At 47.7% G+C, this 72089-nt stretch overlaps 2 protein-coding genes across 2 annotated transcripts; one reads left to right on the forward strand and one right to left on the reverse strand.

Moving 5' to 3' along the window:
• The first annotated feature begins 13030 nt into the window (after nucleotides 1-13030).
• On the forward strand, nucleotides 13031-14188 carry LOC123048998 (glucan endo-1,3-beta-glucosidase GII-like). Its single transcript, XM_044472008.1, has 2 exons — nucleotides 13031-13099; nucleotides 13253-14188. The coding sequence occupies exons 1-2, from the start codon at nucleotides 13031-13033 to the stop codon at nucleotides 14186-14188; spliced, it is 1005 nt and encodes a 334-aa protein (XP_044327943.1).
• Nucleotides 14189-53594: 39406 nt separating this feature from the next.
• On the reverse strand, nucleotides 53595-55204 carry LOC123048999 (probable inactive purple acid phosphatase 16). The gene is made up of 3 exons (XM_044472009.1): nucleotides 54800-55204; nucleotides 54005-54687; nucleotides 53595-53926 (listed from the first exon to the last, which is right to left on the reverse strand). Exons 1-3 carry the CDS (start codon nucleotides 55035-55037, stop codon nucleotides 53699-53701), a joined length of 1149 nt encoding a protein of 382 aa, XP_044327944.1. The 5' UTR covers nucleotides 55038-55204; the 3' UTR covers nucleotides 53595-53698.
• Between the last annotated feature and the right edge of the window lie 16885 nt (nucleotides 55205-72089).

A 72089-nucleotide genomic window follows, 5' to 3' on the forward strand; every position in this document is an offset into this window, starting at 1 on the left:
GCTCCTTGTTTTGTAGATTTATACAGAAATGTACTCAATGCCCAATGGTGAACAAGCTCTGGAGCAGGACCAAGAAGGCGAGGACAGCACGGAGGAGAGCGGCGAGTGGGAGTCACCAGCCAACGATGATGAAGACGAGAGTGATGAGTCGGACGGCGAGGAGGTAGCCGACTCACCACCTCGTTCCGAACGTCGATCCAATTAGCACCATGATCCCGCGGGCAGGCGCGGCAAGGCTGTGGCCTCGAGCGCTCCATCTCACAAGTGTGCTCGGTCTTTGACTCCAGAATTGGCTGCGAAGGTCACCAAGCAGCCCAAGATCAATCCTTCGAAGGCTCGGAAGACCTTGCCTAGAATCAAGATGGACGTTCCTGTTGCTTCTGGGTAAATGTTCTCCCCGTATTTTCTTATTCTGACCGATTCTCTTGTACTGACCGAGTGGATGATGAACCTTTACAGCCCTGCCTCGGCTGCGACTGATATGGATATCGACAAGACCCCAGACGACGAGGAAACCGACGACGCATCTACCTCCAAAGCCAGTAAGTCTGCCCGACTCGAATTTATTTGGACGACTGGATTGTTTGTCAGCTATCTCTTTGACTTTCTCTGTTTGTTGCAGCACCACGGGACGTAGTTGTGCTCCCGGACGATGAAGAAGAAGTGCCTCTGAGGGAAAGGAGGAGGAGGGACAAGGGACTGAGCGGGAAAGCGCCCGAGGTTCAGGTTCCTCAGTCGACACTGATGTCTGGGACGACGGTCGAGCGATCGACAGATCCGGCTCGCACCAATGTCACTTTCTCTATCCCGCTGTCGACTGATTGCCCATCAGGATCAGCTGCTCAGACCCCTGCTGCTCCATTACAACTCCACGCATCAGACCCAGCCGCTGTTTCGACTGCTCTGCCATCATCGCTTTTCACTGCGTATCAAACTCCAGACGACCCACCGAGTGCCGCCAAGGAAGCTCTTCTTCAGTTGAATCTTGTGATGGGGCAGATGAAAGTGGTGCACGAGGCCAGTCAGGTGGCCTTCAACGCCGGCGCTGCTCTGCAGACCAATGTCCAGGTTAGTTGATTTCCGACTGATCTTATTTCTCATCCGATCACCCACTGGGGTGTGACTGTTTTAAAGTTGCACAAGTCTATTTGAGTCGACTTGGATTGAGTCGATTGAGTCTTTGAACTAGTGGGGGCACGCTGAGTGCACCCACTGGGTGTAGTCCCCGAGACCATAGTTGACTGTGGGCAGTCGACTGTGGTCTGAGAATCTGAATTTTCTCACTCGGCCTGGGCGGGCCAGGTCGAGTGGAACCGGAACCAGTGGGGGCACGCTAAGTGCACCCACTGGGTGTAGTCCCCGAGACCGTGGTTGACTGCGGGCAGTCGACTATGGTCTGAGAACTGCTTTTTTTACTCTCGCGCTGGCAGACCATGTCGAGTGTTTATTCAAACCAGTGGGGGCACGCTAAGTGCACCCACTGGGTGTAGTCCCCGAGACTGCCGTTGAATGTTTGATTCGGTGGTAGTCTTAGAGTAGCTATCACTGTGATGTCTTTTTATCTCAGTCAACTGATATGGCTTATACTGCAGAAATCTTGTGATCTTGGGGCTCAGCTTTCTACAATGAACAAGCAGCAAATCAGCCTCAACCTTGATCTGGAATTGGCCAAGAAGAATCTCAAGACTGCTCGTGATGAAGTAGCTGCCATGGGAGGTAACCAATCGTCAACTGTCTATCTCACTGCTGGCACTTTTCCTTTCCATTTTTTGAACCGAGTGACTCCACTCGAGCAGATGTATGTAGTGAAAACCGTCAACTTCAAGCCCGTCTGAAGAATGTTATTTCTTTATAGAAAATGAAGCAGGCTTTGGAGAAGAAGGATCTGGATCTTGCTGCTGCACAGAAGGAAGCGCGAGAGAAAACGGCGCTTGCTGACAAGAAGCTTGCTTCAGTCGGCAAGTTAAAGAAGAGAACTCCAAACTGAAGACTGCTGTTTCTGACGCCAATCGGGAGGTCGAGCGACTGAAGAAAGACAACGACAAGCTGACTGGCGAGCTTGGGAGCCTCAAGGCCAAGAAGGGCGAGTTGGAGTCTTATCTGGGCCAGCTTGCTGCAAAGCTGGTCCTAAAACTTGAAGGTACTGATGATTGACTGACTTATTACGGTCGACTGTCAAGCTCGATTATATCGTCGACTCACCATTTACTCAACTGTGTAGAGCTTTGCCAAGACTTTGAAGCGGAAACTGGGCGGGTCGAGACGGGTCTCGATCCCATAAACTGTCCAGTCAAGGATGATGTTGCGATGAATGTGCTACGGTTGGAATCTCGCATGGACAGCGCGGTTGCTTATCTTGCTCGCCTGAAAGCAGCGATGACTCGGGTTGATACTGAACTCTGGCCTCAGGCGGAACTGTCTCAAGACCTCGAGTCTTTGATGGCTCGACTGAATCAAATACCTGACCGAGTGCAAGAGTGGAAGAAGTCATCTGCTCACTGTGGCGCTGATGTCGCGTTGTCCTTGGTCCGAGTGCACTGCAAAGACGTCAAAGAAGACAAGCTGGCGGAGCTCAAGGTTGCTAACACAAAGAGGCACACCTTCCAATCCTTCATGGACATTTTCCTTGATGCCACCACTCGCATTGCAGACGGCATAGACCTTGACAGTTTCTGCGACCCAGCTAGTCCTTCTCCTGACGCGTGACCGAGAAACATTATGCTCCACCTTTATTTGCCTCGGAATGCCGAGTGATTGTGTAATCGTTAAACTTCTTCGGGCTTGATGCTCGAATACTTTTGATCCGTCATCCAGAACTTTAGGATTTATCTGAACTTGGTTTATCTCTGAATATTCTTGTGTTTGCCTTCGAGTGGAATTTGCTTTTCAATTGGAATAATCTTTGTACTTGAGATGCAGCTATTGTACTTATGGCGCAGCTCCGAGGAGAAGGTTGCAGTCGACCTGCACCTCGTCGTCCTTGCAGATAGGGATGGAGCGCACGTTGTACTTGTGGCGCAGCTCTGAAGGAGAAGGTTTCAGTCGACCTGTACCTCATCGTCCTTGCGGACTGGGATGGAGCGTACGTTGTACTTGTGACGCAGCTCCGAAGGAGAAGGTTTCAGTCGACCTGCACCTCGTCGTCCTTGCGGATAGGGATGGATTTCAAACTTAGGCGAGTACTGGACTGTAGCTAAGCCCCCGAGTGGGAGGGTTGCTCACCACTCGGTAGGATTTTTCAAACTTAGGCGAGTACTGGACTGCAGCTAAGCCCCCGAGTGAGAGGCTTGCTCACGACTCGGTAAGATTTTTCAAACTTAGGCGAGTACTGGACTGCAGCTAAGCCCCCGAGTGGGAGGGTTGCTCGCCACTCGGTAGGATTTTTCAAACTTAGGCGAGTACTGGACTGCAGCTAAGCCCCCGAGTGAGAGGCTTGCTCATCACTCGGTAGGATTTTTCAAACTTAGGCGAGTACTGGACTGCAGCTAAGCCCCCGAGTGAGAGGCTTGCTCATCACTCGGTAGGATTTTACATACTTAGGCGAAACGGATTCGCGGCTAAGCCCCCGAGTGAGTGGCTTGCTCACCACTCGGTAGGATTTTTCAAACTTTAGGCGAAACGGATTCGCGGCAAAGTCACCCACTGGTGGATTTCAGACGCAAACAAAAGTAACAACAACCATTTAGGAAGACTGTAAAGGTCTTGTCTTTGATTGAACAAACTACAAAGGTATTTCTTATTACATCTCATCCGAATGAGTACTTAAGTATAAAAGGGGCGGAGCAGCTCCGCGTTCCAAGCCCGTGGCTCGTCTTTTTGATGCTCGACATTGTAAAGATGGTATGCTCCATTGTGGAGAACTCTGGTGACAATGAAGGGACCTTCCCAAGCAGGGGCGAGCTTGTGTGGTTTCTGCTGATCCACTCGAAGAACCAAGTCTCCCTCTTGAAAGGCTCGGCCCCTCACGTTTCTGGCGTGGAATCGACGCAAGTCTTGCTGATAAATGGTCGACCGGATTAAGGCCATCTCTCTTTCCTCCTCTAGGAGATCAACTGCGTCCTGCCGGGCCTGTTCTGCTTCATCTTCAGAGAAGAGCTCGACTCGGGGTGCATTGTGAAGCAAGTCACTCGGTAGAACAGCTTCAGCTCCATAAACCAAGAAGAATGGAGTTCGGCCAGTCGACTGATTGGGAGTTGTCCTCAATCCCCAAAGAACTGATGGAAGCTCATCGAACCAGGCGCTTGCTGCATGCTTGAGATCACGCATCAGTCGGGGTTTCAGTCCTTTGAGAATCAAGCCATTTGCTCTTTCTGCTTGTCCATTCGACTGGGGGTGGGCGACTGAAGCATAGTCGACTCGTGTGCCTTGGGAAGCACAGAAGGCTCTGAACTCATCAGAATCGAAGTTCGACCCGTTGTCAGTGATGATGCTGTGCGGAACTCCATATCTGAATGTCAATTCTCTGATGAAGCTGACGGCAGTACTGGCTTCAAGATTCTTGATAGGCTTGGCTTCAATCCATTTGGTAAACTTGTCGACTGCTACAAGCACATGAGTGAAGCCACTCCTACCAGTCCTCAGGGGTCCAACCATATCCAATCCCCAAACAGCAAAGGGCCAGACGAGTGGAATAGTCTTCAGGGCTGACGCAGGCTTGTGGGACATATTGGAGTAAAACTGGCAGCCTTCACATTTGTCGACTATATCTTTCGCCATTTCATTTGCTCGTGGCCAATAAAATCCGGCTCGGTATGCTTTGGCCACAATGGTCCGAGAGGACGCATGGTGACCACAGGTCCCCGAGTGGATGTCGTTGAGGATCACTCGACCTTCTTCTGGTGTTATGCATTTCTGGCTGACTCCGGTTACGCTTTCCCTGAACAGTTGTCCTTTTATCACAGTAAAGGCTTTGGATCGACGGACGATCTGTCGAGCCTCTTCTTCATCCTCTGGGAGTTCCTTCCTAAGGATATACGCAATGTATGGCACTGTCCAGTCGGGAGTGATGACCAAAACTTCCATGATCAGGTCGACCACGGCTGGGACTTCGACTTCAGTCGGATCTGTGGCACTCTTAGACTGCGGGGGCTCTTCAGTGAAAGGATCTTCTTGAACTGAAGGTGTATGAATGTGCTCCAAAAACACGTTGCTGGGAATGGCTTCCCTCTTGGAACCTATCTTTGCCAAATCATCGGCTGCTTGATTTTTCAGTCGGGGTATATGATGGAGCTCTAACCCCTCAAATTTCTTTTCCAGCTTCCTCACCGCATTGCAGTAACCAGTCATAGCTGGGCTTCTGACGTCCCACTCCTTCATCACTTGATTGACTACCAAATCTGAGTCCCCGTAGACCATGAGGCGACGGACACCCAGTGAGATGGCCATACGTAACCCATATAAGAGTGCTTCATATTCCGCTTCGTTATTGGAGGAATCAAAGTGAATCTGGAGAACATATCTGAGCTTGTCTCCTCGGGGGGATACCAGTACCACCCCAGCACCGGAACCATTCAGCATCTTGGAACCATCAAAGAACATGGTCCAGTGCTCCGAGTGGACTTGAGTCGGCAGTTGCTGTTCGATCCACTCGGCGAGGAAATCTGCTATTGCTTGGGACTTGATAGCTTTCTTTGCCTCAAACTTATTATCCAAGGGAAGAAGTTCAATCGCCCACTTTGCCACTCGACTAGTTGCATCTCTGTTGTTCAGAATCTCTCATAATGGAGCGTCGCTGACGACTGTAATGGAGTGGTCAGAGAAATAATGTGCAACCTTCTTCGTGGTCATATAAATCCCATAAACAAGCTTCTGATAATGTGGATATCTTTGCTTTGATGGAGTCAAAACTTCAGAAACATAATATACTGGGCGCTGAACTTTATAGGCTTTTCCCTCTTCTTCCCGCTCAACCGTAAGTACTGTACTGACGACTTGTCCAGTGGATGCAATGTAAAGCAGTAAAGGCTCTTTGCTGATTGGGGCAGCAAGCACCGGCTGGGTGGAAAGCAGGGCTTTGAGCTCTGCAAATGCTGCATCAGCTTCAGGAGTCCACTCGAACTTATCTGACTTCTTCATCAGTCGGTAAAGAGGCAATGCCTTTTCACCAAGGCGAGAAATGAATCGACTTAAGGCGGCCAAACAACCTGTAAGCTTCTGGACATCGTGCACACGCACAGGGCATTTCATTCGGAGAATGGCACCAACTTTCTCTGGGTTAGCGTCGATTCCCCATTCGGAAATGAGGAAACCTAGTAATTTTCCGCCCAGAACTCCGAATGTGCACTTTGATGGATTAAGCTTGATATCATACCTTCTGAGGTTGGCAAAAGTTTCAGCTAGGTCAGCCAACAGGTCAGAACCTTTACGTGACTTGACCACAATGTCATCCATGTATGCTTCCACATTCCGACTGATTTGAGTGAGTAAACACTTCTGAATCATCCTCATGAATGTGGCTCCAGCATTCTTCAGGCCGAATGGCATGGTGACATAACAGAAGCACCCAAATGGAGTGATGAAAGCTATTTTTATCTCATCGGGTCCATACAGTCGGATCTGATGATACCCGGAATAAGCGTCCAAAAAGGACAAGCGCTCACACCCTGCAGTCGAGTCGACTATTTGATCGATGCGGGGGTAGAGGAAAGTGATCTTTCGGGCAGGCCCGATTGATATGCTTGAAGTCAATGCACATGCGAAGTGAGTCGTCCTTCTTGGGGACCATAACAACATTGGCTAGCCACTCGGAGTGGTAAATCTCTCGGATAAACTCAGCTGCTAGGAGCCGAGCCACTTCTTCACCGATCGCTTTTATCTTCTGTACGGCGGACCATCGAAGATGTTCTTTGACCGGTTTCACTTTTGGGTCGACTCGCAAACGGTGCTCAGCCAGCCCCCTGGGAACACCCGGCATGTCAGAAGGTTTTTATGCAAAGATGTCCCAGTTCTCACGGAGGAACTGGATGCGCGCTTCTTCCTATTTGGAGTCGAGTGTTGTCGAAATCTGAGTCGGAGCAGCATTGGGATCGGTCGGGTGAATATGAATCGGCTTCGTTTCACCACACGACTGAAATGCTGAATCCGTGGCAGGCTTCTTAGCTCGCAACAAATCATTCGGATCTGCATTTTTTTTATACTGCTGCAATTCCACTATGGCCATTTGTGCATCGGCGATCTTTGAGCCCTTCTGGAAGCACTCTTCTGCCTTCTTCCGATTGCCAGTGATAGTGATCACTCCTTTGGGACTAGGCATCTTCAATTTGAGGTAAACGTAGCATGGTCGAGCCATGAAACGTGCATAAGCCGTCCTGCCCAGAATAGCATGGTAGGCACTCTGGAAATTCACAACTTCAAACGTCAACTTTTCTTTGCGGTAATTCTTGGAATCACCGAAAACCACATCGAGGGCGATCTGGCCGAGTGACTCAGCCTTCTTGCCAGGAATAACTCCATGGAAACTCATATTGCTTTCACTGAGTCTGGACATCGGAATGCCCATTCCCTTCAAGGTCTCCGCATATAGTATATTAAGGCCACTGCCACCATCCATCAGAACCTTAGTCAACCGAGTGCCTTCGACGACTGGGACGACCACCAACGCTTGCCTCCCAGGGGTGGCTATGTGTGTTGGGTGATCAGACTGGTCGAATGTAATGGCAGTTTGAGACCACTTCAAATAACTGGGCATCGCTGGAGCGACCATGTTCACTTCTCTGTTGATGACTTTCAGTCGACTTTTGCTCTCAACATCAGCAAAAATCATCAGAGTTGAATTGACGTGGGGGTAACCATCATCATCCTCTTCCTTATCCTCAACCTTGTCTGATTCTTTCTCCTTCTCTTTGGGTTGTTTCTCTCAGAATTGCTGGATTAGGAGCCGACATTGTCGAGTGGTATGTTTCGGGTAAATGAGATTACCCTCCTCATCTTTTTTGGTGTGAATGTGGCATGGTAAATCCAACACATCATTTCCATCTTGATCTTTTACTTTCTTGGGGTTCCATGGCCCTTTGGGCTTCCCCGTGAACTTTCCTTGAGTCACGGCTAAGGCTTCTCCGGGAGCAGCTGACTCGGCTTTGCACTTCTGCTTCCGACTGGAGTTCCCTCCTCCGGTTTCGTGGGCGACTGTTTTGTGCTTGCCACTCCAGAGCTGATCCTCCTCTTCACCATTAGCATACTTGGTGGCAATTTCCATCATTCGACTCAGAGACATATCTCCGGTCCGACCGAACTTCAGATTCAATTCTCGATACTTGACGCCTTCCTTGAAGGCACAAACTGCTTGGTGATCAGACACATTCTCCACCGTGTGGTGCAACGTGATCCATCTCTGGATATAATCTCTCAAAGTTTCATTCGACTTCTGCACACAAGACTGTAGCTCAGTTAGCCCTGCTGGCCGTTTGCATGTACCCTCAAATGTTCTGACAAACACTCGGGCAAGCTCTTCCCAGCTATAAATACTGCCAGGTGCTAACTGATTCAACCACGCTCTGGCCGAGCCCTCTAACATCAGAGGAAGGTACTTCATGGCCACTTCATCATTGCCACCATCAATCTGCACAGCCACTCGGTAGTCCTCAAGCCAAGTGTCAAGCTTGGACTCACCAGTGAACTTGCTGACTCCAGGCGCCAACCTGAAGTTGGGAGGAATCACTGCTGCTCTGATGGCTCTGCTGAAACACTCAGGACCTGAAACATGCACCCTGCTGCCGGTCGGGTAATCTCTATCTTGGCCATCTCTGTGTGCTCTGTTCCTGTCAACAAGACCTTGAACGAGAATGGATCTCGCGTCAAAGCCCGGCTCCCGGGGGTCGACTGGAATCCTTCGCCCACCACTGTGAGGGCGCCTGTCATCGTGTTGCCGAGGCGCGTATGACCCACTCCTTGGGGGCGGCGTGGGTACTCGACAACGATCATACTGCTCACGGTTTCTGTACTGATCCTGTCGATCTCCACGTCCCTCACGCCTTGGAGGTGATCTTGGGCTGTGAGCCGACTAAACTGTGTCTGCAATTATAGATCTACTATGAATCCTATTCTGAGACTATGACACTGCTGTGTTCTGCTCCCCCGCCGCCCGGAGCAAAGCCCGGATCTGCATCAAACCCCTACCGGCCTCCGACTGGGAAGGCTGAATCGACTCTGCTATTCGGGCAGCAGCCGCGAGATTCTGGATCGGAGTTCGATATACCTGGGTTGGAGGCGGAAAGAGTTGTCGTCGACTGGATTCAGGAACTTGTTGCCGAGCACGCTCGTCGAGTGCGTGCTGGAGATTCTCCAGTCGAGTGCGCTCAGCCAAGTTGGCCAGGCGCACCTCCTCCAAGGCCCGGGCCTCGGGGGTTTCTCCAACGATAGGAGTGTGAAGTGCATCCATGTTACGGCGGCGAAGCTCTTCCCTCTGCTGCGAAGAGAGGGGCTCGGGACAGTACTCCTCGTGGACACACGACGGATCGCCTTTGCCATCACCACCGTCGTCGCGGGGGAAGCCAGGAGGACTGCGCGGTCCGTTGACCATCAGGACTTCCGCTGCGGGGTCACTGCTGTCGCACTCGGATGCGGTCTCAACGGAGCCAGTCGACAGGTCGAACAGGCCGTAGAGAGTTTCGTCAGGCTCGATTGCCGCGACTTGGGGGGTGGCCGACTGGCGAGCCACCGCGTGCCTCACCCGCCGCTGGAGCCTCGACCGACCGGAACGCTTGTGCCGGCGGGCAGCAGGGAGTGAAGACGCCACCGGAGCCGACCGATACTGGGTCGACGGCTGCCGCAGGAGGACGCCGCGGACGCACGCGCGAAAGTGCGTTGCCCCGCGGACGGGGAGCGCCTCGACGTCGAGTGGAGCTTCTTGGAGCCAAGCGGAGTCGTCGGCGACGAACACGAGCGCGCCGAAATGGATCTCGCGGCCCTCGGCCAATCCTCCGCCTGAAACCATGCTGATGGGGATCGGAAAAATTGCAACTTCTCCAACAAGTCGCTAAAACACCTGCCCCACGGTGGGCGCCAACTGTCGTGGTTCTAAGTCTGACAGTATATGTAGAATAGGGGGTAGGAATGTAGAGGCAAGATCCTAGCTATGGAGAAGCTGTATGCACGAGTTTTACGAGTTCAGGCCCTTCTCGGAGGAAGTAACAACCCTACGTCTCGGAGCCTGGAGGCGGTCGACTGGATTATATGCATGTGTGTTACAGGGGGTGCGAACCCTTGTCCCAGAGGAGGGGGGTGGCTTATATAGAGTGCTCCAGGACCCCAGCTCCCCTCCGTTACACAGGGTTCAATGTTCATAAAGAAGGTGCGTTACAGGTAACGTCTGTAGTAAAGTGCTATAAATGACTATTAATTCTAAGGGTAAATGCCCGACCGTTGCTGCGCGGAGTGGCTTTAGGTCTTCTGCACGTCGAGTGGTTTAGTGGTCGAGTGACCTGAATAAAAGGGGGGTCTCCGAGTGAATGGTAGGTCGAGTGGATTGCACTCGACACCTTCGTTGGGTCCCCTCTATTTACTCCTGAACCTCTTTGCTTCTAGGACAAGGACCTTAGGTAGGAGGCATAGGCCAGGCCTATTACCCTACCCCAGGTCTATGTCCTCATCAGTCAACCTTTGTCGATCCTCTCCCTGCCGTGCAACAAGGCGAGGAGAGCAGTAGTCTTCGGACTTTCGCCGGCATCGGCGACCTGCACGTGTAGCCCGGCGATAAAGTTTCTGGGCCGTGCATCCGCACGACTGCTCAATCTTCTTCCACTACGTCCGTCTGCACTGCGATCGGTTCATCATCAACTCTCCATCGACATCTCCGTCTGCACTGCGATCTCTTCATCATCAACTCTCCATCGACATCTCCGTCTTCACTGCGATCTCATCATCAACCCCGCTGTAAGAAATCCTTTTGTGATCGGTCATATTTTATGTGATCTTGTTATGGGACTTCAGTCCATGTCGATTTCATTTACTCTGTTAGATTTCATCTACGTGATTGCATGTATAAATGTGTTAGATCTGTCCTTGTCATCAGTCTCACATAAATTCGGAATTATATTAATTGTAATACCTGCCATATTTCCAACATCCTGAACTAACTATTCATGCTACCAAATTAATTCAACTATCATCGGTAACAACACTGTATTTTACATTATACATATATAAATATTGTGGCTTGTTAATATTGTGGTGCATTAATATCTCGCGTGCAAAGCACGTACAACTCACTAGTATGCTTTAGAGCGCCACACAACGCCCGTAAAAATCTGTGTCCACGCGCAGGGTGGGTGTGGCGTGGTCTCCTCCTCCGTTTCCCTCTTCACTGGTCCATTGATTAACTTTAATTACTATCTCATCCTTTTCGGTTTACAGGGCTCAATTTAAAAATCTCACGAACTAAGATAGATGATGAATGATGCAAAACAATATTACTAAAGTGATAATACTGTCTATTTTGATTCTGTGCTAAAGTATTTACCAAAATGTGCTAAAGTATTCAATTAATGTGCCTATTTTCCTTAGAAAAATGTGTTTACCAATGCATTAGTCGCAATGCATGCATGCATGACCAATAATTATATAAAAAAACATGCATTGCTGAGTTTTTGTTTAATCATAACATGCAGTGATTTAATGCACTTGATATCTGAGCATGTGATGAGGAGTAATAGAAATAGAAATGAGACTATAAAACGAAAAAACAGAAATTTTGAGATAAGCCCTGGGAGCAGTACCGTCGCTATCCACGCAGAGAGTGAGAGTGGAACCAATTAATCAAGGGCGTTCAAGGCGGTTCGATTTAAGACCGTAAAAGCCGTGGATCATCTTGCTCACCCAGTTAAATTAAATCGCAAAGGGCTCGAACCGCTTGTTCACCGCCGGGTTCCACTGCGACGTTACTGTGTAGCATTAAGTGGAACCAAGTTTGGATATGAGAAAGTCAGAATGCCTGGCTAGCCACCCCCGCCTGAAATCCTGTATAAGAGCATCTTTAGTAGTACCCTAAACCCTTAAACTCTTAAAAATAACCGCTTTTTTCGGGTTGAAATTAAAAAAAACGCAAATACTAGAACCCCTAAACCCTCAAACCCTCAAAAAAAAAGTAAGGGTCCAACCCTTAAACCCAATTCCAACCTGTAGAAGTGAGGGTTGGAGAGGCGCACTCGACCCCAACCCGTACTCCTCTTCCCACGTCGCGCGGTAGGGAAATCCCATCCCCAACCTCCCGCCTCCTCCCTCCCGAGCCGCCGGCCGCCGCCCGCCGCCAATCCGTCCGCCCCCGCCTCCCCTCGACGCACGCCGCCCGCCGCCGGCTGCGCCATGCTCCCCGCCACCGGATCCGCCGTTCCCCGCCGCCTCCCCCTCCGCGCAGCACCCATCCGTGCCGCGCGACCGCCGTCGCCGCCCTGAGCTTTCTCCTCGCCGTCCGGCCGCCACCCGGCCTCCTCAACCTCTCCTCCACCTCCTCGACCTCCCCCAGCCGCCGCGCCCCGCCCCCCAGCCGCCCGCCACCTCTCGCACCAGGCGGCCTGCCGCACCCCGCCCACCATTGACAGCGGCCTCCCGCCCCCCAGCCGCCTCCCGCAGCCAGAGGCAGGCCGGCCCCAGGCCTCCTCGAGCTCTCCTCGCCGCCGCGCCAAAGGCCAGGCGGGCCAGAGGCAGCCGCGCCGCCCCGAGCTCTCCTCGCCGACGGAGACGGGCGTGGTGGAGGATGGCCGAAATCAAGGTGGAGGAAGGGAATATTCCGTTATAAGGGTTGGGTTTGAGGGTTCTAGTCTTTGCCCCTGTTTTTCAACCCAAAAAAATGTCAAAAACTAGCACTTCTCAACCCTTAAAACTGCTATAAGGGTTTGAGGGTTTGAGGGTTCTGCTAGTAATGCTCTAAATAGCGCCCGGCGCCCGGTTGCCTGCACACCACAGCTTGCAACGGGAACTAGCTAGGGCTACACTACACAGCACAGCTTTGAGTACATTGTACATCAACCTGTGCGGTGCTACCTGTAGACCGTAGCTAGCTACCTGAAGTAAGCTGATCGATCGAGCTGCGCCGACGATGGCACTGCAGCGTGCTGCCTCCGTGCTCGCCACCGCGCTGGTGCTTACATCCATACTTACTGGTAAAGTGATAATACTATGAACCATGCAAGCATGCAACAGCACGCAGTGCTAAGTAAATATAATTGCTACGTAAAATACTTGAGTTCACCGAGTAGTATTGATTCTGTGACTAATTGTGAGGTTGTACTGCTCCGATCGGTTTGATCGCACGCCACAGGCCGGGTGCAGTCCGTGGGCGTGTGGCGTGTGCTACGGGGTGCACGGCGACCGCCTGCCGAAGCCGGCCGAGGTCGTGCAGCTCTACAAGTCCAAGGGCATCACCGCCATCCGCCTCTACGAGCCGGACGTCCAGACGCTCCTGGCCCTCAACGGGAGCAACATCGGCGTCCTCATCGACGTGGCCGACGAGAACGTGCCCCGCCTCGCCTCCGGCGCCGCCCAGGCGGACCTCTGGGTCCAGCTCAACATCAAGCGCTACTACCCGGGCGTCTCCTTCCGGTACATCGCCGTCGGCAACGAGCTCGCCGGCGCAGCCACGCGGAGCATCCTCCCGGCCATCAAGAACCTCAACGCCGCGCTCGCCAAGGCCGGCATCAAGGGCATCAAGGTGTCAACGGCCGTCAAGATGGACGTGCTCGCCACCTCCTCGCCGCCCTCCTCCGCCGTCTTCAAGGACGACTACATGAAGCAGATCGTGGCGCTCCTCGGCACCACCGGCGCGCCGCTGCTGGTCAACGTGTACCCCTACTTCGCCTACATCGGAGACCAGAAGAACATCGACCTCAACTTTGCCCTCTTCCAGCCGAGCTCCAGGGTCATCAAGGACAACGGGCTCAGCTACACCAACCTCTTCGACGCCATGGTCGACGCGGTGTATGCGGCGCTGAGGAGCGCCAAGGTGCAGGTGCCCGTCGTGATTTCCGAGAGCGGCTGGCCGTCAGCTGGAGGCGTCGGCGCCAGCGTGGCCAACGCGCGGACGTACAACCAAAACCTCATCAACCACGTCGGCAAGGGCACGCCCTCTAAGTCGCAGCCGCTGGAGACCTACGTATTCGCCATGTTCAATGAGAACCGCAAGACGGGGGCTGAGACGGAGAAGCACTTTGGGCTTTTCAATCCGGATAAGTCGCCGGTGTACCCTATTAAATTCTGAATGTTTCGTGTCTGAAAGTGATAATAAATTAAAGTGCAATATTTCTTTTAGTTGAAAAGTGCAATATTTCTTTTCAGTTGAAAGTGCAATATTATTCATGCTAATGCTCACACATTATCGACTTAATTAGTCAGTGAATCTTACAAACTCTTTGAAATAGTATATAGTACTCCCTCCGTCTCAAAATAAGTGTCTCAACTTTATACTAACTTTAATACGAAGTTGTACAACACTTGTTTCGGGACGGAGGCACATCAAGCACTATGACAGGGCACTCCAATGCGAATCACCAAACCGTCTTCAAATATTTGGACCGGACACTTTTAGGCCTTCAACATGGCTAACCAAATGGGTCCGGCCCACTCTAGATGTCTGAAATCCCCTAACCTGGACACAAATCTGAGGGAGTGTGGACGTCCGACTAGTCCACTATTAGTTGGACCAAGTGTTCCCACAACCCACATGTTCGCCTTGTTTTTTTCTCTCGCTTTGTCTGCCTCAATGTCAGTCGTAACTCCTAGTCCGGATGTGAGACACGGTTGGATGTCCGGCGCTCGATGTATCTGCAAACATTTGCATACGGAAATTTGGTGATCCACATTGGAGAAGCCCTAAAAGGCAGCTATAGAGGCCTAAGTCGTTTCTAGGCACGCAATGTGCCGCCAACCGCCGCTCATAGTTGCTTTGAGATTCACACCTCCATTTTCCAGCTTAATGCATATTTGAAAGTATGCAATCTTTTCTATTGACATTTCAAGTAAGTTTTGATGGTTTTTAGAATTTAAATAACACTATGGTTTCAAGTTTTGCCCAAAAAATTGATAATCCTTTTTCAAATTTAATTTGTGGTTTCAGAATCATTTTGGGAGACAATTCCATTTATATTTTAAATCCATTTCACTAACAATATAGAATAACTTAAATTTTAGATTTCACAAACAATTCAGATTAATTTCACATACCCATTCTGGAACCATTTTAGACACCCCTCTGTAAACACATATAAGACGTTTTAGGCCACTAAACGGTTTCAAAGAAAGCTAGTAATAGTTCTTATCAATTCCACAACGATCTTCAAACATTTTCAAATATATTTTTAAAATTTGTTTCAGATACAATTTGCAAAGAAAATACTCCATTCATTCAATCAAATTTCAGAGACAGTTCAAGTCAATTTCACATATCCATTTCAGATTTCACATATCCATTTACCAAAGACAGTTCAAGTCAGTTTGCAAAGCAAGTACTCCATTCATTCAATCAGATTTCAGAGACAGTTCAAGTCAATTTCACATATTTCAGATTCATTTCAAATACGTTTGGGAGCAAGTTAAGATCAATTCCACAACAATTTCATACATTCAAATGTCATTTCGGAGTTGTGAGAGATACCGTTCATAAATCAATTATTCCGTTCACAATTGATAATTAGACATACATTCCAGATGTTTTGCACAAAACTTTAAGTGGCATTTCACAAAATGAACACCAAAAAAATGATGACATTTCATGAACAGACATTTCATTTTGGCTTCCGTGTCATTTCATTTTGACACTAACTCGGTCCAAGGTGTCCACCATGAGGTGGATTCGGCCTCCTTGACGTGGAGTTCATGAGTCTCGGCCTTAACCTCAGGTGGGCTTGGAATATATAATGGCAGTGGTTGGAGAGCCCTCGCACAGCCTACAGTGACAGTTGGCGACAATACAAATGTGTTACTTCTGGCCCGAGAAATGGATTGAGGGCCAATCGGTCAAGAACATGGCTCCAAATGTTTGTCCGATTACATCTCCCATCATTACGGAGAAAATGATTTTGATGAAGCTTTGGTAAATGGAGCTTGGATTGAGGATATAAGGAAACCAATCTACATATGAGGTTTTATGGAGATCCTTAACCTTTACCAAGCGAAATTTGCAGTTCGGCTCTATCCAACCAGAAGAGATGCATGGATATGGTTGTGGAGTCATCCGGGTCATACACTGCCAAATTTGGTGTAAAATATTTTTTCTCAGATGCTCTGACTTAGTTGTTGGCAAAGGCGGAATGGAAGTCATGGGTGCCGCTCTGCTGCATATTCTTCTTTACGGCTCGTTGTGAGAAAGGATCTTGGTGGTCGACAGGCTTGCCAAACGTTGCCCACAACACACTCAAAAATGTCGTTTGTGCCACTGGACGTCAGAAACACTGTAGGAGAGAACTCTACCGTGTGTGTGTGGGGGGGGGGGGGTTGGAAATATGCCCTAGAGGCAATAATAAAATGGTTATTATTATATTTCCTTGTTCATGATAATTTTCTATTATTCATGCTTTAATTGTGTTATCCGGAAATCGTAATACATGTGTGAATACATAGACCATAACATGTCCCTAGTGAGCCTCTAGTTGACTAGCTCGTTGATCAATAGATGGTTACGGTTTCCTGACCATGGACATTGGATGTCATTGATAACGGGATCACATCATTAGGAGAATGATGTGATGGACAAGACCCAATCCTAAGCATAGCACTAGATCGTGTAGTTCGTTTGCTAAAGCTTTTCTAATGTCAAGTATCATTTCCTTAGACCATGAGATCGTGCAACTCCCGGATACCGTAAGAATGCTTTGGGTGTACCAAACGTCACAACGTAACTGGGTGGCTATAAAGGTGCACTACAGGTATCTCCGAAAGTGTCTGTTGGGTTGGCTCGGATCGAGACTGGGATTTGTCACTCCGTATGATGGAGAGGTATCTCTGGGCCCACTCGGTATTGCATCATCATAATGAGCTCAATGTGACTAAGTAGTTAGTCACGGGATCATGCATTACGGAACGAGTAAAGTGACTTGCCGGTAACGAGATTGAACGAGGTATTGGGATACCGACGATCGAATCTCGGGCAAGTAAAGTACCGATTGACAAAGGGAATTGTATACGGGATTGCTTGAATCCTCGACATGGTGTTTCATCCGATGAGATCATCGTGGAACATGTGGGAGCCAACATGGGTATCCAGATCCCGCTGTTGGTTATTGGCTAGAGAGGTGTCTCGGTCATGTCTGCATGATTCCCGAACCCGTAGGGTCTACACACTTAAGGTTCGATGACGCTAGGGTTATAAGGAAGGTTTGTATGTGATTACCGAATGTTGTTCGGAGTCCCGGATAAGATCCCGGACGTCACGAGGAGTTCCGGAATGGTCCGGAGGTAAAGATTTATACATGGGAAGCCACCATACGGTCACCGGAAGTGTTCGGGGGTATGCTGGTATTGTACCGGGACCACCGGAGGGGTTCCGGGGGTCCACCGGGAGGGTCCACCTGCCCCGGGGGGCCTTATGGGCTGTAGGTGGAAGGGAACCAGCCCTAAGTGGGCTGGGCGCCAACCCCCCCCCCCCCTAGGGCCCATGCGCCTAGGGTTTGGGGGGAACCCTAAAGGGGGGCGCCCCCCTTGCTTGGGGGGCAAGCCACCTCCCCCTGGCCGCCGCCCCTCCCACCAGATGGGATCTAAGGGGGCCGGGCCCCCTCTCCCTTGCCCCTATATATAGTGGAGGGGTGGGAGGGCAGCCACACCACATCCAAGGCGCAGCCCCTCCCCTCCCCAACACCTCTCCTCCTCCGCGTGTGCTTGGCGAAGCCCTGCCGGTGAACTGTCACTCAACCACCACCACGTCGTCGTGCTGCTGTTGGAGCCTTCTTCCTCAACCTCTCCCTCCTCCTTGCTGGATCAAGGCGTGGGAAACGTCACCGCTCCGTACGTGTGTTGAACGCGGAGGTGCCGTCCGTTCGGCGCTTGGATCATCGGTGATTTGGATCACGACGAGTACGACTCCATCAACCCCGTTCTCTTGAACGCTTCCGCTCGCGATCTACAAGGGTATGTAGATGCACTCCTCCCCTCTCGTTGCTAGTAAACTCCATAGATTGATCTTGGTGATGCGTAGAAATTTTTTAATTTCTGCAACGATCCCCAACAGTGGCATCATGAGCTAGGTCGATGCGCAGTTTCTATGCATGAGTAGAACACAAGTTGTTGTGGGCGTCGATTTTGTCAATTTACTTGCCGTTACTAGTCTTATCTTGATTTGGCGGCATCGTGGGATGAAGCGACCCGGACCGACCTTACACGTACGCTTACGTGAGACAGGTTCCACCGACTGACATGCACTAGTTGCATAAGGTGGCTAGCGGGTGTCTGTCTCTCCCACTTTAGTCGGGTCGGATTCGATGAAAAGAGTCCTTATGAAGGGTAAATAGAAATTGGCATATCACGTTGTGGTTTTGGCGTAGGTAAGAATCGTTCTTGCTAGAAACCTATAGCATCCACGTAAAAGTTTGCAACAACAATTAGAGGATGTCTAACTTGTTTTTGCAGCAAGTGTCATGTGATGTGATATGGCCAGAAGGATGTGATGAATGATATATGTGATGTATGAGATTGATCATGTTCTTGGAATAGGATTCACGACTTGCATGTCGATGAGTATGACAACCGGCAGGAGCCATAGGAGTTGTCTTAATTTATTTATGACCTGCGTGTCAACTGGAACGTCATGTAATTACTTTACTTTATTGCTAACCATTAGCCATAGTAGTAGAAGTAATAGTTGGCGAGACAACTTCATGAAGACACGATGATGGAGATCATGGTGTCATGCCGGTGACGATGATGAACATGGCGCCCCGAAGATGGAGATCAAAAGGAGCAAAATGATATTGGCCATATCATGTCACTATTTGATTGCATGTGATGTTTATCATGTTTTATATCTTATTTGCTTAGAACGACGGTAGCATAAATAAGATGATCCCTCGCTAAAATTTCAAGAAAGTGTTCCCCCTAACTGTGCACCGTTGCGAAGGTTCGTTGTTCCGAAGCACCACGTGATGATCGGGTGTGATAGGTTCTAACGTTCGCATACAACGGGTGTAAGCCAGATTTACACACGTAATACACTTAGGTTGACTTGACGAGCCTAGCATGTACAGACATGGCCTCGGAACACAAGAGACCGAAAGGTCGAGCATGAGTCGTATAGCAGATACGATCAACATGAAGATGTTCACCGATGATGACTAGTCTGTCTCACGTGATGATCGGACGCGGCCTAGTTGACTCGGATCATGTATCACTTAGATGACTAGAGGGATGTCTGTCTGAGTGGGAGTTCATTAATAATTTGATTAGATGAACTTAATTATCATGAACTTAGTCTAAAATCTTTACAATATGTCTTGTAGATCAAATGGCCCACGCTAATGTCAACCTCAACTTCAACGCGTTCCTAGAGAAAACCAAGCTGAAAGACGATGGTAGCAACTATACGGACTGGGTCCGGAACTTGAGGATCATCCTCATAGCTGCCAAGAAAGCATATGTCCTTGAAGCACCGCTAGGTGAAGCACCCGTCCCAGCAAACCAAGACGTTATGAACGCCTGGCAAACACGTGTTGATGATTACTCCCTGGTTCAGTGCGGCATGCTTTACAGCTTAGAACCGGGGCTCCAAAAGCGTTTCGAGCAGCACGGAGCATATGAGATGTTCCAAGAGCTGAAAATGGTTTTCCAAGCTCATGCCCGGGTCGAGAGATATGAAGTCTCCGACAAGTTCTACAGTTGTAAGATGGAGGAGAATAGTTCCGTCAGCGAACACATACTCAAAATGTCTGGGTTGCACAACCGCTTGTCTCAGCTGGGAGTTAATCTCCCGGATGACGCGGTCGTTGACAGAATCCTTCAGTCGCTCCCACCTAGCTACAAGAGCTTTGTGATGAACTTCAATATGCAGGGGATGGAAAAGACCATTCCTGAGGTATATTCAATGCTGAAATCAGCGGAGGTGGAGATCAAAAAGGAACATCAAGTGTTGATGGTGAATAAGACCACTAAGTTCAAGAAAGGCAAGGGTAAGAAGAACTTCAAGAAAGACGGCAAGGGAGTTGCCGCGCCCGGTAAGCAAGCTGTCGGGAAGAAGAAAAAGAATGGACCCAAGCCTGAGACTGAGTGCTTTTATTGCAAGGGAAACGGTCACTGGAAGCGGAACTGCTCCAAGTACTTAGCGGATAAGAAGGCCGGCAATACCAAAGGTATATGTGATATACATGTTATTGATGTGTACCTAACCAGCGCTCGTAGTAGCTCATGGGTATTTGATACCGGTGCGGTTGCTCATATTTGTAACTCAAAGCAGGAGCTGCGGAATAAGCGGAGACTGGCAAAGGACGAGGTGACGATGCGCGTCGGAAATGGTTCCAAGGTCGATGTGATCGCCGTCGGCACGCTACCTCTACATTTACCTACCACTACTGGAATCAGCTAATTTGCCATCTGCCAGCTCTTTGCCGTCTGCTAGCTGACGACAAAGAAGCTCTTTGCCATCAGCTACCAAAAAGCGGACGACAAAGAAATGGCAGACGGCAAAGAAGCTCTTTGCCATCAGCCAGCTCTTTGCCGTCCTAGCGGACGGCAAAGATTACCGTCCTAGCAGACGGCAAAGAATCTTTGCCGTCCGCTGGCGGACGGCAAAGAGGGAGGTGGCCCCCACCCCCCGCCCGTTTGAAAAAACTTAACGCCCCACCTCTTTGCCGTCCGCCAGCGGACGGCAAAGAGGCAAAAAGGCGGACGGCAAAGATTAGCGGACAGCAAAGAGCCGATTACCTAACGGCCCGTACCCCCCCGCCCGTTACTCTCTGTTCTCTCCTCTCTCTCCTCCCCGACGCGCCCCGCCACCGTGCACATCCCGCCCGCCCGCCGCCGCCCCCGGCCCTCGCCGCCCGCCGCCGCCCCGTCGCCCCGCCACCCGCCGCCCCCCACCCCTCCGCCCCGTCGCCCCCTCCGCCCGTCGCCCCTCCGTCGGCGGCGCCCCCGCCGCCCCTCCGTCGGCGAACGCCCCTCCGACGCCCCTCCGTCGGCGAGCGCCCCACCCCTGCCGCAGGTGAGCCCCACCCCTCTTCTCCTTTTTTTCTTCTGTTTTTTCTGTTTTTTTAGTTTAGTTTAGTTTTTTAGTTTTAGATTTTTAGTTTTAGATTACTTTTAGTTTAGTTTTAGATTTAGTTTAGTTTAGTTTTATATTTTTAGTTTAGATTACTTTTAGTTTAGTTTTAGTTTTGTTTTAGGTTACTTAGTGGTAGGTTTAAGAAGAGGAAAAAGGAGAAGAATAAGAAGAAGAAGAAGAAGAAGAAGAAGAAGAAGAAGAAGAAGAAGAAGAAGAAGAAGAAGAAGAAGAAGAAGAAGAAGAAGAAGAAGAAGAAGAAGAAGAAGAAGAAGAAGAAGAAGAAGAAGAAGAAGAAGAAGAAGAAGAGGAGGAGGAGGAGGAGGAGAAGAAAGAAGAAAAAGAAGAAGAAGAAGAAGAAGAAGAAGAAGAAGAAGAAGAAGAAGAAGAAGAAGAAGAAGAAGAAGAAGAAGAAGAAGAAGAAGAAAGAGGAGAGGAGGAGGAGGAGGAGGAGGAGAAGAAAAAGAAGAAGAAGAAGAAGAAGAAGAAGAAGAAGAAGAAGAAGAAGAAGAAGAAGAAGAAGAAGAAGAAGAAGAAGAAGAAGAAGAGGAGAGGAGGAGGAGGAGGCGACACCACGACCCCGATACCCCGACCCCGACCCCGACCCCGACACCCCGACCCCGAGCCTGACCCGACACCCCGACCCCGACACCGACACGGCACCCCGACCCCGACCCGGCACCCCGACCCGACACCCCGACCCCGAGACCCCGACCCCGACACGGCACCCCGAGACCGACACGACACCCCGACCCCCGACACCTCCCGAAAAGGTGTTCTTTGGCCTTCCAGAAGCCGACGGGGTCATATATTTGTGAATTATTAGTTAGGTCATATATCTTTCAATTTTGTTATGAAAAACATCATATATATATATAATTGTGTTGATCGGGTAGTTTTAAATGTGCAGTTGTTTCATCGCTGCGAGGTTTGGTGTTCGACGACCTCGCCGTGCGTTTGACGAGCTCTGCCCCTTCGTTTGTGGGTGAGCACAAATGACATGTCCTCCTCCCCCATTAATTATTTGATCTATTCCGATGAAACTTGATAGCTAGCTACATATGTGTCTTGAATCATCAGTATGCGTAACCAATATGTGTCTCCCGTTCGAAAGCGTCATAGTTATAAATATGCATGCATTTGCATATTTATAACCTTGATTCTTTCGAATTGTCCAACGCTATCCATGGACAGCCCGAGTATGTTTAGTTTGGGTTCGTTTTCCCATATGCTTTGCTCCGGATCCGACGCATAAATTTCGTCAGTGCCTCCCTTGTTGTTCTCCGGGTACACATCCTCTCTGTTTATTGCAGAGACGTGTATCAGGAGAACAGCGGGGAGGTGCTGCCGAAATTTTGCGTAGGATCCGGAGCATCGCATGGGAAAATGAACCCAATCTAAACATACTCGGGTGGGATTAGGACCTATCATTACCTATTAGAGTGTAGGTTGCATGGACGTAATAAAATTGACAAAGTAGATCAACTGATGAATATATACATGGTGAATTATATATATATATATATATATATTTGGTGTGTGTCTAGTAGCTCTGAAAGTCAAGATGAGTGATCGTGCGTGGATGTACACCGGTCACACTGGTCAGAACAAATGGAGCACTGAATGGTTCACAAAAACCAAGGGGTTTGTGCGAGCCGCATTTGCAAATGGCCAGAGGAAAACCTGGTGCCCCTGTTTACGGTGCGGCAATTGGGAAAAGAGGACAGAGGCTAAAATGGGCAAACACCTGCAGAAGAGTGGTTTTACGCCCGATTATACGGTGTGGACATTTCATGGTGAGTCTGCCCAACGTGACCGAGCTGAGGTGGATCGTCGTCGCACCGACGAGCATGGTACCGGGATGGAAAACATGGTGCAAGACTTTGATGATGCTCGGGATTCGGACGAGGAGATGGAGGAATCTGCAAAGGCCTTCAATGAAATGTTGGAGTCTTCAAAACGTCCCCTCCATGAGCACACTGAGCTTTTTCAGTTGGATGCCATCTCACAAGTAATGGCTCTGAAGGCTCAGTTCAACTTGGGCAGAGAATGCTACGATGCAATGATGACAGTATTTGGACGCTTTCTACCCAAAGGCCATGTAATGCCTGCAAACCTGTACCAGTCGGACAAAATCCTCCGTGCACTGAAGATGCCCTATGATAAGATACATGCCTGTGAGAAAGGATGTGTCTTGTTTAGGCTTGACTATGCGGACTTGAACTATTGTCCCATTTGCAAGTCTTCCAGGTATGTTGTGGTAGACAACGGTATGGGTGAGAAGACACAGACCAAAATCCCCGTTAGTGTTCTTCGGTATATGCCAATCGTACCAAGACTTCAACGTCTTTTCATGGTCGAAGAGACGGCCAGACAGATGACATGGCACAAAACGGGCAAAAGAACCGAACTAGATGCAGATGGGAATCTGATGATTGTACACACATCGGATGGTGTTGCGTGGAAAAAGTTTGATGAATTACATGGTGACAAAGCGGCAGATCCGAGGCATCCTCGAGTCGGCATCAGCACGGATGGGTTCAGTGTGTTTGGTATGACGGCAGCCCAATACAGTTGTTGGCCCGTATTTGTCTTTCCACTCAATCTCCCCCCCGGACAAATTATGCAAAGAAAGAACATTTTCCTGACGTTGATAATTCCAGGGCCCAACTATCCGGGGGAAAATATGAATGTGTACATGCAACCGCTTAAGGACGAATTGCAAGAAGCCTGGGATAATGGGTTCAAGACATACGATGCCTATAGCAAACGGAACTTCATAATGCGTGTCTGGTACATGTACTCGACGCATGACTTGCCGGCGTATGCGCTATTCGTTGGCTGGTGTGTGCATGGAAGGTTCCCGTGCCCCACATGCAAGGGAGCTCTTGAGTTTCGTTGGCTTCAGGCCGGTCGCAAGTTTTCTTGCTTCGACATGCATAGACAGTTCCTGAATCCTCGCCATAAGTTCAGGAAAGACAAGAAGAACTTCATCAGAGGTAGAGTTGTCAAAAACTCTGCACCACCTGCATTGACAGGCCAACAGACCCTGGATCAGTTAAACGCTCTGGAGCCAGATCCAGAGCGTCCAGGGTACTTCCAAAAAGCGTTTCAAGAACCGCTATACTTCACCCCAAAACATTGAAGTAGACAGCGACAGTGAATCCGACATCACCCCAGAGGAGGAACAAGAAGAGCCGGAACAAGAAGAGGTTACTGCTGCGGATGACCTGTCATTGCTTGACCGATTACGTCAAGGTGGCCTTGCACATGTTGATGCCACTGAACCCTATGAGCCCGTCATTGATTATAGTGATGATGATGATTATGCATTTATTGATGATACTGATCGAGATTATTAGTAGTGTCAGGTATTAAATTTTGTAATGTTGTACTTGATGATGATACACTTAAGTGATACACATATTATTATTCATGTCGGTCTTTTTTTTATGTTGTACTAATTTTGTTTACTGTTTGTCATGGCAGGTGTTGAAAGATGGTGGGCGCTGGTCGGGAGCGCGCCAAGGCCCCTTCTTCGTCGGCGCGTGGTCTGAGGTCTTCGATTCCAGACGCACCTCTCCGCCGAGCGTTGCTGGACAGTATGTCCACACCGCCGGGCCCTTCTTCGTCGACCGCGGTGCCCAGCAGGGGACGAGGTAGGAAGAGAGGAGGTGGGGCACGTGGTCGCGGGAGAGGAGGTAGGGTGACTGCTACGGCGCCTTCCTCGCCGCCACCCCCAGCTGTTTCACCCGAGCACGTGACTGCTAGGGTGGACTCGTCCGAGGAGGAGGCTACACGGACTCCGGTCCACGAGCCTCCGGTCCACGGGTCTTGGGCCCACGAGCCTCGGGTCGACTGGCCTTCGGCCCACGAGAGTCGGCCCACGAGACCCCGGAGGAGCACACGTCCGGATGGGGTACCTGGCCGGATCAGCCCGAGGAGCCGAGTGGCCATGCTGATGATGGCGGGGAGCCGACTGATCTTGAGGAGGAGGGTGGCACCGTCTACCAGCGTGGTGCTACACGGCTCCCGTCCGTGCCGGCGACCCGCGAGCAGAGGTGGTTGATCTTCCCTGATGGGGAGAGGTACGTAAGTGCATTTAATATTTTTGTACCTTCTGCATTCACGTTTCTTCAAATAACTAATGCGTTGGCCTTGTCATGCTGCAGGGGTTGGGACCACCATCATAGTGTCCGCCGGCCCAACTCCGTCCTTGGAGTTCTTTGCCGGCAAAACTTCCCGGGGTTTGTCACGTTGCCTGGTGAGGGTCGGCTTCCAGAGCTTGGGTTGAGCTGGGAGCACTACGTGGCTGCCCCGGCCCCGCCGGATGTCATTATCGACGGTGTCGTGTGCGACACGAGGGCAGACATGGTGATCAGGACGTTCTGGGTAATTTCTCCTTTACACATTTCAAAATCTTCAACTAGCTAGTTATTAATTGTACTAATCAATATTGTCTCATTTGATTGCAGACATTCTACAGGTGTGAGGAGGGATACGAGGAGGACAGCGCAAATGTTATCCAGAACGTCTGCAAGCGCCTACTCCAGAACTTACGGCACGAGGCTCGGGTGCAGGCTGTTCGAGACTACTACGCCTTGCGTGGTATCAAGAAGACCAAGCCGGCGTGCCGCGATAAGTTCCTGAGTAAGGAGCAGTACATGAAGGTAATTCTTAAGGCCTTCTACTTAAGTTCCTTCATTTAGTAATTCTTAGCCGTAGCGCTCAAGTTTCTATTTGCTAACTTAGGCGCCTCCGAGATGGTGTGCGGATCGGATGGATTGTTGGGAGGTGTTGGTCGATGAGTGGTGCTCAAAAGAATGGCTAGCCCTCCACAACCAGGCCAAGGACAAACGTGCCCAAATGGAAGGTGTGCCACACCATCAAGGCAGCTCCAACTTATATCAGTTCGGGCGCAACTGGGTATGTGGTTTGCTTCATGATTCATGCAATTCATTCATCATGCTAGCTTGAGCCCTTTAATTACTAATTTTCATTGTTTCTCTCTTTCAGGCACGCTACAATAAGGCGGATAAGGTGCCAGAGGTGTACGACCTGTATGCCATGGCCCACACTGGCTCTTTCAAGAAAGTCAAGGCTTTCTCTCAGTCTGACCTCGATGATGCAAACAACTTCACCAACATCTCCTCCCACAACAAGCTCGTGAGATATAGAGATGAGGGGAAGGCGAGGAAAGGGGAGGACTTTAACCCGAGCCAGGGTCCCATTGATCCAGAGCTGGTGATGATATCTGGTGGCGGGAGGTCCCATGGCTCCATAGCCATTGGAGATGGACTTATCCGTTGTCCTAGCACTCTCCCGGAGATCAAGGCGCGCCAGTCGAGCTCCGCTCCTGAGATAAGGCCTCGTGAACGGCCAGTGCAACTCGCCATCAAGGTTAGTGATACGTACTCAGTTATCTTTCTCCATTACATTGTGTGCGCTTCCATCAATGATTACAAATGGTCATGTGAGTGGTGTTGCAGGCTGCTATACAGACTGAGAGAGATAGAACGGAGAAACTTCTGGCGGAGGCGGCGGAGAGGCAGCGGGAGATGGAGGAGAGGACGAGAAAGATGATGGAGGAGGAGAGGGCACGGAATGACATGCAGGCAAGGGCCATGTACGAGCTCCTTGTGGTAAGTTTCTTCTGCAGATTACTTGCTAGTCTTAACATTTGAGTCTCATTACTAACTAGTATGACTCTGTTCTGAAAACCAAATGTGCAGTCTGTGTGCGAGAAGTCCGGTCAGCCCGCTCCGCCGATGCCAGTGATTGCTCCTGGGAGCACGGTGAGTTTAATTTGAATGGACATTACTTGCTAGTCTTAACATTTGAGTGTCGTAATGCTAACGAGACATTGGAAATGATCTTTGGTGCAGCTTAACTCCAGAAACGCATCGCACGATCCTTCTCCAGGTAGCGGCACTAGCCACCCCGCTCCTACACCTCCCTGATCACGGTAAGTTTCTCTAGTGTTTTGCTTAACAAATGCATAAAGACCTAGACTTAGCTTTATTTCCTCCAATATGCTTACCATAATGACCTAGAGTTAGCTTCTTTTCCTCCAAAATGACCCATTTTACCTAGGTTAGCTTATAAATGATGCAGTTCATCCAAGTTAGCTCAAAAATGACCCATTTTACCTAGATTAGCTCCTAAATGATCCATTTTACCTACGTTAGCTTTAAAATGGCCCATTTCACCTAGGTTAACTCCAAAATGACCCATCTTACCTAGGTTATCTCATAAACGATCCATTTCAACTAATTTAGCTCATAAACGATCCATTTGACCTAAGTGAGCTAAAAACGATCCATTTCACCTAAATTAGCTCTTAAATGATCCATTTCACCTAAGTTAGCTCAAAAAGATCCATTTCAACTAAATTAGCTCATAAATGATCCATTTCACCTAAGTTAGCTCAAAAACGATCCATTTCAACTAAATTAGCTCAAAAATGATCCATTTCAACAAAGTTAGCTCAAAAACGATCCATTTCAACTAAGTTAGCTCAAAAACGATCCATTTGACCTAAGTGAGCTAAAAAACGATCCATTTCACCTTAGTTACCTAAAAAACGATCCATTTCACCTAAGTGAGCTAAAAACGATCCATTTCTAACTTTCTTATTTTGCCATTTTGCAGATTTCATTATGTGCTGGATGGAGTGCTTGTTCTACTCTTCTTGTTCTTGTCTTCTCATTCTTGTCTTCTCATTCTAGTCACCTTAGCTATGGAGTGCTTGTTTATGTATGGATGGAACTTGTTTATGTATGAAATGATGGATGGAACTTGCTTATGTAATATGTACGGATGGAACTTGCTTATGGACTTGCTTATGAATGCCTGTGAAATACATGAACTTGCTTATGGACTTGCTTATGAATGCCTGTGAAATATATCTATATGTCATATATATTTTCTGTGAAAATTGTGGGATTTAATAAAAAAAACAGAAGAAAAAAAACCCAATATGCAGGCTCTTTGCCGTCTGCCACAGACGGCAACGGCCTCTTTGCCGTCTGCCGCGGACGGCAAAGAAGCCACGTGGCAGCCAACTGTGCTTCCTGGGAGCTGACCCATTTGGTCAGTTTGCCTACAGTGGCAGACGGCAAAGACTTTGCCATCCGTGGCAGACGGCAAAGAACCTGCACTTTGCCATCAGCGGCAGACGGCAAAGAACCTGCCATCTAGTGACGTGTAGATGACATCATACGGCGGACGGCAAAGACCAGAGAAATTTTGCCGTCAGCGGCGGACGGCAAAGGTCTGCCGTTAGCCACTTAACGGACTGACAGCGCAATTATTGTCGTCCGCCCTCTTTGCCGTCCGCGGCAGACGGCAAAGAGCCTTTGCCGTCCGCCGCCAGGAAGCAGACGGCAAAGCAGCTGTTTACCGTAGCCTTCTTTGCCGGAGCCTTTTGCCGTCCGCGGCTGACGGCAAAGGTCTTTGCCGTCCGCCGTTCGAGCCTTTGCCGTCCGCCGTGGCAGACGGCAAAGTAGCTGTTTCCTGTAGTGTACGGGATTAGTTTTAAACCTCAATAATTGTTATTTAGTGCCAGCTTTGAGCATGAACATTGTATCTGGATCTCGTTTAATGCGAGATGGCTACTCATTTAAATCCGAGAATAATGGTTGTTCTATTTATATGAGAGATATGTTTTATGGTCATGCCCCGCTGGTCAATGGTTTATTCTTAATGAATCTCGAACGTGATGTTACACATATTCATAGTGTGAATGCCAAGAAATGTAAGGTTGATAATGATAGTCCCACATACTTTTGGCACTGCCGCCTTGGTCACATTGGTGGCAAACGCATGAAGAAACTCCATGCAGATGGACTTTTGGAGTCTCTTGATTATGAATCATTTGACACGTGCGAACCATGCCTCATGGGCAAAATGACCAAGACTCCGTTCTCCGGAACAATGGAGCGAGCAACCAACTTATTGGAAATCATACATACTGATGTGAGCGGTCCAATGAGCGTTGAGGCTCGTGGTGGCTATCGTTATGTTCTCACCCTCACTAATGACTTGAGTAGATATGGGTATGTCTACTTAATGAAACACAAGTCTGAGACCTTTGAAAATTTCAAGGAATTTCAGAGTGAGGTTGAGAATCAACGTGACAGGAAAATAAAGTTCTTACAATCAGATCGTGGAGGGGAATATTTGTGTCACGAATTTGGCACACACTTAAGGAAATGTGGAATTGTTTCAAAACTCACGCCGCCTGGAACACCTCAGCGTAATGGTGTGTCCGAACGTCGTAATCGCACTCTATTAGATATGGTGCGATCTATGATGTCTCTTACCGATCTACCGCTATCATTCTGGGGTTATGCTTTAGAGACTGTCGCATTCACTTTAAATAGGGCTCCGTCGAAATCCGTTGAGACGACAACGTATGAATTATGGTTTGGAAAGAAACCTAAGCTGTCGTTTCTTAAAGTTTGGGGATGCGATGCTTATGTCAAGAAACTTCAACCTGAAAAGCTCGAACCCAAGTCGGAAAAATGCGTCTTCATAGGATACCCTAAGGAAACCATTGGGGTATACCTTCTACCTCAGATCCGAAGGCAAGATCTTCGTTGCCAAGAACGGGTCCTTTCCGGAGAAAGAGTTTCTCTCGAAAGAAGTAAGTGGGAGGAAAGTGGAACTTGATGAGATGACCCCTCTCGAACCAGAAAGTAGCGCAGCACAAGAAAATGTTTCTGTGGTGCCTCCACCGACTAGAGAGGAAGTTAATGATGACGATCATGATCAAGTTACCACTGAACTTCGTAGGTCCACAAGGACACGTTCCGCACCAGAGTGGTACGGCAACCCTGTCCTGGAAATCATGTTGTTGGACAACGGTGAACCTTCGAACTATGAAGAAGCAATGGCGGGTCCAGATTCCAACAAATGGCTTGAAGCCATGCAATCCGAGATAGGATCCATGTATGAAAACAAAGTATGGACTTTGACAGACTTGCCCGATGATCGGCGAGCGATAGAAAATAAATGGATCTTTAAGAAGAAGACGGACGCGGATGGAAATGTTACCATCTATAAAGCTCGACTTGTCGCTAAGGGTTATCGACAAGTTCAAGGAGTTGACTACGATGAGACCTTCTCACCCGTAGCGAAGCTGAAGTCCGTCCAAATCATGTTAGCAATTGCCGCATTCTACGATTATGAAATATGGCAAATGGACGTCAAAACGGCATTCCTTAACGGCTTCCTTAAGGAAGAGTTGTATATGATGCAGCCGGAAGGTTTTGTCGATCCTAAGAATGCTGACAAAGTATGCAAGCTCCAGCGCTCAATCTATGGGCTGGTGCAGGCATCTCGGAGTTGGAACATTCGCTTTGATGAGATGATCAAAGCGTTTGGGTTTACACAGACTTATGGAGAAGCCTGTGTTTATAAGAAAGTGAGTGGGAGCTCTCTAGCATTTCTCATATTATATGTGGATGACATACTATTGATGGGAAATGATATAGAATTCTTGGAAAGTATAAAGGCCTACTTGAATAAGTGTTTTTCAATGAAGGACCTTGGAGAAGCTGCTTACATATTAGGCATCAAGATCTATAGAGATAGATCGAGACGCCTCACAGGTCTTTCACAAAGCACATACCTTGACAAGATATTGGAGAAGTTCAATATGGATCAGTCCAAGAAGGGGTTCTTGCCTGTATTGCAAGGTGTGAGATTGAGCACGGCTCAATGCCCGACAACGGCAGAAGATAGAGAAAAGATGAGTGTCGTCCCCTATGCCTCGGCCATAGGGTCTATTATGTATGCCATGCTGTGTACCAGACCTGATGTAGACCTTGCCGTAAGTTTGGTAGGAAGGTACCAAAGTAATCTCGGCATGGAACACTGGACAGCGGTCAAGAACATCCTGAAGTACCTGAAAAGGACTAAGGATATGTTTCTCGTTTATGGAGGTGACGAAGAGCTCGTCGTAAAGGGTTACGTCGATGCTAGCTTCGACACAGATCTGGATGACTCTAAGTCACAAACCGGATACGTGTACATTTTGAATGGTGGGGCAGTCAGCTGGTGCAGTTGCAAGCAAAGCGTCGTGGCGGGATCTACATGTGAAGCAGAGTACATGGCAGCCTCGGAGGCAGCACATGAAGCAATCTGGATGAAGGAGTTCATTGTCGACCTAGGAGTTATTCCCAATGTATCGGGGCCGATGACTCTCTTCTGTGACAACACTGGAGCTATTGCCCTTGCCAAGGAGCCCAGGTTTCACAAGAAGACCAGGCACATCAAGCGTCGCTTCAACTCCATTCGTGAAAATGTTCAAAATGGAGACATAGATATTTGTAAAGTGCATACGGATTTGAATGTCGCAGATCCGTTGACTAAACCTCTTCCACAAGCGATACATGATCAACACCAGAACTCTATGGGTGTACGATTCATCACAATGTAACTAGATTATTGACTCTAGTGCAAGTGGGAGACTGTTGGAAATATGCCCTAGAGGCAATAATAAAATGGTTATTATTATATTTCCTTGTTCATGACAATTGTCTATTGTTCATGCTTTAATTGTGTTATCCGGAAATCGTAATACATGTGTGAATACATAGACCATAACATGTCCCTAGTGAGCCTCTAGTTGACTAGCTCGTTGATCAATAGATGGTTACGGTTTCCTGACCATGGACATTGGATGTCATTGATAACGGGATCACATCATTAGGAGAATGATGTGATGGACAAGACCCAATCCTAAGCATAGCACTAGATCGTGTAGTTCGTTTGCTAAAGCTTTTCTAATGTCAAGTATCATTTCCTTAGACCATGAGATCGTGCAACTCCCGGATACCGTAAGAATGCTTTGGGTGTACCAAACGTCACAACGTAACTGGGTGGCTATAAAGGTGCACTACAGGTATCTCCGAAAGTGTCTGTTGGGTTGGCTCGGATCGAGACTGGGATTTGTCACTCCGTATGACGGAGAGGTATCTCTGGGCCCACTCGGTATTGCATCATCATAATGAGCTCAATGTGACTAAGTAGTTAGTCACGGGATCATGCATTACGGAACGAGTAAAGTGACTTGCCGGTAACGAGATTGAACGAGGTATTGGGATACCGACGATCGAATCTCGGGCAAGTAAAGTACCGATTGACAAAGGGAATTGTATACGGGATTGCTTGAATCCTCGACATGGTGGTTCATCCGATGAGATCATCGTGGAACATGTGGGAGCCAACATGGGTATCCAGATCCCGCTGTTGGTTATTGGCTAGAGAGGTGTCTCGGTCATGTCTGCATGATTCCCGAACCCGTAGGGTCTACACACTTAAGGTTCGATGACGCTAGGGTTATAAGGAAGGTTTGTATGTGATTATCGAATGTTGTTCGGAGTCCCAGATGAGATCCCGGACGTCACGAGGAGTTCCGGAATGGTCCGGAGGTAAAGATTTATATATGGGAAGTCACCATACGGTCACTGGAAGTGTTCGGGGGTATGCCGGTATTGTACCGAGACCACCGGAGGGGTTCCGGGGGTCCACCGGGAGGGTCCACCTGCCCCAGAGGGCCTTATGGGCTGTAGGTGGAAGGGAACCAGCCATAAGTGGGCTGGGCGCCAACCCCCCCTAGGGCCCATGCGCCTAGGGTTTGGGGGGAACCCTAAAGGGGGGCGCCCCCTTGCTTGGGGGGCAAGCCACCTCCCCCTGGCCGCCGCCCTCCCACCAGATGGGATCTAAGTGTTGGGGAACGTAGTAATTTCAAAAAAATTCCTACGCACACGCAAGATCATGGTGATGCATAGCAACGAGAGGGGAGAGTGTTGTCCACGAACCCTCGTAGACCGAAAGCGGAAGCGTTAACACAACGCGGTTGATGTAGTCGTACGTCTTCATGATCCGACCGATCAAGTACCAAACGCACGGCACCTCCGAGTTCAGCACACGTTCAGCTCGATGACGTCCCTCGAACTCCGATCCAGCCGAGTGTTGAGGGAGAGTTTCGTCAGCACGACGGCGTGGTGACAATGATGATGTTCTACCGACGCAGGGCTTTGCCTAAGCACCGCTACGATATTATCGAGGTGTAATATGGTGGAGGGGGCACCGCACACGGCTAAGAGATCAATGATCAATTGTGTTTTCAGAGGTGCCCCCCTGCCCCCGTATATAAAGGAGCAAGGGGGGTTCGGCCGGCCAAAGGGGAGAGGCGCGCCAGGAGGAGTCCTACTCCTACCGGGAGTAGGACTCCCCCCTTTTCCATGTTGGACTAGGAGAGAGAGGGGGAAGAGGTGGAGGGGAGGAAGGAAAGGGGGGGCGCCGCCCCCCTCTCCTTGTCCTATTCGGACTGGGGGAGGGGCGTGCGGCCCTGCCCTGGCCTCCTCTCCTCTCTTCCACCTAGGCCCACTAAGGCCCATTAAGTTACCGGGGGGGTTCCGGTAACCTCCCGGTACTCCGGAAAAATCCCGATTTCACCCGGAACACTTCCGATATCCAAACATAGGCTTCCAATATATCAATCTTTATGTCTCGACCATTTCGAGACTCCTCGTTATGTCCGTGATCACATCCAGGACTCTGAACAACCTTCGGTACATCAAAACATATAAACTCATAATATAACTGTCATCGTAACGTTAAGCGTGCGGACCCTACGGGTTCGAGAACTATGTAGACATGACCGAGACACCTCTCCGGTCAATAACCAATAGCAGAACCTGGATGCTCATATTGGCTCCCACGTATTCTACAAAGATCTTTATCGGTCAGACCGCATAACAACATACGTTGTTCCCTTTGTCATCGGTATGTTACTTGCCCGAGATTCGATCGTCGGTATCTCGATACCTAGTTCAATCTCGTTACCGGGAAGTCTCTTTACTCGTTCCGTAATACATCATCCCGCAACTAACTCATTAGTTACAATGCTTGCAAGGCTTATAGTGATGTGTATTACTGAGTGGGCCAAGAGATACCTCTCCGACAATCGGAGTGACAAATTCTAATCTCGAAATACGCCAACCCAACAAGTACCTTTGGAGACACCTGTAGAGCACCTTTATAATCACCCAGTTACGTTGTGACGTTTGGTAGCACACAAAGTGTTCCTCCGGTAAACGGGAGTTGCATAATCTCATAGTCATAGGAACATGTATAAGTCATGAAGAAAGCAATAGCAACATACTAAACGATCGAGTGCTAAGCTAACGGAATGGGTCAAGTCAATCACATCATTCTCCTAATGATGTGATCCCGTTAATCAAATGACAACTCATGTCTATGGCTAGGAAACATAACCATCTTTGATCAACGAGCTAGTCAAGTAGAGGCATACTAGTGACACTCTGTTTGTCTATGTATTCACACAAGTATTATGATTCCGGTTAATACAATTCTAGCATGAATAATAAACATTTATCATGATATAAGGATATGAATAATAACTTTATTATTGCCTCTAGGGCATATTTCCTTCAGTCTCCCACTTGCACTAGAGTCAATAATCTAGATTACACAGTAATGATTCTTACACCCATGGAGTCTTGGTGCTGATCATGTTTTGCTCGTGGAAGAGGCTTAGTCAACGGGTCTGCAACATTCAGATCCGTATGTATCTTACAAATTTCTATGTCTCCCACCTGGACTAAATCCCGGATGGAATTGAAGCGTATTTTGATGTGCTTGGTTCTTTTGTGAAATCTGGATTCCTTTGCTAAGGCAATTGCACCAGTATTGTCACAAAAGATTTTCATTGGACCCGATGCACTAGGTATGACACCTAGATCGGGTATGAACTCCTTCATCCAGACTCCTTCATTTGCTGCTTCCGAAGCAGCTATGTACTCCGCTTCACACGTAGATCCCACCACGACACTTTGTTTAGAACTGCACCAACTGACAGCTCCACCGTTCAATGTAAACACGTATCCGGTTTGCGATTTAGAATCGTCCGGATCAGTGTCAAAGCTTGCATCAACGTAACCATTTACAATGAGCTCTTTGTCACCTCCATAAACGAGAAACATATCCTTAGTCCTTTTCAGGTATTTCAGGATGTTCTTGACCGCTGTCAAGTGATCCACTCCTGGATTACTTTGGTACCTCCCTGCTAAACTTATAGCAAGGCACACATCAGGTCTGGTACACAGCATTGCATACATGATAGAGCCTATGGCTGAAGCATAGGGAACATCTTTCATCTTCTCTCTATCTTCTGCAGTGGTCGGGCATTGAGTCTTACTCAATCTCACACCTTGTAATACAGGAAAGAACCCTTTCTTTGCTTGATCCATTTTGAACTTCTTCAAAACTTTGTCAAGGTATGTGCTTTGTGAAAGTCCAATTAAGCGTCTTGATCTATCTCTATAGATCTTGATGCCCAATATATATGCAGCTTCACCGAGGTCTTTCATTGAAAAACTCTTATTCAAGTATCCCTTTATGATATCCAGAAATTCTATATCATTTCCAATTAGCAATATGTCATCCACATATAATATCAGAAATGCTACTGAGCTCCCACTCACTTTCTTGTAAATACAGGCTTCTCCAAAAGTCTGTATAAAACCAAATGCTTTGATCACACTATCAAAGCGTTTATTCCAACTCCGAGAGGCTTGCACCAGTCCATAAATGGATCGCTGGAGCTTGCACACTTTGTTAGCTCCCTTTGGATCGACAAAACCTTCCGGTTGCATCATATACAACTCTTCTTCCAGAAATCCATTCAGGAATGCAGTTTTGACATCCATTTGCCAAATTTCATAATCATAAAATGCGGCAATTGCTAACATGATTCAGACAGACTTGAGCATCGCTACGGGTGAGAAGGTCTCATCGTAGTCAATCCCTTGAACTTGTCGAAAACCTTTCGCAACAAGTCGAGCTTTATAGACAGTAACATTACCGTTAGCGTCAGTCTTCTTCTTGAAGATCCATTTATTTTCAATGGCTTGCCGATCATCGGGCAAGTCAACCAAAGTCCATACTTTGTTCTCATACATGGATCCCATCTCGGATTTCATGGCCTCAAGCCATTTTCCGGAATCTGGGGTCACCATCGCTTCTTCATAGTTCGTAGGTTCGTCATGGTCTAGTAACATAACCTCCAGAACAGGATTACCGTACCACTCTGGTGCGGATCTTAATCTGGTTGACCTACGAGGTTCAGTAATAACTTGATCTGAAGTTTCATGATCATTATCATTAAGTTCCTCACTAATTGGTGTAGGTGTCGCAGAAACTGGTTTCTGTGATGATCTACTTTCCAATAAGGGAGCAGGTACAGTTACCTCATCAAGTTCTACTTTCCTCCCACTCACTTCTTTCGAGAGAAACTCCTTCTCCAGAAAGGATCCATTCTTAGCAACGAATGTCTTTGTTGGGAATCGTAGCATAATTTTAAAATTTTCCTACGCTCACCAAGATGCATCTATGGAGTATACTAGCAACGAAGGGAAAGGAGTGCATCTACATACCCTTGTAGATCGTGAGCGGAAGCGTTCCAATGAACGTGGATGACGGAGTCGTACTCGCCGTGAGCCAAATCACCGATGACCGAGTACCGAACGAACGGCACCTCCGCGTTCAACACACGTACGGTACAACGACGTCTCCTCCTTCTTGATCCAGCAAGGGAAAGGAGAGGTTGATGGAGATCCAGCAGCACGACGGCGTGGTGGTGGATGCAGCGGGATGTCGGCAGGGCTTCGCCGAGCTTATACGAGAGAGAGAGGTGTTGCAGGGGAGGAGGGAGGCGCCCAAGGCTGTAGTATTGCTGCCCTCCCTCCCCCCCTTTATATAGGCCCCCTGGGAGGGGGCGCCGGCCAAACCCCATCTAGGGTCGGGGGCGGCGGCCAAGGGGGTGCCTTGCCCCCCAAGGCAAGTGGGAAGCCCCCCACCCTAGGGTTCCCAACCCTAGGCGCATGGGGGGGAGGCCCATGGGGGGTGCCCAGCCCACTAGGGGCTGGTTCCCTTCCCACTTCAGCCCACGGGGCCCTCCGGGATAGGTGGCCCCACCCGGTGGACCCCCGGGACCCTTCCGGTGGTCCCGGTACAATACCGGTAACCCCCGAAACTTTCCCGGTGGCCGAAACTTGACTTCCTATATATAATTCTTCACCTCCGGAACTCCTCGTGGCGTCCGGGATCTCATCCGGGACTCCGAACAACTTTCGGGTTTCCGCATACACATATCTCTACAACCCTAGCGTCACCGAACCTTAAGTGTGTAGACCCTACGGGTTCGGGAGACATGCAGACATGACCGAGACGCCTCTCCGGTCAATAACCAACAGCGGGATCTGGATACCCATGTTGGCTCCCACATGTTCCACGATGATCTCATCGGATGAACCACGATGTCGAGGATTCAATCAATCCCGTATACAATTCCCTTTGTCAATCGGTATGTTACTTGCCCGAGATTCGATCGTCGGTATCCCAATACCTTGTTCAATCTCGTTACCGGCAAGTCTCTTTACTCGTACCGCAATGCATGATCCCGTGACTAACGCCTTAGTCACATTGAGCTCATTATGATGATGCATTACCGAGTGGGCCCAGAGATGCCTCTGCGTCACACGGAGTGACAAATCCCAGTCTCGATCCGTGCCAACCCAACAGACACTTTCGGAGATACCCGTAGTGCACCTTTATAGTCACCCAATTACGTTGTGACGTTTGGCACACCCAAAGCACTCCTACGGTATCCGGGAGTTGCACGATCTCATGGTCTAAGGAAAAGACACTTGACATTGGAAAAGCTCTAGCAAACGAAACTACACGATCTTTTATGCTATGCTTAGGATTGGGTCTTTGTCCATCACATCATTCTCCTAATGATGTGATCCCGTTATCAACGACATCCAATGTCCATAGTCAGGAAACCATGACTATCTGTTGATCAACGAGCTAGTCAACTAGAGGCTTACTAGGGACACGTTGTGGTCTATGTATTCACACATGTATTACGATTTCCGGACAATACAATTATAGCATGAACAATAGACAATTACCATGAACAAAGAAATATAATAATAACCATTTACTATTGCCTCTAGGGCATATTTCCAACAGTCTCCCACTTGCACTAGAGTCAATAATCTAGTTACATTGTGATGAATCGAACACCCATTGCGTCCTGGTGTTGATCATGTTTTGCTCTAGGGAGAGGTTTAGTCAACGGATCTGCTACATGCAGGTCCGTATGTACTTTACAAATATCTATGTCTCCATTTTGAACACTTTCACGAATGGAGTTGAAGCGTCGCTTGATATACCTGGGCTCCTTCGCAAGGGCAATAGCTCCAGTGTTGTCACAGAAGAGAGTCATCGGGCTCGACGCATTGGGAATCACCCCTAGGTCGGTAATGAACTCCTTCATCCAGACTGCTTCCTGTGCTGCCTCTGAGGCTGCCATGTACTCCGCTTCACATGTAGATCCCGCCACGACGCTTTGCTTGCAACTGCACCAGCTTACTGCTCCTCCATTCAAAATATACACGTATCCGGTTTGTGACTTCGAGTCATCCAGATCCGCGTCGAAGCTAGCGTCGACGTAACCCTTTACAATGAGCTCTTCGTCACCTCCATAAACGAGAAACATATCCTTAGTCCTCTTCAGGTACTTCAGGATATTCTTGACCGTTGTCCAGTGTTCCATGCCGGGATTACTTTGGTACCTTCCTACCAAACTTACGGCAAGGTTTACATCAGGTCTGGTACACAGCATGGCATACATAATAGACCCTATGGCCGAGGCATAGGGGATGACACTCATCTTTTCTATATCTTCTGCCGTGGTCGGGCATTGAGCCGTGCTCAATTGCACACCTTGCAATACAGTCAAGAACCCCTTCTTGGACTGATCCATATTGAACTTCTTCAATATCTTGTCAAGGTATGTACTCTGTGAAAGACCAATGAGGCGTCTCCATCTATCTCTATAGATCTTGATGCCTAATATATAAGCAGCTTCTCCAAGGTCCTTCATTGAAAAACACTTATTCAAATAGGCCTTTATACTTTCCAAGAATTCTATATCATTTCCCATCAATAATATGTCATCCACATATAATAAGAGAAATGCTACAGAGCTCCCACTCACTTTCTTGTAAACACAGGCTTCTCCATAATTCTGTGTAAACCCAAACGCTTTGATCATCTCATCAAAGCGAATGTTCCAACTCCGAGATGCTTGCACCAGCCCATAAACTGAGCGCTGGAGCTTGCATACTTTGTTAGCATTCTTAGGATCGACAAAACCTTCCGGCTGCATCATATACAACTCTTCCTTAAGGAAGCCGTTAAGGAATGCCGTTTTGACGTCCATCTGCCATATCTCATAATCATAGTATGCGGCAATTGCTAACATGATTCGGACGGACTTCAGCTTCGCTATGGGTGAGAAAGTCTCATTGTAGTCAACCCCTTGAACTTGTCGATAACCCTTAGCGACGAGTCGAGCCTTATAGATGGTCACATTACCATCCGCGCTGTCTTCTTCTTAAAGATCCATTTGTTTTCTATGGCTCGCCGATCATCGGGCAAGTCAGTCAAAGTCCATAATTCGTTTTCATACATGGATCCTATCTCGGATTTCATGGCTTCTAGCCATTTGTCGGAATCCGGGCCCGCCATCGCTTCTTCATAGTTCGAAGGTTCACCGTTGTCCAACAACATGATTTCCAGGACAGGGTTGCCGTACCACTCTGGTGCGGAACGTGTCCTTGTGGACCTACGAAGTTTAGTAGTAACTTGATCCGAAGCTTCATGATCATCATCATTAACTTCCTCCCCAGTCGGTGTAGGCACCACAGGAACATTTTCCTGCGCTGCGCTACTTTCCGGTTCGGAAGGAGTGACTATCACCTCATCAAGTTCCACTTTCCTCCCACTCAATTCTTTCGAGAGAAACTCCTTCTCCAGAAAGGACCCGTTCTTGGCAACGAAGATCTTGCCTTCGGATCTGAGGTAGAAGGTATACCCAATAGTTTCCTTAGGGTATCCTATGAAGACGCATTTTTCCGACTTGGGTTCGAGCTTTTCAGGTTGAAGTTTCTTGACATAAGCATCGCATCCCCAAACTTTTAGAAACGACAGCTTAGGTTTCTTCCCAAACCATAATTCATACGGTGTCGTCTCAACGGATTTCGACGGAGCCCTATTTAAAGTGAATGCGGCAGTCTCTGAAGCATAACCCCAAAATGAGAGCGGTAAATCGGTAAGAGACATCATAGATCGCACCATATCCAATAGAGTGCGATTACGACGTTCGGACACACCGTTTCGCTGAGGTGTTCCAGGCGGCGTGAGTTGTGAAACTATTCCACATTTCCTCAAGTGTGTACCAAATTCGTGACTTAAATATTCTCCACCACGATCTGATCGTAAGAATTTTATTTTCCTGTCACGTTGATTCTCAACCTCACTCTGAAATTCCTTGAACTTTTCAAAGGTTTCAGACTTGTGTTTCATTAGGTAGACATACCCATATCTACTTAAGTCATCAGTGAGAGTAAGAACATAACGATATCCTCCGCGAGCCTCAACACTCATTGGACCGCACACATCGGTATGTATGATTTCCAATAAGTTGGTTGCTCGCTCCATTGTTCCGGAGAACGGAGTCTTGGTCATCTTACCCATGAGGCATGGTTCGCACGTGTCAAATGATTCGTAATCAAGAGACTCCAAAAGTCCATCTGCATGGAGCTTCTTCATGCGCTTGACACCAATGTGACCAAGGCGGCAGTGCCACAAGTATGTGGGACTATCGTTATCAACTTTACATCTTTTGGTATTCACACTATGAACATGTGTAACATCACGTTCGAGATTCATCAAAATAAACCATTGACCAGCGGGGCATGACCATAAAACATATCTCTCAAATAAATAGAACAACCATTATTCTCGGATTTAAATGAGTAGCCATCTCGAATTAAACGAGATCCAGATACAATGTTCATGCTCAAAGCTGGCACTAAATAACAATTATTGAGGTTTAAAACTAATCCCGTAGGTAGATGCAGAGGTAGCGTGCCGACGGCGATCACATCGACCTTGGAACCATTCCCGACGCGCATCGTCACCTCGTCCTTCGCCAGTCTCCGTTTATTCCGTAGTTCCTGTTTTGAGTTACAAATATGAGCAACCGCACCGGTATCAAATACCCAGGAGCTACTACGAGTACTGGTAAGGTACACATCAATTACATGTATATCACATATACCTGTGGTGTTGCCGGCCTTCTTGTCCGCTAAGTATTTGGGGCAGTTCCGCTTCCAGTGACCACTTCCCTTGCAATAAAAGCACTCAGTTTCAGGCTTGGGTCCATTCTTTGACTTCTTCCCAGTAACTGGTTTACCGGGCGCGGCAACTCCCTTGCCGTCCTTCTTGAAGTTCTTCTTACCCTTGCCCTTCTTGAACTTAGTGGTTTTATTCACCATCAACACTTGATGTTCCTTTCTGATTTCCACCTCCGCTGATTTCAGCATCGAATATACCTCAGGAATGGTCTTTTCCACCCCCTGCATATTGTAGTTCATCACAAAGCTCTTGAAGCTTGGTGGAAGCGACTGAAGGATTCTGTCAATGACCGCGTCATCCGGGAGATTAACTCCCAGCTGAGTCAAGCGGTTGTGCAACCCAGACATTCTGAGTATGTGCTCACTTACAGAACTATTTTCCTCCATTTTACAGCTGAAGAACTTGTCGGAGACTTCATATCTCTCGACCCGGGCATGAGCTTGGAAAACCAATTTCAGCTCCTCGAACATCTCATATGCTCCATGTTTCTCAAAACGCTTTTGGAGACCCGGTTCTAAGCTGTAAAGCATGCCGCACTGAACGAGGGAGTAATCATCAGCACGCTGCTGCCAAGCGTTCATAACGTCTTGGTTCTCAGGGATTGGTGCTTCACCTAGCGGTGCTTCTAAGACATAATCTTTCTTGGCTACTATGAGGATGATCCTCAGGTTCCGGACCCAGTCCGTATAGTTGCTGCCATCATCTTTCAGCTTGGTTTTCTCTAGGAACGCGTTGAAATTGAGGACAACGTTGGCCATTTGATCTACAAGACATAGTGTAAAGATTTTAGACTAAGTTCATGATAATTAAGTTCATCTAATCAAATTATTTAATGAACTCCCACTCAGATAGACATCCCTCTAGTCATCTAAGTGAAACATGATCCGAGTTAACTAGGCCGTGTCCGATCATCACGTGAGACGGACTAGTCAAGATCGGTGAACATCTCCATGTTGATCGTATCTTCTATACGACTCATGCTCGACCTTTCGGTCCTCCGTGTTCCGAGGCCATGTCTGTACATGCTAGGCTCGTCAAGTCAACCTAAGTGTATTGCGTGTGTTCCGAGGCCATGTCTGTACATGCTAGGCTCGTCAACACCCGTTGTATTCGAACGTTAGAATCTATCACACCCGATCATCACGTGGTGCTTCGAAACAACGAACCTTCGCAACGGTGCACAGTTAGGGTGAACACTTTCTTGAAATTATTATAAGGGATCATCTTACTTACTACCGTCGTTCTAAGCAAATAAGATGCAAAAACATGATAAACATCACATGCAATCAAATAGTGACATGATATGGCCAATATCATTATGCTCCTTTGATCTCCATCTTCGGGGCACCATGATCATCTTCGTCACCGGCATGACACCATGATCTCCATCATTGTGTCTTCATGAAGTCGTCACGCCAACGATTACTTCTACTTCTATGGCTAACGCGTTTAGCAACAAAGTAAAGTAATTTACATGGCGTTATTCAATGACACGCAGGTCATACAAAATAATAAAGACAACTCCTATGGCTCCTGCCGGTTGTCATACTCATCGACATGCAAGTCGTGATTCCTATTACAAGAATATGATCAATCTCATACATCACATATATCATTCATCACATCTTCTGGCCATATCACATCACATAGCACTTGCTGCAAAAACAAGTTAGACGTCCTCTAATTGTTGTTGCAAGTTTTTTACGTGGTTTGTAGGTTTCTAGCAAGAACGTTTCTTACCTACGTATGACCACAACGTGATTTGCCAATTTCTATTTACCCTTCATAAGGACCCTTTTCATCGAATCCGTTCCGACTAAAGTAGGAGAGACAGACACCCGCTAGCCACCTTATGCAACTAGTGCATGTCAGTCGGTGGAACCTGTCTCACGTAAGCGTACGTGTAAGGTCAGTCCGGGCCGCTTCATCCTACAATGCCGCCGAAACAAGAAACGACTAGTAGCGGCAAGAAGAATTGGCAACATCAACACCCACAACTGCTTTGTGTTCTACTCGTGCATAGTAACTACGCATAGGCCTGGCTCATGATGCCACTGTTGGGAATCGTAGCATAATTTTAAAATTTTCCTACGCTCACCAAGATGCATCTATGGAGTATACTAGCAACGAAGGGAAAGGAGTGCATCTAGATACCCTTGTAGATCGCGAGCGGAAGCGTTCCAATGACCGTGGATGACGGAGTCGTACTCGCCGTGATCCAAATCACCGATGACCGAGTGCCGAACGGACGGCACCTCCGCGTTCAACACACGTATGGTACAGCGACGTCTCCTCCTTTTTGATCCAGCAAGGGAAAGGAGAGGTTAATGGAGATCCAGCAGCACGACAGCGTGGTGGTGGATGCAGCGGGATGTCGGCAGGGCTTCGCCGAGCTTATACGAGAGAGAGAGGTGTTGCAGGGGAGGAGGGAGGCGCCCAAGGCTGTAGTATTGCTGCCCTCCCTCCCCCCCCTTTATATAGGCCCCCTGGGAGGGGGGGCACCGGCCAAACCCCATCTAGGGTGGGGGGGGCGGCGGACAAGGGGGTGCCTTGCCCCCCAAGGCAAGTGGGAAGCCCCCCACCCTAGGGTTCCCAACCCTAGGCGCATGGGGGGGAGGCCCATGGGGGGGCGCCCAGCCCACTAGGGGCTGGTTCCCTTACCACTTCAGCCCACGGGGCCCTCCGGGATAGGTGGCCCCACCCGGTGGACCCCCGAGACCCTTTCGGTGGTCCCGGTACAATACCGGTAACCCCCGAAACTTTCCCGGTGGCCGAAACTTGACTTCCTATATATAATTCTTCACCTCCGGACCATTCCGGAACTCCTCGTGACGTCCGGGATCTCATCCGGGACTCCGAACAACTTTCGGGTTTCCGCATACACATATCTCTACAACCCTAGCGTCACCGAACCTTAAGTGTGTAGACCCTACGGGTTCGGGAGACATGCAGACATGACCGAGACGCCTCTCCGGTCAATAACCAACAGCGGGATCTGGATACCCATGTTGGCTCCCACATGTTCCACGATGATCTCATCGGATGAACCACGATGTCGAGGATTCAATCAATCCCGTATACAATTCCCTTTGTCAATCGGTATGTTACTTGCCCGAGATTCGATCGTCGGTATCCCAATACCTTGTTCAATCTCGTTACCGGCAAGTCTCTTTACTCGTACCGCAATGCATGATCCCGTGACTAACGCCTTAGTCACATTGAGCTCATTATGATGATGCATTACCGAGTGGGCCCAGAGATACCTCTCCGTCACACGGAGTGACAAATCCCAGTCTCGATCCGTGCCAACCCAACAGACACTTTCGGAGATACCCGTAGTGCACCTTTATAGTCACCCAGTTACGTTGTGACGTTTGCACACCCAAAGCACTCCTACGGTATCCGGGAGTTGCACGATCTCATGGTCTAAGGAAAAGATACTTGACATTGGAAAAGCTCTAGCAAACGAAACTACACGATCTTTTATGCTATGCTTAGGATTGGGTCTTTGTCCATCACATCATTCTCCTAATGATGTGATCCCGTTATCAACGACATCCAATGTCCATAGTCAGGAAACCATGACTATCTGTTGATCAACGAGCTAGTCAACTAGAGGCTTACTAGGGACACGTTGTGGTCTATGTATTCACACATGTATTACGATTTCCGGACAATACAATTATAGCATGAACAATAGACAATTACCATGAACAAAGAAATATAATAATAACCATTTATTATTGCCTCTAGGGCATATTTCCAACAGTCTTGCCTTCGGATCTGTGATAGAAGGTGTACCCAACAGTCTCCTTTGGGTATCCTATGAAGACACATTTCTCCGATTTAGGTTCGAGCTTATCAGGTTGAAGTTTCTTCACATAAGTATCGCAACCCCAAACTTTAAGAAATGACAACTTTGGTTTCTTGCCAAACCATAGTTCATAAGGCGTCGTCTCAACGGATTTCGATGGTGCCCTATTTAGAGTGAATGCAGCCGTCTCTAAAGCATAACCCCAAAACGATAGCGGTAAATCAGTAAGAGACATCATAGATCGCACCATATCTAGTAAAGTACGATTACGACGTTCGGACACACCATTACGTTATGGTGTTCCGGGTGGCGTGAGTTGCGAAACTATTCCGCATTGTTTCAAATGTAGGCCAAACTCGTAACTCAAATATTCTCCTCCACGATCTGATCGTAGAAACTTTATTTTCTTGTTACGATGATTTTCAACTTTGCTCTGAAATTCATTGAACTTTTCAAATGTTTCAGACTTATGTTTCATTAAGTAGATATACCCATATCTGCTCAAATCATCTGTGAAGGTGAGAAAATAACGATATCTGCCACGAGCCTCAATATTCATCGGACCACATACATCTGTATGTATGATTTCCAACAAATTAGTTGCTCTCTCCATAGTTCCGGAGAACGGTGTTTTAGTCATCTTGCCCATGAGACACGGTTCGCAAGTACCAAGTGATTCATAATCAAGTGATTCCAAAAGTCCATCATTATGGAGTTTCTTCATGCGCTTTACACCGATATGACCTAATCGGCAGTGCCACTAATAAGTTGCACTATCATTATCAACTCTGCATCTTTTGGCTTCGACATTATGAATATGTGTGTCACTACTACCGAGATTCATTAAAAATAGACCACTCTTCAAGGGTGCATGACCATAAAAGATATTACTCATATAAATAGAACAACCATTATTCTCTGATTTAAATGAATAACCGTCTCGCATCAAACAAGATCCAGATATAATGTTCATGCTCAACGCTGGCACCAAATAACAATTATTTAGGTCTAATACTAATCCCGAAGGTAGATGTAGAGGTAGCGTGCCGACGGCGATCACATCGACTTTGGAACCGTTTCCCATGCGCATCGTCACCTCGTCCTTGGCCAGTGTTCGCTTAATCCGTAGTCCCTGTTTCGAGTTGCAAATATTAGCAACAGAACCAGTATCAAATACCCAGGTGCTACTGCGAGCTCTGGTAAGGTACACATCAATAACATGTATATCACATATACCTTTGTTCACCTTGCCATCCTTCTTATCCGCCAAATACTTGGGGCAGTTCCGCTTCCAGCGACCAGTCTGCTTGCAGTAGAAGCACTCAGTCTCAGGCTTAGGTCCAGATTTGGGTTTCTTCTCCTGAACAGCAACTTGCTTGCTGTTCTTCTTGATGTTCCCCTTCTTCTTCCCTTTGCCCTTTTTCTTGAAACTAGTGGTCTTATTGACCATCAACACTTGATGCTCCTTTTTGATTTCTACCTCCGCTGCCTTTAGCATTGCGAAGAGCTCGGGAATTGTCTTATTCATCCCTTGCATGTTATAGTTCATCACGAAGCTCTTGTAGCTTGGTGGCAGTGATTGAAGAATTCTGTCAATGACGCTATCATCCGGAAGATTAACTCCCAGTTGAATCAAGTGATTGTTATACCCAGACATTTTGAGTATATGCTCACTGACAGAACTATTCTCTTCCATCTTGCAGCTGTAGAACTTATTGGAGACTTCATATCTCTCAATCCGGGCATTTCCTTGAAATATTAACTTCAACTCCTGGAACATCTCATATGCTCCATGACATTCAAAACATCGTTGAAGACCCGGTTCTAAGCCGTAAAGCATGGCACACTGAACTATTGAGTAGTCATCATCTTTGCTCTGCCAGACGTTCATAACCTCTGGTGTTGCTCTTGCAGCAGGCCTGGTACCCAGCGGTGCTTCCAGGACGTAATTCTTCTGTGCAGCAATGAGGATAATCCTCAAGTTACGGACCCAGACCGTATAATTGCTACCATCATCTTTCAACTTTGCTTTCTCAAGGAACGCATTAAAATTCAACGGAACAACAACACGGGCCATCTATCTACAATTAACATAGACAAGCAAGATACTATCAGGTACTAAGTTCATGATAAATTTAAGTTCTATTAATCATATTACTTAAGAACTCCCACTTAGATAGACATCCCTCTAATCATCTAAGTGATTACGTGATCCAAATCAACTAAACCATAACCGACCATCACGTGAAATGGAGTAGTTTTCAATGGTGAACATCACTATGTTGATCATATCTACTATATGATTCACGCTCGACCTTTCGGTCTCAGTGTTCCGAGGCCATATCTGCATATGCTAGGCTCGTCAAGTTTAACCTGAGTATTCTGCGTGTGCAAAACTGGCTTGCACCCGTTGCAGATGGACGTAGAGCTTATCACACCCGATCATCACGTGGTGTCTGGGCACGACGAACTTTGGCAACGGTGCATACTCAAGGAGAACACTTTTATCTTGAAATTTAGTGAGAGATCATCTTATAATGCTACCGTCAATCAAAGCAAGATAAGATGCATAAAAGATAAACATCACATGCAATCAATATAAGTGATATGATATGGCCATCATCATCTTGTGCTTGTGATCTCCATCTCCGAAGCACCGTCATGATCACCATCGTCACCGGCGCGACACCTTGATCTCCATCGTAGCATCATTGTTGTCTCGCCAACTATTGCTTCTACGACTATCGCTACCGCTTAGTGATAAAGTAAAACAATTACATGGCGATTGCATTGCATACAATAAAGCGACAACCATATGGCTCCTGCCAGTTGCCGATAACTCGGTTACAAAACATGATCATCTCATACAATAAAATTCAGCATCATGTCTTGACCATATCACATCACAACATGCCCTGCAAAAACAAGTTAGACGTCCTCTACTTTGTTGTTGCAAGTTTTACGTGGCTGCTACGGGCTTAGCAAGAACCGTTCTTACCTACGCATCAAAACCACAACGATAGTTTGTCAAGTTGGTGCTGTTTTAACCTTCGCAAGGACCGGGCGTAGCCACACTCGGTTCAACTAAAGTGAGAGAGACAGACACCCGCCAGTCACCTTTAAGCAACGAGTGCTCGCAATGGTGAAACCAGTCTCGCGTAAGCGTACGCGTAATGTCGGTCCGGGCCGCTTCATCTCACAATACCGCCGAACCAAAATATGACATGCTGGTAAGCAGTATGACTTATATCGCCCACAACTCACTTGTGTTCTACTCGTGCATATAACATCAACGCATAAAACCTGGCTCGGATACCACTGTTGGGGAACGTAGTAATTTCAAAAAAATTCCTACGCACACGCAAGATCATGGTGATGCATAGCAACGATAGGGGAGAGTGTTGTCCACGTACCCTCGTAGACCGAAAGCGGAAGCGTTAACACAACGCGGTTGATGTAGTCGTACGTCTTCACGATCCGACCAATCAAGTACCGAACGCACGGCACCTCCGAGTTCAGCACACGTTCAGCTCGATGACGTCCCTCGAACTCCGATCCAGCCGAGTGTTGAGGGAGAGTATCGTCAGCATGACGGCGTGGTGACAATGATGATGTTCTACCGACGCAGGGCTTCGCCTAAGCACCGCTACGATATTATCGAGGTGTAATATGGTGGAGGGGGGCACCGCACACGGCTAAGAGATCAATGATCAATTGTGTGTTCAGAGGTGCCCCCCTGCCCCCGTATATAAAGGAGCAAGGGGGGTTCGGCCGGCCAAAGGGGAGAGGCGCGCCAGGAGGAGTCCTACTCCTACCGGGAGTAGGACTCCCCCCTTTTCCATGTTGGACTAGGAGAGAGAGGGGAAGAGGTGGAGGGGAGCAAGGAAAGGGGGGCGCCGCCCCCCTCTCCTTGTCCTATTCGGACTGGGGGGAGGGGCGTGCGGCCCTGCCTTGGCCTCCTCTCCTCTCTTCCACCTAGGCCCACTAAGGCCCATTAAGTTACCGGGGGGGTTCCGGTAACCTCCCGGTACTCCGGAAAAATCCCGATTTCACCCGGAACACTTCCGATATCCAAACATAGGCTTCCAATATATCAATCTTTATGTCTCGACCATTTCGAGACTCCTCGTTATGTCCGTGATCACATCCGGGACTCCGAACAACCTTCGGTACATCAAAACATATAAACTCATAATATAACTGTCATCGTAACGTTAAGCGTGCGGACCCTACGGGTTCGAGAACTATGTAGACATGACCGAGACACCTCTCCAGTCAATAACCAATAGCGGAACCTGGATGCTCATATTGGCTCCCACATATTCTACGAAGATCTTTATCGGTCAGACCGCATAACAACATACGTTGTTCCCTTTGTCATCGGTATGTTACTTGCCCGAGATTCGATCGTCGGTATCTCGATACCTAGTTCAATCTCGTTACCGGCAAGTCTCTTTATTCGTTCTGTAATACATCATCCCGCAACTAACTCATTAGTTACAATGCTTGCAAGGCTTATAGTGATGTGTATTACTGAGTGGGCCCAGAGATACCTCTCCGACAATCGGAGTGACAAATTCTAATCTCGAAATACGCCAACCCAACAAGTACCTTTGGAGACACCTGTAGAGCACCTTTATAATCACCCAGTTACGTTGTGACGTTTGGTAGCACACAAAGTGTTCCTCCGGTAAACGGGAGTTGCATAATCTCATAGTCATAGGAACATGTATAAGTCATGAAGAAAGCAATAGCAACATACTAAACGATCGAGTGCTAAGCTAACGGAATGGGTCAAGTCAATCACATCATTCTCCTAATGATGTGATCCCGTTAATCAAATGACAACTCATGTCTATGGCTAGGAAACATAACCATCTTTGATCAACGAGCTAGTCAAGTAGAGGCATACTAGTGACACTCTGTTTGTCTATGTATTCACACAAGTATTATGTTTCCGATTAATACAATTCTAGCATGAATAATAAACATTTACCATGATATAAGGAAATAAATAATAACTTTATTATTGCCTCTAGGGCATATTTTCTTCACTAAGGGGACCGGCCCCCCTCTCCCTTGCCCCTATATAGTGGAGGGGTGGGAGGGCAGCCACACCACATCCAAGGCGCAGTCCCTCCCCTCCCCAACACCTCTCCACCTCCGCGTGTGCTTGGCGAAGCCCTGCCGGTGAACTGTCACTCCACCACCACCACGCCGTCGTGCTGCTGTTGGAGCCTTCTTCCTCAACCTCTCCCTCCTCCTTGCTGGATCAAGGCGTGGGAGACGTCACCGCTCCGTACGTGTGTTGAACGCAGAGGTGCCGTCCGTTCGGCGCTTGGATCATCGGTGATTTGGATCACGACGAGTACGACTCCATCAACCCCGTTCTCTTGAACGCTTCCGCTTGCGATCTACAAGGGTATGTAGATGCATTCCTCCCGTCTCGTTGCTAGTAAACTCCATAGATTGATCTTGGTGATGCGTAGAAATTTTTTAATTTCTGCAACGATCCCCAACAGGGGGGAGGGGTAATAATTGTTGTCCATGTATTAGGCCTTAATTTGGGCAAAATTCGGCGGTGGACAAGGCTTGCTATTGGGTTGAATTACAGGGAACTGTAAAGCGCAAATGACTAAATATAGGCGAGATATAAACCATAATTGCCTTTTGTGCCACGAGACCCAGGAGCAGATGATTTCTTCCGGGTGGTCTCTGTATTCTATGGTTTTCTCTTGTTTTATTGTCTTTCGATTTTCAGGTTTCTCGTGTCTTTACACTTATTTTTTATTTTATTTTTTCCTTTTTAATATGTTTCTAGATAATTATGATATTTAAAAAATATGCAAACCATTTAATTTTTCTAGTAATCTATGAACCATTTGTAAATCACTCGAACATAATTTAAAAAATAATGAGAACCTTTTTAAAAATTATGAGGAATTTTTGTAATGTGTGAACACTTCTAAAAAGTATTTGAAGATTTTTTTTTAAAAAAATGTGTCAATTTTCTAGAAACCCATGAACACTTTTATAAAAGTTACATGATTTTTTTTAAACTTGTGAGAACATTTTCAAAAGTAGATGAATTTGTTAAAAATACGTGAATATATACTTAGTTATATTATTTTTTGTAAAGTATGCAAACCTTATTAGTTATGTGCACGTTTAAAAAAATATGAACACTTTGTAAAGCATATGTATATTTTCTAGAAATGTGCAAAAAAAAAAATCATGATTTTTTTTAAATATGGGAACACTTATTATCATGAATATTTTCAAAAATACGATAACAGTTTATTTATTACACGAAATAGTTTTTCAGTTAATGAAATGGTTTTTTTATAAGGAGACCACTTTAATACCAGAAAAGAAAAGCTGAGAACTAAAGAAGAAAGTGAAAGGAAAAACACTTTTTGGGCCCCACGCTTTTGAGGTGGGCGTGTGGGTGACGCCGCACTATAAACATCTCCCCCAATAATCCTAAAAAAAAAATCTCCCCCGGTAATTTTGAAAATGGTATTAGCATAGCCTAGTATCCCCTTATGAGTTGCCTAAAAAAAATCTCCTTATGAGCCCCACAAAAGAAAATACTGTATCCCCTTAGGGCTCCTTCCACTCAAATGTTTTTCATTGAAAAAAATTCGAGGTCATTTGTTTCGTAGAATTGAATCCTATGGGAAATTTCACAGGGAATAATTTGCACTATATTCCACAGTAAATCTAACATCCACTCAGACCTATTGAAACTATTCCTTTGTTTTTCATATGATGCAAACATCAACCCAAAACAAGCTCAAATCCTGTAGGAACTGAATGGGCATTGACATTCCAATCCCATGTTTTTTTATTCATATGCTTTCGTAATCATGCTAATCAAAGAGGCCCTTATTAGGATGGTGGCCTCTTTGATTCGCAGGAATTTCGAAACGCAAAAGCAGGAAGAATACACGATTGACGTGGCATGTCCACTTAAATCCTGCCCAGCTAGTAAAGAGTGTTTGATGCCATAGAAAAAACAAAGAAATTGTAGAAAGAGGTTGCACACGCCTCTTGGTGCTAAGGGCATCTCCAACGCTGATCCGTAAACTAGACACCGCATCCGTCCGCGGACAGAGGGTGACCAGTCCACGAACACGGATACGAGAGCCGGTCATCCAGCGTTGTCCGCATATATTTCAAACCACATTTCAACTAACCGGATGAAATTCATCAAACACGACAGAGTTCATCAAAGATCAGATAGAAAATAGCATAAATCATCCATACATATCATGCAAATAAGTCTAGTACAACAATAGTTTAAATTCAACGACAAATAGTTCAAATTCCACTAGATTAACCGGATGTTCAAGTTTTTTTCCGTAACGGGTTATGTTGTCCCATACATACTATCCCTTGAGCTTCATCCAACAGTGTATGTGCGTAAATGGTCTGCCCTCTATCATGTGGTACATCACGACAACATATACAGGCTACACAATGTGTAGATCAACATTGAGTGAATGCATCAATCAATTAACAAGTTGAGCAAGCAGCAAAACTTACGATTCCCCGGCTGCCGCGCGCAATGACTATCTTGCCTCCGGCATATCAACCGCACCACAAAACATGGTGACGGTGGTCTGGATGATGTACCATCGATACACTAACGACTTCACATTGCGTTCATGGATGATGTGCATGTTGTACGACACAATGTGCTTTCGCGCGTTAAATGAATCATGCACGCGCTGCCAGAAGAGCCCCCTTCTGCTCCTGCCTACGAAATCCACAGATACAACCAATCACGCATCGCACAACAACTCATCCTCCATGCTCGAGTACCCCGTGTCCTTCATACTCTAAAAAACAACGTGAAGTTCGAAAATAAGCCCGATGGCATTTGACCAAACAACTGTCAAGCGTGGTGACCGCCATGGACATCGTCGACCAAGGGTGGTGGGGGGGGGGGGGGTACCTAGCTGTGACGGATCTTGGGTGGACGGTGTTGTAGTACAAGGTGAGCGGGTGCATGGGTGGTGGTTGCAGATGTCCGGCAATGCCTGGGTGGCGGCCGGAGAGGTACAACGGCGACGGAGGAGGGGGCGCAGATGCAAGCAAGAGGGAGTAGGGGCAGAATGGAAGAGAATGAGACCGGGAGGGATTTGAGTGGGCCGAGGGTTCTCGGAGTCCTACGTAATTGTTGTCCGGACTCTCGCGAACCCCTCCATTTAGGGGGAAAAGAAGGTCCGAACCGGCCGGGGGATCGATAAATGTCCTCGTTGGACGGTAAACACGTCTGGACCGTGCGGGCCGAAGGGATGCAGACAATTTAAGGATCCGCTATAGGATGCCCTAACTAAATCGAATACTGTTTGCACTGCAATGGACTTTCCAAACTGAACACATCCTAGCTAGGGCAAACGAGTCTGAACCTAACTAAACCGAGCAGAGCTCAAGGTAACATGGCTGTGCGTGGACCCATTCTCCATCCGGATCCAGGAGTTGACAGAGAAATGCTTTTTTTCAGCGACCTCAACGATCCTCGCCCCTCTTGGCCAGTCACCGTACCCTCCGTGCCCCGTGTGCCGCGCGAAGCACAGCCACAGTTTCTCGTAGGGGCAGCACCAGTCCAGCCCGTGGTTGTGCCCCACGAAGATCGCCTACACAATACAAGATAGATGCACACATCAATTAGACGTGCTAGTACTCAGAGTTTCAGAGTTTCAGAATTCAGATACCTTAACTGAAGGCCTGTGGGCAAGAGCGTCCATCATGCCCCATTCGGCCACCTGTGGCGCCACGTCTTCCTCGTTGAGACTGCCGACGCAGGGCTTCCTGACCTCGCTCGTGGCCTTCGGAGCCACCTTGACGTACGCCGTGCTCGGTACGTGCCAGAATACCAGCTCAGGGATCCTGCCATCTGGATTGAGGAACCGAGACTGGCTGTGGAACCACGTGACCTGTGCGCAGGATACGACCTCCGGGTAGGATCCGCCGCCGGAGTCGAGGAAATACATGAGCAGAGCAGGGTCATGTGGCTTCTCGTGCGAGAGCACCTGCAGCACGTAGTTGGAGACGCCGGGCCAGAGCTCCCGGGGGCCGACCGAGGAGCGCGACAGCCCGCAAGCCCGGTCGAGCTCGGCCGTCATCAGCTCGACCCGCGGCGTGCCCCGGAAGATGCACCCTGGGTCCGGCTCTGGCATGGCCGACGCGGCAGGCGGGCAGTGCACCGGCGGGACGCCCGCGGGGGAGAACCACTCCGGCGGCCACTCGAAGGGCATGTCGTCGTGGTTGCCGAACACCGTGGACCACGGGACGCCCCTGCGCCTGGCCGGGGAGATCGCCCGGTCCCAGTACAGGCTCGCGTTGGCGACCGGCACGTTGTTCGCCGTCACGAGGTCGCCGAGGTACACCACGAAGTCTGCGGACGATTCCTTCAGAAAATTCCTAATTTGGACGAAACTAGTAACTAGAATCCGCTTGAACAGGGGGGAGGGAATGGGGCGGCCACCAGACTGGACTAGCACGCTCACCTGGGTTCTCGGCGTCGAGCACGGCGGCCATGACGCGGTCGGAGGCGTCGTCCTGCGCGGGGCCCCAGTCCGTCCAGGCGTTCTCGCCGTAATGCAGGTCGGCGAACAGCGCCAGCTTGAACCGGCCACCCGGCGCGAACCGCAGCGGCGCCGGCGAGCGCGGCCCCGCGGCGCCCAGAGCCAGCACGGCGGCGAGCAGGGCCACGGCAGCCGCGAGGCGGCACTGCCACCACCGCATCTGGCGCGCGCTCGGTGGACGGTGGCCGTTAAGCTCTGTTGGAGTCAAGCGTGGATGAATGTGGCAGCAGACCCACGATCCAATATCTGGGGAAAATTTCGAGGAAAAAAAAGAAAGCTGCCTCTGCACCGCAGCTCCGATCGGTCACGGTCACTGTCGGCGGAGAAGTACCTGGCACCTCACCTCGTAAAGCTCGTACTAGTACGTGAAAACGAAAGGAAAAAAAAAAGCTGGAATATGCGGCTGCATGCACCGAGAATATTCTCGGTCGGCACCAGCGGGCTCGTCGTCTTGCGAGTCGAGTAGAGTAGATACAAGGCATACAGCAGTCCATGCCGAACACCGCCACGACCAGACTTTAGGACCCTCCTAGTTGTTTCTCCAAAAATTGAAAACCGGAAATTTAAACAGACAACACACTTTAACTTTCTTGCAGGGGAATGCATGTTAAAAAATGTTAGGTTTAGGCGACTCAGGGGCGATCTCGCCGCAGCCGCGGGACCTTGGTCTCGTCGTTGTCGGCTATGTTGCCATGCACGCCGCCCGACCGTGTTATGGCCCTGTTGCGGCCTCGTTCGCCCTCGCACCGCTGAACCCTCGTGTTCCTGGCGGTCCCGTTGGAGATCAGATCGGTCAGGAACGTATGGGCAGCGCCGGGTTCGATCGTCGACAGGGGTCCGCTAAGGATAGAGATGGGATCGTTGTAACCAAATCAAGAAGCCCTAGGGTGATCAAGGAGCCGGAAGCCAAGGCTTGTGACCCTCCTGACCGGGTTCGTGCACGAGCCCGACGACCTGCGATGTTGAAGAGAGCGGCGGCGCCGACCACTCCCGTGCTACCAGTGGGGCTCGAGTCTGGGGCATCTGCGGCGAATCTGAAGGCTGGTGGGGGCGATGACGGGGCTCCCTTTGTGGACGCTGCCCGCCCGAAGCCAGCTGACAGGGAACCTGCGGAACCTGTGACGAAGAACCCAGATGCAAGTGTTGTCGTTGTCGTATTTGCCCCAAGGATGGTCGTGGCTCCAAAGCTGGTTAGGGATGACTTGGATTGCAGCAAGGTTAAACAAATGCTAAATAGGTTTGATGCCAAGGAATTGGCAGAGGCTCCTGGTGCACTGAACAATCAAAAGAGAGAGAAAACTCCAGCTCCGGGCAAGAAACAGACGGCCGAACATAAACCGGGAAGCGTTGTGTGTGCTACACAGCTACCTGGGCTACGCTCGGGATTCTTTTTGAGCAACACGCCTGCAGCAATGCATTATACTGACTTGGCCCAAGGAAAAAGACTAGGGGTGGACGTACATGATCAGGTACAGCTGGAGGAAGTGATACAGGTACAAACCACAGATAACCATGTGGGGGCGGAGGTCAGCAGTATGGAGCGTACGGCGGATTCGGAGGCAACCGGCCCAGGGGCCGCCGGTACACTGACGGGGCCAAAGGAGGCGCCCCGTCAGCAGCAATGAATTGCTTAAGCTGGAACTGTCGGGGTGCAGCCAACAAACCGACAGTTCACGAGTTGGTGGGTCTTGCAAGGACCACCAAAGCAAACTTGGTCTTTTTGTGTGAAACTAGAATAAAAGCTGAAAAAGTTCGTCGCTTAAGAGGTAGATTGGGCCTGAGAGGTTTTGCAGGTTGTGATAGTAAGGGTCTTAGTGGGGGTTTAGCCCTTTTTTGGAGTGATCAGATTTTTGTTGATGTTCAAGAAGTAAATGAAAGATACATTGATGCGTACGTCCGTGTGTCTGATAGTGATCCACTTTGGCATTTGACATGTGTCTATGGTGAGCCACGAGTGGAAAACCGTCATTTGATGTGGGAAAGTTTGCAAAGGCTAAAGGCAGGGTCCCAATTACCGTGGTGTGTGATTGGTGACTTTAACGAAGCCATGTGGTCGTTTGAGCATTTCTCTGCAACTCCACGTGGAGAAGACAGATGTTGGCCTTGAGAGATACATTGGAGATATGCGAGTTGTCAGACTTGGGATTCTCTCGTGTGCCTTTTACCTATGACAATAAGCAAGCTGGCCGCCACAATGTCAAAGTCCGCCTAGACCGGGCGGTGGCTGATAACTCATGGAGAGACATTTTCCCAGAGGCAAAGGTTGTACACCACGTCAGCCCTTGCTCTGACCACTGTCCCGTGGTGCTACAGTGCATAAAAGAAGTCAAGCAGCAGGACAAACCTTGTCAAAAGCGTTATGAAATTTTCTGGGAAACAGACAACACCCTTCTAGAGAAAGTACGGGTAGCCTGGGCGAAGGCGGGCGCGAAAGTGGACTTGGGAGACATCCGGCGTGGCCTCTGTGAATTAATGGCAGAGCTGCACTTGTGGAGCAAAGCCCGGTTTGGTAGCGTGGTACGTGAGCTTGAGAAGTCCAGATCAAGACTTGAAGAATTGATGAGTATGAACGCTGACCGCAATGAAATAAGGGCAGTACAAGATCATATGAATGAAATTATGTACAGGGAACAACTTATGTGGCTGCAACGGTCGCGGATCGATTGGCTGCGTGATGGGGACCGCAACACGAAGTTCTTTCATCAGCGGGCAGTGTGGAGGGCAAGGAGAAATAGAGTCAAGTTCCTAGTGGATGAGTCAGGCACTAGGTTTGATAAAAATGAAGAGATGGGTGGTCTGGTTGATGCGTTCTTCCAGCAACTCTTCACAAGGGATAACACACTTGACCAGTGTTGGGGAACGTAGCAGAAATTCAAAATTTTCTACGCATCACCAAGATCAATCTATGGAGTTTACTAGCAACGAGAGGGAAGGAGTGCATCTACATACCCTTGTAGATCGCGAGCGGAAGCGTTCAAGAGAACGGGGTTGATGGAGTCGTACTCGTCGTGATCCAAATCACCGATGATCCTAGCGCCGAACGGACGGCACCTCCGCGTTCAACACACGTACGGAGCAGCGACGTCTCCTCCTTCTTGATCCAGCAAGGGGGGAGGAGAGGTTGATGGAGATCCAGCAGCACGACGGCGTGGTGGTGGAAGTAGCGGGATTCCAACAGGGCTTCGCCAAGCGCTGCGGGAGGAGGGAGATGTGTCATGGGAGAGAGAGGGAGGCGCCAGGGCTTGGATTGCTGCTGCCCTCCCTCCCCCCACTATATATAGGGCCAAGGGAGAGGGGGGGCGCAGCCTTGGCCCTTCCTCCAAGGAAGGGTGCGGCCAGGGAGGAGTCCTTCCTCCCCAAGGCACCTCGGAGGTGCCTTCCCCCTTTAGGACTCTCCGTTTATCTTATCTCTTGGCGCATGGGCCTCTTGGGGCTGGTTCCCTTGGCCCATATAGGCCAAGGCGCACCCCCCACAGCCCATGTGCCCCCCCGGGGGCTGGTGGACCCCTTGGTGGACCCCCGGACCCCTTTCGGCACTCCCGGTACAATACCGATAAAGTGCGAAACTTTTCCGGCGACCAAAATAAGACTTCCCATATATAAATCTTTACTTCCGGACCATTCCGGAACTCCTCGTCACGTCCGGGATCTCATCCGGGACTCCAAACAACTTTCGGGTTACCGCATACTAATATCTCTATAACCCTAGCGTCACCGAACCTTAAGTGTGTAGACCCTACGGGTTCGGGAACCATGCAGACATGACCGAGACGTTCTCCGGCCAATAACCAACAGCGGGATCTGGATACCCATGTTGGCTCCCACATGTTCCACGATGATCTCATCGAATGAACCACGATGTCGAGGATTCAATCAATCCCGTACCCAATTCCCTTTGTCTACCGGTATGTTACTTGCCCGAGATTCGATCGTCGGTATCCCTATACCTTGTTCAATCTCGTTACCGGCAAGTCTCTTTACTCGTTCCGTAACTCACATCATCCCGTGATCAACTCCTTGGTCACATTGTGCACATTATGATGATGTCCTACCGAGTGGGCCCAGAGATACCTCTCCGTTTACACGGAGTGACAAATCCCAGTCTCGATTCGTGCCAACCCAACAGACACTTTCGGAGATACCTGTAGTGCACCTTTATAGCCACCCAGTTACGTTGTAACGTTTGGTACACCCAAAGCATTCCTACGGTATCCGGGAGTTGCACAATCTCATGGTCTAAGGAAATTATACTTGACATTAGAAAAGCTCTTAGCAAACGAGCTACACGATCTTGTGCTAGGCTTAGGATTGGGTCTTGTCCATCACATCATTCTCCTAATGATGTGATCCCGTTATCAACGACATCCAATGTCCATGGTCAGGAAACCGTAACCATCTATTGATCAACGAGCTAGTCAACTAGAGGCTTACTAGGGACATGGTGTTGTCTATGTATCCACACATGTATCTGAGTTTCCAATCAATACAATTCTAGCATGGATAATAAACGATTATCATGAACAAGGAAATATAATAATAACCAATTTATTATTGCCTCTAGGGCATATTTCCAACAGTCCCCACTTGCACTAGAGTCAATAATCTAGTCCACATCACCATGTGATTAACACTCATAGGTCACATCACCATGTGACCAACATCCAAAGAGTTTACTAGAGTCACCAATCTAATTCACATCACTATGTGATTAACACTCATAGGTCACATCACCATGTGACCAACATCCAAAGAGTTTACTAGAGTCACCAATCTAGTTCACCTCACTATGTGATTAACACTCAATGAGTTCTGGTTTGATCATGTTATGCTTGTGAGAGAGGTTATTAGTCAACGGGTCTGAACCTTTCAGATCCGTGTGTGCTTTACGAATATCTATGTCATCTTGTGGATGCTACCACACGCTACTTGGAGCCATTTCAAGTATCTTCTCTACTATACGAATCCGGTTTACTACTCAGAGTCATCCGGATTAGTGTGAAAGTTCGCATCTACGTAACCCTTTACGACGAACTCCTTTTCACCTCCATAATCGAGAAAATTCCTTAGTCCACTAGATACTAAGGATAAGTTCGACCGCTGTCATGTGATCCTTTCCCGGATCACTATTGTACCCCTTGACCAACTCATGGCAAGGCACACTTCAAGTGCGGTACACAGCATAGCATACTGTAGAGCCCACGTCTAAAGCATAGGGGACGACCTTCGTCCTTTCTCTCTCTTCTGTTGTGGTCAGGTCTTGAGTCTTACTCAAAACTCACACCTTGTAACACAGCCAAGAACTCCTTCTTTGCTGATCTATTTTGAACTCTTTCAAAAATCATGTCAAGGTGTGCGTTCTTTGAAAGTATCATCGGGCGTCTTGATCTATCTCTATAGATCTTGATGCCCAATAGGTAAGCAGCTTTATCCAGGTCTTCCTTTGAAAAACTCCTTTCAAACAACCCTTTATGCTTTCCAGAAATTTTACATCATTTCGGATCAACAATATGTCATTCACATATACTTATCAGAAATGTTGTAGCGCTCCCACTCACTTTATTGTAAATACAAGTTTCTAACAAACTTTGTATAAACCCAAAAACTTTGATCACTCCATCAAAGCGTATATTCTGACTCCGAGATGCTTGCTCTAATCCATGGAAGGATCGCTGGAGCTAGCATACCTTTCAGCATCCTTAGGATCGACAAAACCTTTCTGATTGTATCACATACAACCTTTCCTCACGAAAACTGGTAAGGAAACTTGTTTTGACATCCATCTGCCAGATTTCATAAATGCAGCTAATGCTAACATGATTCCGACGGACTTAAGCATCGCTACGGATGAGAAAATCTCATTGTAGTCAACTCCTTGAACTTGTGAAAATACTCTTTGCCACAAGTCGAGCTTCATAGACGGTAACATTACCGTCCACGTCCGTCTTCTTCTTAAAGATCCATTTATCTCAATGGCTTGCCGATCATCGGGCAAGTTCACCAAAGTCCATGCTTTGTTCTGATACATGGATCCTCTCTCGGATTTCATGGCTTCTAACCATTTGTCGGAATATGGGCCCACCATCGCTTCTCCATAGCTCGTAGGTTCATTGTTGTCTAGCAACATGACTTCCAAGACAGGATCACGCATTACTCTGAAGTAGTACGCATCCTCGTCGTCCTATGAGGTTTGGTAGTGACTTGATCCGAAGTTTCATGATCACTATCATAAGCTTCCACTTCAATTGGTGTAGGTGCCACAGGAACAACTTCCTGTGCCCTGCTATACACTAGTTGAAGTGACGGTTCAATAACCTTATCAAGTCTCCACCATCCTCCCACTCAATTCTTTCGAGAGAAACTTTTCCTCGAGAAAGGACCCGTTTCTAGAAGCAATTACTTTTGCTTCTAGATCTGAAATAGGAGGTATACCCAACTGTTTTGGGTTTTCTATGAAGATGCATTTATCCGCTTTGGGTTCGAGCTTATCAGCCTGAAACTTTTCCACATAAGCGTCGCAGCCCCAAACTTTTAAGAAATGACAACTTAGGTTTCTCTAAACGGTGTCGTCTCAACGGAATTGCGTGGTGCCCCTTTTAAAGTGAATGCGGTTGTCTCTAATGCCTAACCCATAAACGATAGTGGTAATTTGATAAGAGACATCATGGTATGCACCATATCCAATAGGGTGCAGTTATGATGTTCGGACACACCATCACACTATGGTGCTCCAAGCGGTATTAGTCGTGAAACAAATTGTGTGCCAAACTCGTAACTCAGATATCTCTATGATCATATCATAGACATTTTATCCTCTTGTCACGACGATCTTCAACTTCACTCTGAAATTACTTGAACCTTTCAATAATTCAGACTTGTGTTTCATCAAGTAAATATTCTCAGCATCTACTCAAATTATCTATGAAGTAAAAACATAACAATATCCACTGCATGCCTCAGCACTCATTGGACTGCACACATCAAAATGTATTACTTCCAATAAGTTGCTCTCTTGTTCCATCTTACTGAAAACGAGGCCTTACAGTCATCTTGCCCATGTGGTATGATTTGCATGTCTCAAGTGATTCAAACTCAAGTGAGTACAAACGATCCATCTGCATGGAGTTTCTTCATGCATATATACCAATAGACATGGTTCGCATGTCTCAATCTTTTCAAAAATGACTGAGTCCAAAGATCCATCTACATGGAGCTTCTTCATGCGTTCTATACCAATATGACTCAAATGCAATGCCACAAGTATGTGGTATTATCATTACTATTTTATATCTTTTGGCATGAACATGTGTATCACTACGATCGAGATTCATTTTAGGTGCAAGACCATTGAAGGTATTATTCAAATAAACAGAGTAACCATTATTCTCCTTAAATGAATAACCGTATTGCGATAAACATAATCCAATCATGCTTAACGCAAACACCAAATCTCGATGGTAGAGGGAGCATGCGATGCTTGATCACATCAACCTTGGAAACACTTCCAACACATATCGTCATCTCACCTTTAGCTAGTCTCCGTTTATTCCGCAGCTTTCATTTCGAGTTACTAACACTTAGCAACCGAACCGGTATCTAATACCCTGGTGCTGCTAGGAGTACTAGTAAAGTACACATTCATATAATGTATATCCAATATACTTCTGTCGACCTTGCCTGCCTTCTCATCTACCAAGTATCGAGGGTAGTTCCGCTTCAGTCACCGTTCCCCTTATTACAGAAGCACTCAGTCTCGGGTTTGGGTTCAACCTCGGGTTTCTTCACTAGAGCAGCAACTGATTTGCCGTTTAATGAAGTATCCCTTCTTGCCCTTGCCCTTCTAGAAACTAGTGGTTTCACTAACCATCAACAATTGATGCTCCTTCTTGATTTCTACTCTCGCGGTGTCAAACATCGCGAGTTACTTAAGGATCATCATCTATCCTTGATATTTATAGTTCATCACGAAGCTCTACTAGCTTGGTGGCAGTGACTATGGAGAACTATCACTATCTCATCTGGGAGATTAACTCCCACTCGATTCAAGCGATTGTGGTAATCAGACAATCTGAGCACATGCTCAACGGTTGAGCTTTTCTCCCTTAGTTTGCAGGTTTAAGAAACTTGTCAGAGGTCTCATACCTCTTGACCTGGGCACTAGTCTGAAATCCCAATTTCAGTTTTCGGAACATCTCATATGTTCTGCGACGTTTCAAAAAACGTCTTTGGTGCCACAATTCTAAACCATTAGCATTACGCACTGAACTATCACGTAGTTATCAAAACGTGTATGTCAGATGTTCCGCAACATCTACAGACGACGCTGAGGTTCAGCACACCGAGCGGTGCATTAAGGACATAAGCCTTCTGTGCAGCAATGAGGACAGTCCTCAGTTTACGGACCCAGTCCGCATAATTGCTACTACCAACTTTCAACTAAATTTTCTCTAGGAACATATCTTAAATAGTAGAACTAAAGCGTATGACATAATTTGCAAAGACCTTTTGACTATGTTCATGATAATGAAGTTCATCTGATTATTGAATGAACTCCCACTCAGATAGACATCCCTCTAGTCATTTAAGTGATACATGATCCGAGTCAAACTAGGCCGTGTCCGATCATCACGTGAGACGGACTAGTCATCATCGGTGAACATCTCCATGTTGATCGTATCTACTATACGACTCATGTTCGTGTTGGGGAACGTAGCAGAAATTCAAAATTTTCTACGCATTACCAAGATCAATCTATGGAGTTTACTAGCAACGAGAGGGAAGGAGTGCATCTACATACCCTTGTAGATCGCGAGCGGAAGCGTTCAAGAGAACGGGGTTGATGGAGTCGTACTCGTCGTGATCCAAATCACCGATGATCCTACGCCGAACGGACGGCACCTCCGCGTTCAACACACGTACGGAGCAGCGACGTCTCCTCCTTCTTGATCCAGCAAGGGGGGAGGAGAGGTTGATGGAGATTCAGCAGCACGACGGCGTGGTGGTGGAAGTAGCGGGGATCCCGGTAGGGCTTCGCCAAGCACTAACGGGAGGGAGAGGTGTCACGGGAGGGAGAGGGAGGCGCCAGGGGCTAGGGTATTGCTGCCCTCCCTTCCCCCCCACTATATATAGGGCCAAGGGAGGGGGGGCGCAGCCTTGGCCCTTCCTCCAAGGAAGGGTGCGGCCAGGGAGGAGTCCTTCCTCCCCAAGGCACCTCGGAGGTGCCTTCCCCTTTTAGGACTCTCCCTTTTTCTTATCTCTTGGCGCATGGGCCTCTTGGGGCTGGTGCCCTTGGCCCATATAGGCCAAGGCGCACCCCCTACAGCCCATGTGGCCCCCCCGGGCTGGTGGACCCCTGGTGGACCCCCGGACCCCTTTCGGCACTCCCGGTACAATACCGATAAAGTGCGAAACTTTTCCGGCGACCAAAATAAGACTTCGCATATATAAATCTTTACCTCCGGACCATTCCGGAACTCCTCGTGACGTCCGGGATCTCATCCGGGACTCCGAACAACTTTCGGGTTACCGCATACTAATATCTCTACAACCCTAGCGTCACCGAACCTTAAGTGTGTAGACCCTACGGGTTCGGGAGACACGCAGACATGACCGAGATGACTCTCCGGTCAATAACCAACAGCGGGATCTGGATACCCATGTTGGCTCCCACATGCTCCTCGATGATCTCATCGGATGAACCACGATGTCGAGCATTCAATCAATCCCGTATACAATTCCCTTTGTCTATCGATATGTTACTTGCCCGAGATTCGATCGTCGGTATCCCTATACCTTGTTCAATCTCGTTACCGGCAAGTCTCTTTACTCGTTCCGTAACTCACATCATCCCGTGATCAACTCCTTGGTCACATTGTGCACATTATGATGATGTCCTACCGAGTGGGCCCAGAGATACCTCTCCATTTACACGGAGTGACAAATCCCAGTCTCGATTCATGCCAACCCAACAGACACTTTCGGAGATACCTGTAGTGCACCTTTATAGCCACCCAGTTACGTTGTGACGTTTGGTACACCCAAAGCATTCCTACGGTATCCGGGAGTTGCACAATCTCATGGTCTAAGGAAATGATACTTGACATTAGAAAAGCTCTGAGCAAACGAACTACACGATCTTGTGCTAGGCTTAGGATTGGGTCTTGTCCATCACATCATTCTCCTAATGATGTGATCCCGTTATCAACGACATCCAATGTCCATGGTCAGGAAACCGTAACCATCTATTGATCAACGAGCTAGTCAACTAGAGGCTTACTAGGGACATGGTGTTGTCTATGTATCCACACATGCATCTGAGTTTCCTATCAATACAATTCTAGCATGGATAATAAACGATTATCATGAACAAGGAAATATAATAATAACCTATTTATTATTGCCTCTAGGGCATATTTCCAACAGTCTCCCACTTGCACTAGAGTCAATAATCTAGTTCACATCACCATGTGATTAACACTCACATGTCACATCACCATGTGACCAACATCCAAAGAGTTTACTAGAGTCAACAATCTAGTTCACATCACTATGTGATTAACACTCAATGAGTTCTGGTTTGATCATGTTATGCTTTTGAGAGAGGTTATTAATCAACGGGTCTGAACCTTTCAGATCCGTGTGTGCTTTACGAATATCTATGTCATCTTGTGGATGCTACCACGCGCTATTTGGAGCCATTTCAAATAACTGCTCTACTATACGAATCCGGTTTACCACTCAGAGTCATCCGGATTAGTGTCAAAGTTCGCATCGACGTAATCCTTTACGACGAACTCCTTTTCACCTCCATAATCGAGAAAATTCCTTAGTCCACTAGGTACTAAGGATAAGTTCGACCGCTGTCATGTGATCCTTTCCCGGATCACTATTGTACCCCTTGACCAACTCATGGCAAGGCACACTTCATGTGCGGTACACAGCATAGCATACTGTAGAGCCTACGTCTAAAGCATAGGGGACGACCTTCGTCCTTTCTCTCTTCTGCTGTGGTCAGGTCTTGAGTCTTACTCAATACTCACACCTTGTAACACAGCCAAGAACTCCTTCTTTGCTGATCTATTTTGAACTCTTTCAAAATCATGTCAAGGTGTGTTCTTTGAAAGTATCATCGGGCGTCTTGATCTATCTCTATAGATCTTGATGCCCAATATGTAAGCAGCTTTATCTAGGTCTTCCTTTGAAAAACTCCTTTCAAACAACCCTTTATACTTTCCAGAAATTTTACATCATTTCGGATCAACAATATGTCATTCACATATACTTATCAGAAATGTTGTAGCGCTCCCACTCACTTTATTGTAAATACAAGTTTCTAACAAACTTTGTATAAACCCAAATACTTTGATCACTCCATCAAAGCGTATATTCTGACTCCGAGATGCTTGCTCTAGTCCTTGGAAGGATCGCTGGAGCTAGCATACCTTTTAGCATCCTTAGGATCGACAAAACCTTTCTGATTGTATCACATACAATCTTTCCTTACGAAAACTGGTAAGGAAACTTGTTTTGACATCCATCTGCCAGATTTCATAAATGCAGCTAATGCTAACATGATTCCGACGGACTTAAGCATCGCTACGGATGAGAAAAATCTCATCGTAGTCAACTCCTTGAACTTGTGAAAATTCTCTTTGCCACAAGTCGAGCTTCATAGACGGTAACATTACCGTCCACGTCCGTCTTCTTCTTAAAGATCCATTTATCTCGGATTTCATGGCTTCTAACCATTTGTCGGAATATGGGCCCACCATCGCTTCTCCATAGCTCATAGGTTCATCGTTGTCCAACAACATGACTTCCAAGACAGGATCACGTACTACTCTGAAGTATTACGCATCCTCGTCGTCCTACGAGGTTTGGTAGTGACTTGATCCGAAGTTTCATGATCACTATCATAAGCTTCCACTTCAATTGGTGTAGGTGCCACAGGAACAACTTCCTGTGCCCTGCTACACACTAGTTGAAGTGACGGTTCAATAACCTTATCAAGTCTCCACCATCCTCCCACTCAATTCTTTTGGGAGAAACTTTTCCTCGAGAAAGGACCTGTTTCTAGAAGCAATTACTTTTGCTTCCAGATCTGAAATAGGAGGTATACCCAACTATGTTGGGTTTTCTATGAAGATGCATTTATCCGCTTTGGGTTCGAGCTTATCAGCCTGAAATTTTTTCACATAAGCATCGCAGCCCCAAACTTTTAAGAAACGACAACTTAGGTTTCTCTAAACGGTGTCGTCTCAACGGAATTGCGGGGTGCCCCTTTTAAAGTGAATGCGGTTGTCTCTAATGCCTAACCCATAAACGATAGTGGTAATTCGATAAGAGACATCATGGTATGCACCATATCCAATAGGGTGCAGCTATGATGTCCGGACACACCATCACACTATGGTGTTCCAGGCGGTATTAATTGTGAAACACTTTCCACAATGTCTTAATTGTGTGCCAAACTCGTAACTCAGATACTCATCTCTATGATCATATCACAGACATTTTATCCTCTTGTCACGACGATCTTCAACTTCACTCTGAAATTACTTGAACCTTTCAATAATTCAGACTTGTGTTTCATCAAGTAAATACACTCAGCATCTACTCAAATCATCTGTGAAGTAAGAACATAACGATATCCACTGCATGCCTCAGCACTCATTGGACTGCATACATCAAAATGTATTACTTCCAACAAGTTGCTCTCATGTTCCATCTTACTGAAAACGAGGACTTTCAGTCATCTTGCCCATGTGGTATGATTTGCATGTCTCAAGTGATTCAAAATCAAGTGAGTCCAAACGATCCCTCTGCATGGAGTTTCTTCATGCATATATACCAATAGACATGGTTCGCATGTCTCAATCTTTTCAAAAACGAGTGAGTCCAAAGATCCATCAACATGGAGCTTCTTCATGCGTTTTATACCAATATGACTCAAGTGGCAGTGCCACAAGTATGTGGTACTATCATTACTATCTTATATATTTTGGCATGAACATGTGTATCACTACGATCGAGATTCATTTTAGGTGCAAGACCATTGAAGGTATTATTCAAATAAACAGAGTAACCATTATTCTCCTTAAATGAATAACCGTATTGCGATAAACATAATCCAATCATGCTCAATGCAAACACCAAATCTCGATGGTAGAGGGAGCATGCGATGCTTGATCACATCAACCTTGGAAACACTTCCAACACACATCGTCATCTCACCTTTAGCCAGTCTCCATTTATTCGGCAGCTTTTATTTCGAGTTACTAACACTTAGCAACCGAACCGGTATCTAATACCCTGGTGCTGCTAGGAGTACTAGTAAAGTACACATTCATATAATGTATATCCAATATACTTCTGTCGACCTTGTCTGCCTTCTCATCTACCAAGTATCTAGGGTAGTACTGCTTCAGTGACCGTTCCCCTCATTACAGAAGCACTTAGTCTCGGGTTTGGGTTTAACCTTGGGATTCTTCACTAGAGCAGCAAATGATTTGTTGTTTCATGAAGTATCCCTTTTGCCCTTGCCCTTCTAGAAACTAGTGGTTTTACTAACCATCAACAATTGATGCTCCTTCTTGATTTCTACTCTCGCGGTGTCAAACATCGCGAATAGCTCAAGGATCATCATAACTATCCCTGATATGTTATAGTTCATCACGAAGCTCTACTAGCTTGGTGGCAGTGACTATGGAGAACCATCACTATCTCATCTGGGAGATTAACTCCCACTCGATTCAAGCGATTGTGGTACTCAGACAATCTGAGCACATGCTCAATGATTGAGCTTTTCTCCCTTAGTTTGCAGGCTTAAGAAACTTGTCAGAGGTCTTATACCTCTTGACGTGGGCACTAGTTTGAAATCCCAATTTCAGTCTTCGGAACATCTCACATGTTCTGCGACGTTTCAAAAACGTCTCTGGTGCCACAACTCTAAACCGTTAGCATTACGCACTGAACTATCATGTAGTCATCAAAACGTGTATGCCAGATGTTTCGCAACATCTACAGATGACGCTGAGGTTCAGCACACCGAGCGGTGCATTAAGGACATAAGCCTTCTGTGCATCAATGAGGACAATCCTCAGTTTACGGACCCAGTCCGCATAATTGCTACTACCAACTTTCAACTAAATTTTCTCTAGGAACATATCTTAAACAGTAGAACTAAAGTGCAATGACATAATTTGCAAAGACCTTTTGACTATGTTCATGATAATGAAGTTCATCTGATTATTGAACTCCCACTCAGATAGACATCCCTCTAGTCATCTAAGTGATACATGATCCGATTCAAACTAGGCCGTGTCCGATCATCACGTGAGACGGACTAGTCATCATCGGTGAACATCTCCATGTTGATCGTATCTTCTATACGACTCATGCTCGACCTTTCGGTCTCTTGTGTTCCGAGGCCATGTCTGTACATGCTAGGCTCGTCAAGTCAACCTAAGTGTTTCGCATGTGTTCCGAGGCCATGTCTGTACATGCTAGGCTCGTCAACACCCGTTGTATTCGAACGTTAGAATCTATCACACCCGATCATCACGTGGTGCTTCGAAACAACGAACCTTCGCAACGGTGCACAGTTAGGGGGAACACTTCTCTTGAAATTTTAGTGAGGGATCATCTTATTTATGCTACCGTCGTTCTAAGCAAATAAGATGTAAACATGATAAACATCACATGCAAATCATAAAGTGACGTGATATGGCCAATATCATCCTGCGCCTTTGATCTCCATCTTCGAGGCGCGGCATGATCACCTTCGTCACCGGCATGACACCATGATCTCCATCATCATGATCTCCATCATTGTGTCTTCATGAAGTTGTCTCGCCAACTATTACTTCTACTACTATGGCTAACGGTTAGCAATAAAGTAAAGTAATTACATGGCGTTTTCATTGACACGCAGGTCATACAATAAATTAAGACAACTCCTATGGCTCCTGCCGGTTGTCATACTCATCGACATGCAAGTCGTGATTCCTATTACAAGAATATGATCAATCTCATACATCACATCCTTTTGGCCATATCACATCACATAGCATACCCTGCAAAAACAAGTTAGACGTCCTCTAATTGTTGTTGCATGTTTTACGTGGCTGCTATGGGATTCTAGCAAGAACGTTTCTTACCTACGCAAAAACCACAACGTGATATGCCAATTTCTATTTACCCTTCATAAGGACCCTTTTCATCGAATCCGATCCGACTAAAGTGGGAGAGACAGACACCCGCTAGCCACCTTATGCAACTAGTGCATGTCAGTCGGTGGAACCTGTCTCACGTAAGTGTACGTGTAAGGTCGGTCCGGGCCGCTTCATCCCACAATGCCGCCGAATCAAGATAAGACTAGTAACGGCAAGTAAATTGACAAAATCGATGCCCACAACTACTTTGTGTTCTACTCGTGCATAGAAACTACGCATAGACCTAGCTCATGATGCCACTGTTGGGGAACGTAGCAGAAATTCAAAATTTTCTACGCATCACCAAGATCAATCTATGGAGTTTACTAGCAACGAGAGGGAAGGAGTGCATCTACATACCCTTGTAGATCGCGAGCGGAAGCGTTCAAGAGAACGGGGTTGATGGAGTCGTACTCGTCGTGATCCAAATCACCGATGATCCTAGCGCCGAACGGACGGCACCTCCGCGTTCAACACACGTACGGAGCAGCGACGTCTCCTCCTTCTTGATCCAGCAAGGGGGGTGGAGAGGTTGATGGAGATCCAGCAGCACGACGGCGTGGTGGTGGAAGTAGCGGGGATCCCGGTAGGGCTTCGCCAAGCACTAACGGGAGGGAGAGGTGTCATGGGAGGGAGAGGGAGGCGCCAGGGGCTAGGGTATTGCTGCCCTCCCTTCCCCCCACTATATATAGGGCCAAGGGAGAGGGGGGGGGGCGCAGCCTTGGCCCTTCCTCCAAGGAAGGGTGCCGCCAGGGAGGAGTCCTTCCTCCCCAAGGCACCTCGGAGGTGCCTTCCCCTTTTAGGACTCTCCCTTTTTTCTTATCTCTTGCGCATGGGCCTCTTGGGGCTGGTGCCCTTGGCCCATATAGGCCAAGGCGCACCCCCTACACCATGTGGCCCCCCGGGGCTGGTGGACCCCCTTGGTGGACCCCCGGACCCCTTTCGGCACTCCCGGTACAATACCGATAAAGTGCGAAACTTTTCCGGCGACCAAAATAAGACTTCCCATATATAAATCTTTACCTCCGGACCATTCCGGAACTCCTCGTGACGTTCGGGATCTCATCCGGGACTCCGAACAACTATCGGGTTACCGCATACTAATATATCTACAACCCTAGCGTCACCGAACCTTAAGTGTGTAGACCCTACGGGTTCGGGAGACACGCAGACATGACCGAGATGACTCTCCGGTCAATAACCAACAGCGGGATCTGGATACCCATGTTGGCTCCCACATGCTCCTCGATGATCTCATCGGATGAACCACGATGTCGAGGATTCAATCAATCCCGTATACAATTCCCTTTGTCTATCGATATGTTACTTGCCCGAGATTCGATCGTCGGTATCCCTATACCTTGTTCAATCTCGTTACCGGCAAGTCTCTTTACTCGTTCCGTAACTCACATCATCTCGTGATCAACTCCTTGGTCACATTGTGCACATTATGATGATGTCCTACCGAGTGGGCCCAGAGATACCTCTCCGTTTACACGGAGTGACAAATCCCAGTCTCGATTCGTGCCAACCCAACAGACACTTTCGGAGATACCTGTAGTGCACCTTTATAGCCACCCAGTTACGTTGTGACGTTTGGTACACCCAAAGCATTCCTACGGTATCCTGGAGTTGCACAATCTCATGGTCTAAGGAAATGATACTTGACATTAGAAAGGCTCTTAGCAAACGAACTACACGATCTTGTGCTAGGCTTAGGATTGGGTCTTGTCCATCACATCATTCTCCTAATGATGTGATCCCGTTATCAACGACATCCAATGTCCATGGTCAGGAAACCGTAACCATCTATTGATCAACGAGCTAGTCAACTAGAGGCTTACTAGGGACATGGTGTTGTCTATGTATCCACACATGCATCTGAGTTTCCTATCAATACAATTCTAGCATGGATAATAAACGATTATCATGAACAAGGAAATATAATAATAACCTATTTATTATTGCCTCTAGGGCATATTTCCAACAGTTTGACCTTTCGG

This window comes from Triticum aestivum, chromosome 2D (genome assembly GCF_018294505.1).
Source record: "Triticum aestivum cultivar Chinese Spring chromosome 2D, IWGSC CS RefSeq v2.1, whole genome shotgun sequence".
In the NCBI taxonomy this organism is placed as follows: domain Eukaryota; kingdom Viridiplantae; phylum Streptophyta; class Magnoliopsida; order Poales; family Poaceae; genus Triticum; species Triticum aestivum.

Excerpts from the sequence above, each read along its gene's own strand:
- LOC123048998 (XM_044472008.1), top strand. The coding sequence starts at position 13,031 with ATGGCACTGCAGCGTGCTGCCTCCGTGCTCGCCACCGCGCTGGTGCTT. Across the intron at positions 13,100-13,252 it reads CATCCATACTTACTGGTAAA|GCCGGGTGCAGTCCGTGGGC; the intron begins GTGATAATACTA and ends CGCACGCCACAG.
- LOC123048999 (XM_044472009.1), bottom strand. The coding sequence starts at position 55,037 with ATGCGGTGGTGGCAGTGCCGCCTCGCGGCTGCCGTGGCCCTGCTCGCC. Across the intron at positions 54,688-54,799 it reads GCTCGACGCCGAGAACCCAG|ACTTCGTGGTGTACCTCGGC; the intron begins GTGAGCGTGCTA and ends AATCGTCCGCAG. Across the intron at positions 53,927-54,004 it reads CCCACAGGCCTTCAGTTAAG|GCGATCTTCGTGGGGCACAA; the intron begins GTATCTGAATTC and ends TGTATTGTGTAG.